Source organism: Osmerus mordax, chromosome 15 (assembly GCF_038355195.1).
Source record: "Osmerus mordax isolate fOsmMor3 chromosome 15, fOsmMor3.pri, whole genome shotgun sequence".
Taxonomy (NCBI): Eukaryota; Metazoa; Chordata; class Actinopteri; order Osmeriformes; family Osmeridae; genus Osmerus; species Osmerus mordax.
The window spans coordinates 10,374,415-10,435,362 of record NC_090064.1 but is presented as its reverse complement, the minus strand read 5'-3'; the positions used below and the strand labels follow the sequence as shown (position 1 = coordinate 10,435,362).

Here is a 60,948-nt window from a genome sequence, read left to right as displayed (position 1 = left end):
TCCTCGGTGTGGACGACCCATGATCCAAAAGGACAGAAAGAAAAAAACAGGGCAGTCAAATGGAAACAGTAGAAGTTTGGAGCAACTGGAACAGTTTGAAAGCATCTCGGTTCTGTTTATATCGTTCATGAAACCAGGAAAAGAGATAGAGAAGAGAGCCATTCTGGTTCCACCCCCACCACCCCCCCCCACTCACCCAACCCCAAACAGCAAAATAACACGCAAGTTTAGGCTAGGTCACCACCTCCGACTCTTCCTCTCCATAGAGTTCTGCTAGTTTCTGGAACTGCGGCCCCCAATCGTCTAGGTAAGTGTAGTCCTGTTCTGAGTGTGCTCCGGGGGATTCCAGTGAGCTGATGGAGCCGGTGGGTGAGCCCTGGCCCTCATACGCGTACGTCTGGAGGGAGTCATACGGCGGCACGCTGCTGTCCACGTCGGCTTCCACCAGTCTGTGTTTGATGAACTCCTGCACGTCCACCTGGTTCAGTTCCAGGGAGGACGAGGGGCTGGGACGTCCACGTGACGGCCCTCCCCTGCCGCCGCCGCGCCGCCTGGCGTCCGGACGCACGTCCCGTCGGAACTTGAGCTCCTCCGCGGCGGCGGGGTTGCGCAGGGCGATGATGTCAAAGGCCTCCGTGTCCTCCTCGCCGCCGCCCTCGTCGTCGTACGTGACCACGTTCTCGCGCACGTCCTCCTCCGAGATGATGAGAGGCTCCTTCTTGCTCCGCCTTAACGTGATGAACAGGACCACGATGGCTGGAAGAGAAAGAAAGGAGTTGTGATGGGGGGAGATCAGTTAGCGAGGGAAGTATGTGTCTGCGTGGGGCTGGGACACGATTGGTAAACCAACAATAATGAGAGAGACGTCAATGAAGCACTTAGTTAGACAACATTCCTTCATTAGAGAGGACTTCAACATGGTTAAGACGTGTCACGCTGATGCCGTTCTCCATGTGCTGCTGTGTTGGTAGCAAATTTGTCCCTCAAAAGGGATTAACAAGTTGTAGTTTGTCAATAACCAACAAAATAAAAGTAAAAAATAAAATAAAAACTATTTTATGTGCATATTTATCCGTTTTTCCATTATGGCAACAAAGCTATTCAGCCGTTGAAGAGCTGTAAATCAATAATACACATTAGCCATCATTAGCATCGGCTGAGATGATGATTCTCTGAACGCAAGCTGGTAGGGTGATGAGAGTCTCCCCATTATCATCTCTAGAGCAGATACAACATTGATTTGGGCCAAATATATTGTGTCTGTGACACAACAGAAAGTGTATAGTTTTGTACGTGTACTGTACTGTTACTCACAGATGATTGAAATTTGGGTAAGGAATTTCAATTGAGAAAATTAGACAGAACCTTGAGCTCTTTTCTTCTGTAATTTACAATATTGATGTGTACCATCAATAGTAGCACCGTCAACATTCAATCAAATTAAATAAAAGGCAAAATCTTAATTTCTTTATAGTATACTGTATGGATGGTGCCTTGGAAATCACACTGTTTTGAGAAAGACGTACTGCAGGTGGTAGACATCCTGCTCTTTATAACCTTTGCATGTCATTTACAGTAACGGCAAACTATATTTAGATGAGAAATAGACATCTTAGACAGGCCGCCAAACAATGAAACAAGTTTTAATAAACGCAAGGTGAGAGCTGTCTCATTTCATTCCTTTTTCATCTGACTCACTTAAGAGAGAGAGAGAAAGAGTGAGACAGAGGAAGGAGAGGAAATGCAGGCCACAAGGCAGCACAATAACTTTTTACAAGGTCATTTCCCAGTAAAAAGCTGTCTTTTCCAGCTCCTTTTCAGCAGCAAGTCATATTCTTACATTTACACCTTATAGAGAAATGTCAGGACATTGCAAAAGAGCAAAATCATGAACATATTGACAAAATTAAAATGTTGAATGTATTTCAGAAGAAGAATCTATTTGTGACAGTTGGGGGGTTTAAAACCTTTGTGTTTGTAACTGAATGCTAACATGTTGCTTTATTAATCCTTTTATGGTGCGGTACTATGGAACACTACAGCAGTCTGGATACCATAACTACAGAGCACTTTCTCTCTCTCTCTCTCTCTCTCTCTCTCTCTCTCTCTCTCTCTCTCTCTCTCTCTCTCTCTCTCTCTCTCTCTCTCTCTCTCTCTCTCTCTCTCTCTCTCTCCCTCCCTCCCTCCCTCCCTCCCTCCCTCCCTCCCTCCCTCTGTCTCTCTCTCTCTCTCTCTCTCTCTCTCTCTCTCTCTCTCTCTCTCTCTCTCTCTCTCCTATCACTCTATCTCTGTCCCTATATCTCTCTGGCTCTCTCTCTTTCTCTCTCTCAGCTGGAAAGGCTTTGTTTCTTTCACACTCCATTCATCACCTTATCTCCATCTTTCTCACCAGCCTCAATAGCTCACCACACCCTGTAATAAGGTCCAGATGCTTCTCTCTTTCTATCTCTCCCCCCTCCCTACCAGTTCTCTCGAACTCTCCTGCTCTGTCGGTCTCAGTCTCATGTCGAAGGCGATTAGTCATGCAGGGGCTGCCTCTCACTCATGTGTTGACTTCCAAACAGTGATGATGGCCTTTTGTTCTCCTCCCTGGTTAGCCGGCACAACCCTTGCGTGGAATGGGGCTGCTGCCGATATGAATATGCATCACCTTCACGCACCGGTGTCCGCGGATAAACTCTGTGGACGATTGTGTGTGTGCTTAAGTGTGTGTGTTGGTGTGTGCGCGCCAGTGTTAATTATGCACGCTCTTGCTCCGACCCTGTGTCCTACCGCTGTTCTGTTTGCACACAGGAGGACTATTTGCTTGCGTTTGGCTGGTGCACCAACACCCTCCCCCCCCCCCTCCCCCCGCCCCCCCCTACCATCGACACCGCGACTGATGTTGCTGTTGTCTGTGCCAGGTTTGATGAATGCTCTTTGATCTCAGACGATTAACGGTTTATATAAGCTGAGCAGGTACAGGTGATGACGGGCCACACGTCCTGATGGTAGACTATTATGACGCCGTGCATATTTAACGTTCTACTGCACATTTGCAGCTTCATAGCTAGCTTGTTTCTTAAACCTAATTGATACAAACATTATATAACCAAACTACTGTTCTTTTAGATTACCCCTAGTAGGTAGCAATAGATTCACAATTAGTAAAAAATAAATAAAATACTCTGTTAGCCCCCCCAAGAATTTCTTTCGTAGATTTCCATATGATATCCAAGTGTTCTTCATCTCCCTCCCTCTCTTTCTCTCTCTCTTTAACCCTGTAATTCACATGTTTAACAACGCACTGACAGCTACTCTACACTTTGAAAATATGGATTGTTCTCACTTTCACTTTCCATCTCAACTTCCCCCCCTTTCTCCCTCTTTTTTTTCTTCTCTACACCCATAACCTCATCCTTCATTCACTCATCCTCCAGACCCTCCCCCATTCTCATTCGGAATTCCAGTTGTGTCCTCACCCCTCCATTCATCCCTCTCCTATACTGCCCTTGTCCTGTCATCTCTCTGTTCCTCTCCACTCTTTTCCTCTCCTCTTCTCTTACACTATCCCCCAACCAATTCTCCTACCCCCACAGACCCCCCCCCCCCCCACAGGCATCTCTCCTCTGGTTGTCTCATTTCCTCCATCTCTCCTGCCTCACCCCAACCCCCGCCCGACAGACCTACCCAGCAGGATGACAATGCACAGCAGGATGGCGATGAGAGCCCCCGTGCTGAGGCCTGCCGAGGACAGGAAGGCCTCGCCCTGGCAGGTACGCAGCCTCCCGCTCCGTTGGCACGGGCACACGCGCAGGGTGAGCGTGCTGGTTCCACTCAGTGAGGGCTCGCCGCCATCCCACACCACGATGGGTAGCTCATACAGCTCCTGGGACAAGCGGTTGAAGCGCCGCCGTCTGGCTATGATGCTGGCCGTGCTGTCTGCAAATATGACAGAACGGTAAATTAGATGTTTTGATGGGAAACGACTGAATATGAGCCATGACATTCTGGAGCGACTGTGTCTCCTCTGCCTGCATTCTATCCACAGTGGAGGACCATGCTTTAATAGATGGACCATTACTGAAAGAATAAAGGAAATGATATACTTTGACGAGAATGAAAAAAATATCCAAATCACACTCTTTCTTTCTTTTCAGTCCTTTCCTAGGCATTTTGTCTGTCTTGTTTGCCTTCCCCTTGATATTTTGTATAACATGCCTGCCAATATAGCAGGCCACCTTGAACAGCCAGTGTCATTCTACCCATAGCAAAAAGGTTCAAGATGAGATTTTGTAAAATAGAGAATGAGAGAAAACGTAGGTTGAGAGAAAATTACACACAGGAGATGGAAGGAATAAAGACCTACAGCTAAATCTGGTCTGGCTCTCACCCAGGTAGACCATTCACTTAACCTTCCAGTACATAGACATGGCCAACCACCTCACGCATCATGGAGCAAAACTGAACCACCCCGGGAAATAAACATACCCATGAATGAAGGACATAGACCTGTATACGGCTGTTAGTCATTTAACGCCACATATTATTCAATATTAAGGCTTAAAAAAATATAAAAATTGAAAACTGACAGATTTGAAGACAGAGCCTATGAATTAATAATGTTGTCAATATGATAGAGAGGTAACTTCAACCTTGGGCTTTTTTCCCACCATTTAGTTGTGCAGTGTGGGTGTTAATTATTTATTCTGAAAATGCATTTCAAACTGTAAACAGTATTTAGATTTGAGTAACGGAGAGTGTGACTGTAAACGTTTTTTTGTGCCACAGTAAAGTGTCAAGCTGCACTGAGACCTCACCTCCCACTCTAAACTTTATTCCATCTCCGAATGATGACAGACAGCTGGAATGACAACACGTTCTTCCAGCTTTATTAACTGTGATTCACAGCGTTACCACATCTGTAAACAGATGGGAGCAGGAAGAGCAGTGCAAGAAAGAATCTGTTTGCCTGTGTTATTTCCTAGTTCTCGTTATGCCAAGTGGCCCAAAGACCCATGACTTCTTAAATAGTTAAAAAAGTAGTCTAAATGTTGACATTTCCTAAAAAAGACTTCCTTTCTATAATGTAGCTCATTTCAACCTGGATGTATGCCTAGGTTCATGCATTGTCCACGGCTTCATTTTCCATGTGCCAAGTTTGGTTATGCAACCGAGCCCCTGCTGTGTGCAATGGTTGCAGTGTGGAGAACCAATGGGTATTCCCTCAGTATTGGGTTCGTTAAGCAGAAGTATGAGCCACTCAACGGCAACTGGCTTAATTTCTCCATTGCCATATCCATTCGCTGGTGCATTCCTGCACTGAGTGAGACATCTTTTACGCAACGCGTATGCATCCGTGTACGAAATTGATGTGTGAGAGGATAAAGGAGGAACGGATATAATTTTGGCAGGACCAAACACAGAGATTGCCTTTAATCTATTCTGTCGTGAATCTTATGAAACGTGCTCTTCAGAGCTTCACAGTCATCACTTACAAATGAGCCATTGGCAGTTTACAGCTTGTTCATTGGATTTTTCATTTGTTCCTGTTTGTAATTTGATAATGATACAGTAGTTGTCATTGTTTCAGGTTCAGCATATTTTCAAATTCTTCTGAAGAACAGGCTAAGGTCCTATCTATCAAACAGCCAAGATAATGTCATGTGTGAACAAAGATAACAAGTGCAAAACATCTCTAATGACATTTTACTTGGTTGAAAAATCAATAATGAATGTTTAATGAATGCCAACATATGCATAGCGTTCAAATGTCATGTATTGTTTTGTTTTTTATGGCTCATGCAATTCTGTAAGTATGTAATTAGTTTGATGTCAGCATAAGAAAGCATGTCAGAAAGAAATCTACATGACATTTTACTCGTAGCATACATTTAGTAGGACTATGAGGTTGGTTTCCGTCCGGACTAACAATAGTTACCCTTATTTTAATTAGATGTAGGAATGTCTAGGAAAATCAGTCGTATCCAACACTGTCACACAAAGTAAACTGATACCAGCAAGAATAAACAGTTTCTAAGCTTGGCAATGCTTTGATTATAGAACACTCGTCATTTAGAACATCTCGAATACATTAGCACATTTTTGGTTATTGTGATTTGTTAGTTTCAGATTAATTCAATGTATTTTGATGTTGAAACAGTGCCTGCTTATCAGTAACATGTTAAAATAGCATAGGGAAATGAAGACAGATTGTAGATTCTAGATACAGTGTGTTCTGGAGAGCACTGACCTTAGACAATAAGGTCTGAAATGATAGAAAAAGAACTGAGGTGTCTGGATGACTCATTAAGCTCATAAAAAAAATATCAAAAACATGACAGATCTGCCTTCAATTGAGTGGATTAGTGTAGATCTTAAAAGGTTCTCTATATGCAAACACAAGAAATATGCCATAAAAATCAGCTGATCTGTTTAAGAATTTGAGCTGTTTAGAGATCACACACCCCCATTATCTACATAATAAAAAACAAATGCCACCAACGACAAGATGGAACAGAATATGGAAATAAAAGTCAAATTTAGCATAGAATAACAATAGTTCAACAAACACAGAGTGGGTATTTTTTCATTGTTTTTTGCAAGAGCTTTATGGACAAAGAATGCTTGTAAGATTCTCAAAGAACACTCTTGTCTCCAGCTTTCTGTACATGAATTGGAAACATGACTATTTAACAATGTTCAATTCTTAAATTTGGCCTTTTCCTTTGAGCGCTTATCCTTCCACAATGGTGAGTGTGGATTTGAAATTAAGACAGATAATTATGATTCCTCCACACCAAACGAGGAGACAAAGTGAGAGAGACTCAAGTCAAGCAGCTCATGTCCTGTTGTTAAAAGCAAAACACCAGTTGTTGCTATAATAAACGCCTGCTTTTTGATTCGATCGTTTGAAAGGGAGCTGCAACTACTCTTCACCAGACTCCCATGGAATGGCTGGCAATGGGATTAAAATGCAAGTAATAGCTTTTAGGGATTCAGATGCAGTTATGAGCAGACAGCAAAATTGGCTCCTGAAGTAGCTGTAATGCTTTAGTTAATGGCTGTTTTAAAACTCGCAAATGTTAAGTCAGCCAAACCAAGGCTGCCAGAGATTCAGAGTACACTGGAGCGTCTCTCAGAGCGGGAGACAGACAGACAAAGAGTGTAAAACCTCCAGTGCAAAAGGCCAATCACAATCAATTCACAGTTTAAATTCACACAGCATTTCATTCTGTCTTTCGTTCTAAAAAAAGAGCACACCGCAGCAACAAATCATAGATGCAGTTAGTCGGGGGGGGGGGGGGGGGGGGGTGCAGTTAGTATGGGGATGCAGTTAGTCTGGGGATGCAGTTAGTCTGGGGGGGGGGAGGGATGCAGTTAGTCTGGGGGGGGGGGGATGCAGTTAGTCTGGGGATGCAGTTAGTCTGGGGGGGGGGGGGGGGATGCAGTTAGTCTGGGGATGCAGTTAGTCTGGGGGGGTGGATGCAGTTAGTCTGGGGTCTGCCAGGAAGGGGGTGGGAATGGGGAGCAGTAGTTTGATGGTCTTTTCATCGTCATCTCCACAACACAGATAATGATATTAGAGGACTGGCATGAATTCTCCAAAGACTGTCCGACTGTGGAGCAGCGTATCAGGGATGAAAGGGACACACACAGTACCTCGTCAGGAGAATTTCTAACCCTATCAAACAACGGTGCCAACATCATAGTATCTTCCCACTGCTTACCTCACAGAGCTAAATATGAGCACTAAATATGATACTGCGAGCGAGAGAAGACTGTTTCAAGAACAAAAACACTGCCAGAGCTTGCAACTATGGTGATGCAACTTTCAATGATGGTGTGAGTGAGTCTGCAAATTGAGCAGCCGGATGTGAAAAATCAGCATGGGTTCCAATGTGTGTGTGTGTTAGAGTTAACTCATTTGAGGTAGAATCACACAATCTGACTCTCTCTTTTTCTGTCACACATTCAACCACACTCTACAACTTTCCACTGTGACATTTCCTTAAATTGCCACCACTTTCTCAGGTAATGTAGTGTTTGATTTACAAATTCAAAGCCTATATTTTTGTATTACTCAGAACAACAGGATTTTAAGTTTGAAATAACAGATTTTTAGATTTTTCCCTTTCTGATTTTTAAGCTGAAAAAGAGTCTTAAAATAATGATGATGTACTGCATGCTGATAATTAATGTAAAAAAAAAGATTCAAACAGAATCAAAAACAGTTGGGTGCAATGTCATTTTTTTATCTCTTCACTTTTGTCGTGTGTTTCCATTTGACTTGCTTTCGGCTTTCACCACTTAACCTGGGTGGTTAAGCAATCAACATTCAGTTGGCAATCGCTGTTGAACCAGTCGCGTCTTGAGAAGCAGGGTGTAGAGAAGGCGATGCAGCCCAGTGAGTGCCACTTAAATAAAATAAAAAATACAGTAAAACCAAGCTGTGCACCAGCACTAAGGGCGTAGCACGCTAGCAGAGGTTGGTGGTGGGAAGCTGCTGGACTTAGGGTTCAACTTATCTCCTTTTATCACATTGATTTTCTATCTTTTCCTCTCTTTCTTTGCTCTCTCTCTCTCTCTCACTCTCTCTCTCTCTCTCTGGCAGTTCATACAAGGAGGAGCGTTGGAGAGATTCGTCTCCCTGGGCTACCCAGGCTCCGTCTGGCTGAGAGCTTTAAAAGCCCTGTGATTGCAGACTGAGACCAACCTGGGGGCTAGGTATCCACCTGAGACCAGGCCAGTTGCTATGGTTACCCTCATCACTGGCCTTTGCCGCCACACAATAAGGTGAGCAAGGAAGAGGGGAGGAAGAAGAGGAACTGAGCAGGTAATCCTTTTGACAACACAACGGCCCAACATGCCAACCCTACCGAGGCTCCAGTGTTTTATGAAACACTCCCCCCCAGAAGAATATCCTGTGGATATGAGGGGCCCCACACATGTCAACACGGGATAGAGGAATTGACAATCCACATTAGTAATTACAGATTGGGGGTCTTTGGAAAATATTGTGTGGTGTTGAATGTTGGAATGTAAATGCTTTGGTGTAAATTCCCCAACGACAGAGCAGAAAAAAAAAAAAAACAGAAGGAAACTCCTAGGAAATGCCAGAAACATATTGAACTTGGTAATTACCTTCATTGTCCTTCAGGGTGAAGTTGGGATTAACCGGTATTTCGCTAGGCAAAGCGAAGGAGAATCGCTTTCCATTTGCAAAATCGTCCTTATCCAATGCAGTGATAGTTTGGATTATCTGTTGTTCAAATTGAGACATAAAAAGATACATAAAAACCTCTTACACCTACATACAGCAATAAATACCAATTATTACATGATTACCATTCTAATCAACCTAAACCCTGCTTAGGTTGCTGCCCCCGCGACCCGACCCCCGGACAAGCGGCAGATAACAAACGGACGAACAAACCATTCTAATCAATACCATCATACAGAACATTGCCATCGAAGGCATAACCACACCTCAACACTTCCCAAAGAAGAAAACTACAGAGAAAAACAAGAGCGAAAATTCAAGACTGTCAAAACAATCATATGCGGGTAGGGTTTGAACATTAATATCAGCATCAATTCATTGGAGAATTTTTATTTATTTTTTTACTGTGGACCAGCCTTCTATTTCTTACATGATAGGGGGGGGAGAATAGTAGGAGAGTACAGGACTTGAGAATGCTATGTAGCCAGAGGGAGCTAGCATCAAAGACGTGACAGAGGTGCCTCTCACATTGACCCCTTTACCATTTGTGTCATCTTGTTACCCTTAATTGGTAAGAGGCTGAGATCCAGTGCAGGGAGAGTCACCCTGGGAGAGAAGCCACCTGCCAGACCTTGCCACCACAGGTGGGGGTGGGATGGGGGGGTCGGGGGTGTGTGCCACCCCCATTATATACGAGAGGAGAGCTATATAAGGACCCTCATAGTTCAACCTGGTGGTCAACTGCACTTGTGACATTTGGCAACTGTGATAATTGATTGTCCAGTGGATTGTACAGTCCAACAAAAGAATGCATTAATGTGTAGGTACCGACAGCCTGGACACATGGATCTTTTCATATGATCTTGACAAATAGTTATTTTAATTGAGAAGCAGACTTTCTGATCTTACCACATTCTAACTTGGCTCTGATTGTGCCATCAAAAGCATCCCTAGGCTTAATTGGACAGTGACTCGCCCGAACTACAACCTCACGTTAACCCTCTCCTCTCCCCTCCTGAACCCCTCCCCGCCCCTCTTTCCCTGATTGCCCTACGTCTTGGCTGCCTTCATTCAAATAAATCTGAAAGTACCCAAAGCAAATTGAGAGAAACTGTGAGTCAGAGCGGTTATGCTTTGCTGCTTGGATTTGTATTAAGAAGGAGTGATGACAAATTCTCTCTCTCTCTCTCTCTCTCTCTCTCTCTCTCTCTCTCTCTCTCTCTCGTTCCCTCCCTCTCCCTCTCCTTACACCCCTCTCTGAGCGGGTCTACACGAGAGCGGACAAACACTGCTGGGGGAAACAACAGCAAGTCTTCTGCATAATGCATGTTGTCCAGCCAGCTGGGGAGAGGCGACTGTAGATAATCCGCGGCTCTCAGCACTTCTGTTTGAGGAATATGTGCGTGTGTGTGTGGATATATTCAATGTGTGTGCACGTGAAGGTATGTGCGTGCGTGTGTTTAGGTTTGTGCACAAGTTGGTACTTATGGGTTTGTGAATACAGTTGGCGTGTATGTGCGTGTCAAGAATCACACTCGATGCTCACCTGTCCTGGCCTTGAGCTTTCACAAACAATAACCTCTTCATCAGTGGCTATTTCAGGTGGATTATCATTGACGTCGAGGACCTGAACTGTAACGGTAACATGACTAAGGAGGCTTGGGTTATCTGGAGGAAAACATATCCACACACACACAAACAGACACAAAGAAGAAGAGTAATTACTGTGTGCTGAAGGAGCAGCAGGATAATCAGACAAACAAAGGTAAACAAAAATAGAGGGGATGACATAAGAAACAGCATTTAGTGACTTTACTTTTTTGAAACTTGAACCACATCACACCCATGATAGGAGCATGCACTTACAAACATTCCTTGTTCCTCCATTAAATTCATTACTAAAGAAAACCTCATTGTGTAGAGCACATTTAGGCATTATTATTTTTAAGGTGGTTTATTGGGCATGGCGTAGCAGTACACAGTGGTGTGCCGAGAATTTCCCAGATAGCATATTTCTGTTGTGTTTTTGTTGTGGTTGTTCATTTGTTGTGATGGATCATTCAAGTTGAAAATTCACTTGAGCAATTATTTTACGCATCGCACAGAGAAACACACACAACACCAGGCCATGTGTGGCTGCTTATTATGGGTAAAAGTGCCACAATCTGCCTGAAAATAACCAGCTTGACACTCACTGCCCTGCACTCACCCATGGATCATGGGAGCATTGACTGTGTTCTTGTGTCTACAGTGGTCCAGAAGGCTAAAATGTGTATATCCACATAATAGACACATGATTGCCACATCTAACTCATAAATCATTAAACAGAATAATCAATATTAAAACATGCTATTATATCTCTGAATAAAAACGAAGGGCAATGAGATATAGACACATTAGTATGCAATACCTTCCATCAACTGCTGAGGGACTTGTCTAATTGTGATTACAAATTAGCCAAATTACCTGATAGGAATTCTGAAAGTCATTTGGGCCTGAATAATAAAATTAATTTCCAGCATAGTATCAAGCATACAGGGCAATGAAACATTGAGATAAATTCCATTTGTTAGTTTATCATTCCTAATTATAATTCATATACATTCCCACAATTTTATCTCACCAGCTTTTTTAAAAATGCAAAATAAACGAATAACCTCAGTAAATTACTCTTGTTCACCATTAATCATGTCACATTGTGTTAGCATTTCTAATGATAATGTTTGCCCAGTTGACTCACATCTCAACTACTTTCTGAAAGTGTATGAATTATTGGTATTTGTGTATGTAAGCAGTGGTGCTTGTCTTGTAATCTATGCATCCAAAGATTTAAAGCAGTCATAAGCAGTGCTTGTTCATTTTTACTACACAAACTTGGTTACATAAACTTCTGGTTAAATAGTAAAACACCATGGCACAAGTACAATTTGTAAGAAAAGCATCCTGGATAAACTGGCAAAAATGAAAACTTCTTTGATTGTTATTTTTGTTATCTCAAATACAAATGTGTCATGTTGCCACCCATCAGACAAATCCCTCTTTCTTTGTGCTGTTTCATTACATGTTTAATGTTGTAAAACAGTCTAAGCTTTAGTGGAAGAATCATGTGATAGTATTACAGCCATTGCTATTGTGGGCAATCCAACTCCTCAGCAGCAGCTGTTTGTAAACGTCTTCACATCAACAATACTATATGTAGTAGAGTTGGCATCAATGTTGAACACGTTTTTCTCCCTGCCAAACCATAGGGAATTCATCTTTGGTCTACATGTTTTGGTTTCCATAATGTAGGTTTGCATTTTGAATCTTACTAGTTACAGTGGTAATATCCTTCCCAGAAATATATCACTATTCAAAAAATATAATCGCTGAACACTTTCCATGTAAACTGTAGGTTTATCTTATTTTACCACACGAAGACATATAGTTGATCAAAAAGTACCCGCAGTACCCTCATAGGTCAGTGCATTATCGTTATTAGTCTGAAAGTTAGAACAATTAGTAGATCAGGATTTAGTAAACTGGGTAAAAAAAGGGCAATAGCTTAAAAAAAGATCTACTCAATGCAAAGCTAATTATTAAATACGTTCCCTCCAAATCCGTATTTTAAGCATTTCCTGGTTTAGCAAACCAGCAGTGCCTCATATACCTACATATTTTGTTTCACAATTCAACAGCATGTTGAGACTACTATACAGGACCATTCCCTCCCTCCCTCCCTCCCTCCCTCCCTCCCTCCCTCCCTCCCTCCCTCCCTCCCTCCCTCCCTCCCTCCCTCCCTCCCTCCCTCCCTCCCTCCCTCCCTCCCTCCCTCCCTCCCTCCCTCCCTCCCTCCCTCCCTCCCTCCCTCCCTCCCTCCCTCCCTCCCTCCCCCACCCGACCACACACACACATGTAGGTATGGTAACCTGGGTACCTACCAACCTCCGAGGCCATCACAGTGATGTTGTGCCAGGGCATGTCCTCTCTGTCCAGAGTCTGGGTCGTCTTTATGACTCCTCTCTGTTCATCTATGCTGAAGTACCTCACTCCATCCACACTGTTGTCCATGGAGTACCTGTTTTTAGATTTTGAGTTATACACACATTCGCCTTTTAGGGGCCTAATAAAAACATGTTCAAATCAGTTCAAGGAAGGGTATCACAATGAATAGCCATTTCACCAGGTACCAACTTGGGGGAACATTTACAGAAATAGTTTTTGCTGTATCGTTATAAAACCTCATTTATGCTGTGTGTCTATCAGACTTGTGAACACTGGGTGAGCTACAAAAATATAAATACCGCTCAAAAATTAAATATATTGTCCATGGCCTTTTCAAAAGGAAATTGCTTACTCGGTTTTGTGTGATATTGTGTGAAGATTGTTCTAATTGCTTATTTTCTATAAGCAAATTCATTTGTGACAGCGGAAAACTTTGAAAGTGAATTGGGTCTTGCTACATTTGTTATGACTGAATGGATGTAAGTTTGCTGTGTACCTTAATAGGTCTTTTAATGACATGTTTATACCTCTCATCCAGCAGTCATTTTCAACTTTGTATTGTGCCAAGTTTCAATTGACATGGTGAAAATGTGTAATTGCAAGATGAAAAGGGAATTATTGAAGCAAAAAGGATTGCATCAATCTCACTCAGCATGGCTTGCTTAGAAGTCTAGCTGGGATACAAAAGAATGCTGTTATGGTTCATGAAAAACTCAAACTCATGGGAGCATTTCAAACTTTTCAAATCTCAACTGAAAAAGCTAGTGTAGAGCAAGTGGTTGGGAACGCTTTGGAGAAAAGAAACATCTGTATGCTTGGTGTGTAGAGTTTGTGGTACAATTACATATATATTAAAATACAATGCAATTGTAGTACTCTATTACACACAATTGTGAATTTGCCAATAGAGTTGTCCTTCTCTGAGGGTTGGGAAGACTTCTCACTTAGTTTGGCTTTTCAGAGTGAGTCAATCACAGCATAATATCTGTCTAAATGTCAGTTCAAACTGGCCTGCATCCATTGAACTCTCTCTCCATGCATGAACAGAAGATAACAGAAACATCATTGATCAAAGAGAGGAAGATATCTGTCCCTACTGCATTTCAACGCCAACACAAGGAAGAGTCTCGAGCATGAATTGTTTCATTTTTTTCTTAGTTCAAATGGATGTCATCCAAGCACTTCCTATTGTCTTCCTGTCTGTAGTGAACATTGCAGAAATGGACGAGGGGGAGGTATCCCACCAAGAAGACTCCAGGACTCTTTCATATGCAGATTTCATTTTTGTTTACAGCAAACCCTTTCAGATATCTTAAGATTCTTACGTGAATCATGCATTCGTTTTATCCCTCCCCCCCTCCCCCAATCCCCATCCCCCAGCCCCTCTGCCAATGTATAAAAAAATGATTTGGACTGACATGATGCTGAAAGAGCCGTTTTAAAACCAAAACAAAATATGACTGAAAGATATATGGCTACAATAACAAGAAGGGAGACTGAGGCTCTGTTGAGGAAATCCCTGGGCTCCACGCATGGCAGGCATTCAACCAAACCAAGATCCTATATCATGTAATAAGACCTTAAGATTGCAAATTATTGATGTGCACTAAGGGCAGTATATCTCCAAAAGACATTAGGTGGTAGCTCCTCCCATACAGTATGCATTGAAATGGAGAGAAAAAATAAATATATAAAAAAGAACTGAGGATGTGACAGCAAGACCAGGAAGCACAGCGAGACCGACGGTGCATGGCAGGCAAATAAGAACATTCAGATTGAACAGTGAGATAATTCTAGTGTGTAGAGCCACTTAAAATTGACCACATCGCCCCCCTCCCCCTTTCCCAGTCCACCACTGGCTTTGACAATAACTGGATGTTTTTCACAAAAAGGCATTTGGGAGAGAGACTCTTACCTGACTGGACTGTTCCTGCTGTCGGGGTCCCTGGCTGTTACAGCCCCCACTTCTGTGCCAATCGCAGCGTTCTCATACACATCCATAATGTAATAGTCCATAGAGAAGACGGGGGGCTCATCCACATCTCCTACAGTGATTTTAAGGGTGGCGGTGTCTTTGAAAGGGCCAGAGTAGGAAAAACGGGAGTCCAGTTTTGTATTCGCCGCCTCGATGTGAAGAGTGTAAGTCTTCTTTCTCTCGTAGTTCAGTGGCTGTACATGGGAAAAGGTGCCAGCAAAGGTTAGCCATAGGAACGTACTACAGACTGAATACCACAGGAAACATATAAGAAAATATCATAATATAGTATACTATATAAGGTCTGCCAATATCAAGGGCCTAGACTTGGTGTGAACATTAGGGGGGTTTAAGTAACATAACACAACATTAATAATACCCCCCCCCCCCCCCCCCCCCCCAAACACACAAACTGAGCCTTTGGCCAATATCTCATCATCTATCTCAAAAGATCAAACCCTGATTTTAGACATTCGTGCTTATTCACATAGAGATAGTGCTTTGCATATACAGCCATATGACCTTGTCAAAATGTATGGCTTTTCTATGAAGTAGTTTACCTTTTTGAGGCCTACAACCCCCTCTCTGGTGTCTTTGTCGGTCGAGATTGAAAACATGGCTGCTCCCTCAGGGTTGATAATGCTGTACTTAATCTCTGCATTAACGCCAACGTCCGCGTCATTGGCTTTGATTTTGCCCACAGGTTTACCGACTTGTGCCGACTCTGGTACATAGAGCTGGTAGTTTTCTGTGAAAAGAAAGAAAAAATAAGACAACAATGAGAAAGAGGCTTAAGGTGTTATTAGAGAAAAAGTCATAAGAAAAGGTAATGAAAACTCAAATTGAATGGAAATGTATTGCCGTACAGTATGTGTGTGATGGCACTTTAAAAGTGTAGACATGTATATCTAACATCAGTAAAATTGTCATAGAACAATGTGTTTGTCGTGTACTAATAGTTTATTGAGTGCAGCATGAGGTGAACAATATTGAGTGAACAGTGTCTTGCAAATAATTTGGTTCTTTGGACACAAAACGCTCTTCAAATCTGCAATTAAATTGGTATCATGTTTTATTTAAAAAAAGACAACATTTAAAAAAATCTAAATACATTGATTTGATTTACATAATTAATTTGATGAATGCTTCTCTAACTCCTCTCCTAATGATCTAAAACTGAATTATTATATAAATGTAGCCTTGCAATGCTATTAGGCTGATGAATCATGTTAAAATGAGGCATAATCCATGCGTACGATATGGAGTGTCAACATTTTACATTTACATGACATGTACATTTACATGTACATTTACATATTCTGTTTTAAATGGAGAAAATGCTATTTGAAAAAACATAAAATTATTTCATGATACCACCCATATTGCTATAATGCTTCGTATCATCTCGACAGAGGGGTTCTGTTTACAGAACAAAGATTTCACCAATAATGTGCAAGATGTCAACCATTTATTTTACTGAAGATTCAGAAATGATTGTAAAACATAATTGAAGGAAAGTAGTAGAAACAAGAGAGAAGCTGGTGGTGACTCACTTTGGGGAAAGTTGGGTGGGTTGTCATTGACATCTGACAGCGTGATGTTGATGGTGGTGGAACCGGACAATCCTCCCACCTGCCCTGCCATGTCTTTGGCTTGAATGACTACAGCATAGTGTTCTTTTGCTTCCCGGTCCATTTCGGCTAAGGCAGTCCTGATGACTCCTACAGATGCAGAGTGGGAAAATATGTGAGGAGATTTTGAATTGGTTCCGATGGAAGTAATAATACCATGGGAATCACGTTGATATTTCACCTAAGCATCCTTTTGAGTACATTTGTAGATACTCTGTGGCATCTGATGTGGTCTCTTTTGCACTGTAACTTTAATACGGGTAGAAGTGAATGCTTCTGGTCATGTTCATTAAAAACCTTTTAATATCACAATTTTCCACCTTTACCACCTTTTCTTTACAGCACGATGAACATGAACAAGGTCAGATAACTTCTTCACCAACGATGCCCTACACAGGATATAATTTAAAAGACTGTATCGTAGTGTAAATATCAAATGTAACCCTGTGAGTCGATATGAACATTAGTTACACTAGAATAGTTGTGTTACTCAATCTGTAAGAATGCCACTTAATGGTCAAGTCACAAATAAGCTCTTCAATACATCAAAGGATAAGCTTTGGTCGACATTCAGTAGTATTACATCTAAAGAAGGCGTACAAAACAACAGAGGACAAAACAAAGGACAATGACATCTATGTCTGCTATTCACCAGTACAAGAGAAAATGGTTCATGACGGGATAATGTTTTGGAAGTTAAACTGATATACCATTATTGTCCCCCACAAAACCCTCTTTTTTATCAAGGGCTTTGTGGAAAATAATCATAGAGTTTGACAGTTCATATAAAAGAATAATACCATAAAAATAGGCTGCTCCAGTATTCCTTCATTCTTAATTCTCTCAGTCTTTCATTGCCAAGGTTAGCCTTTTGCCACTTTTCATTATATTTCAAATAGCAATACAACCTTGGTGGGAAGGAGCATGCTGCTTTCCAAGGCACCCATTCAATCATGTTTATCACTACAATAACACAGAAAACATTGTCATGAACTTTCACCGGGGGAAAGCACAAATGGCTAAACGGTGGCCATTATACACTAAGACCATGGTAATGAGGAAGCTATCAAAACAATGAAGAGAGGCCACTTATTCACTAGCAATTACTGGGTAAGAATGTTCAAATCATCTAAATACTCCATGTCAACACTACATTCGGTTTGTGAGTGAGTGTGTACCAAGTTCTGTGTGTTTGTGGCACTGTGTGGGTCCTCCTACCATCTCACCAATTTAAACGACATACAGAAGACTGATTTAATCTGCTGTTGGTTTACTCAGTTCTTTCTCAAAATACCTCTTTTCCCCCCTGAGGCAAAACCTCAAGCCACTGGTAATCTTGTGTTCTGGTGAACTTGTGAACCTTCTACTATGACAACAATACCAAGAACCGCAGGATCACTACAGTGATGGAAATGCATTATCACATGACCAAAATGGCCTTTGCTTGTGTGTCTGTGCTTTGTTTGACACCACAGCTGCCAATGATAATGTCATTTTCAGTTTGAATATGTGGACTGGAGTTGTTTATTTTTGACTGAAAGTGCAATATCATTTTGATTTATTTGATTTATTAACGTCTCATGGTTGAGGGAAAGCCAGAACACAGTATTTGAAAATAAGTGTGTGTGTTGACTACTGGTCTCTGAGTACACATTTTATCAAATGAAAATAAGAGTAGGGTAGTTGAACGTCTACAGGTGGTTCTTATAATAGCCCTCAGAAAGCGATGTGTCCCCAAAAAAGGATAAAAAAATGCAATGTACCTCACAAATTGTATGCATAATAATACTGTTCTATGTTATTTTCTTTTACATGTTCAATAAAGAGAAATAATTCCCCATCTATTCGTTTACCCTGAAACCACTTCCAAAACAGCAACAACAAACTATACCCATATTTCAGCCTGTGTTTCTCAAAGGTTTTGCTGTTCACAGTTCATTTAATATGAACACCATCCTGTTGCATGGCATTGTCGTTTCAAATATAGTCAACAAACAAGGCTCAAAGTTGATTATATCAAGCTCTGTAATTTCCTGTTGTGACAATAGAGGCTTTAATAATCGTTTTCATCCCAGTTTTCTCAGATTCTTCAGGACATTGTAGGCTGAAACAAATCCACAGGCCTTGGGCAGAATAATCTTTAGAAGTGGGTCAAGAAACAAGACAGCCAAAAGTATTAACATCCAGGGGAAGCAAGGTTACAAAGCATCTGCCATACAGAGACAGGAGGGGGATAAAGCAGTTCAGGCGACCCCTCTGTCTCTGTTCTTTGCCAGCTGATCAACAAAACAACGGCTCCAATCAGAGAAAGAGACGACAAACACAAAATGATTTTTCAAACCTGCTTGCCAATGTCTGTGAATATGAGAGTTGAAGCCCACAGAGAATTTCCCATCAGAGAAAGATGTCATGTGAAATATTCAGTACAAAAGAGAGGCATGTTCACCTATGGTACCGGCCTTTTAAAAACACCTCAGACCTGCTTTGCTCGACATGCATTTAATCTATGGTACACTGTCTGGTACATGGTACACTGTCTTGCAGGATGTTGAAGTACACAATGTACATATGTAACCTTTCAAAAGGCAAAACTGAGTACAAGGTAAACATTTTTTTTTCTTTCACTGTCGACCACTAGCTGGCACACATGTATGATGCAACCTTTTCTGTTCATTCTTTTGAAGCATCTCATGTTCACCACCTTGTGATATTTCATACTTCCCGATGCATGTGAGAGTATGTGCAAAAAGCTCTAGGAATTTTCTAGTTATTAACAGGAGTCTTAGCCTTACTAAAGCTGTAAGTATCTTCTATAAAGAAACTGAGACCTTGGCAGACAGCCACACTTTCCATTAAAACAATAGAGAGACAGATGATATGACCTTTCCAGTCCCCTTTCTCCGTTTTGCTCACAAAGGCGTATCGCCCCCGAGCAATCACTCATTGGATATTGTTTAAAAACAGTGTGCACACCACGCAAACTGAAAAGGCAGGTGTATTTTACACTTTGTCTCATCTTTTTGTATGTGGCATCTGAATTGTAAACCTGCTAGGTTGATATTCTCTCATGTCTCTTTTGTTTCTTCTACTCTGTTAATCCTTCTACTCTCTTCAGAGTTTAGCAGTATTCTTTGCTCTGAACACATTTCCATCCAGCAAATTCACTAAAAACTTTTGTGGCAGGACTTTAGGATGACAAAACCGCAAATGTAAAAATGCTGAATTGTTGAAAACGTGACTATAATACAACAAACATGAATCTCAATGCAGCTCTTCAAGATGCCCATGAAGAGCTGCATCCAACATAACATTCCAAACTGCCTAACAAAAGGCATAGTGTTCCAATACCTTGCACAGTAGACTCAAATGCTGTGTATTCCTTTACAAATCCCTTCTAAGACATAAGCATTGGGATCCGACACAATGTTTTAAGGAGCACATCCAAACAGACCATGTGTCTGCTCTCTAACCTGTCCCTACGAGTATCTTTGTGTGGTGAATTCATGATTGTGAAAAGCATCTTGACACTTGAACAGAAATACCATCTCCGGGAGTCTCCCTGACTTTCACCAGCAGCGAAATGCCCTCACAATCTCAAGCTTTATGTTTCCGCGAAGCAGGGCTGTTAATTTAGAAAATAATTGAGAAAGAACTGACTTCCTTGAACTTGGGTCCATTTGACAGAGTGAGGTGGTTAGCCTCTTCCTCAACCTCCCCAGTCTATTAGAGTTGATACCATCACCCTATCCACCTCTTTGTCTGGCTGGAAACTTCTAAAGAAGGACAATCTCCTGGGTGAACAAAAAGGATTATGGAAGATTACTAAGGCTCTCTTCCAGCGTCTGCTTTCAGGAGCTGGGAGCTAGGGTCCAGAGTCCACACAGTTCTCTAATATGGTATGTTTCCCTTAAACTACAAGGCCTGTGAAAGTGAGGGACTAATGCACTTGTAGATACTTGGACAGGTTTGTTTCCTCTGTATGATATGTGTGTGTCATGTACTTAAGAGTTTCAGTTTGTTTGCTTTGAAGTTATAATAAAAAAACACAACAGAGGCGTTTTTACTACGTGAACTTGCAGAAGTCTGGACAAATATACTGTAAATGAAATCTATATTTTTCAGTCCCCCAATCATTAAGCAGTTTAAACCACCAACGGTGTGCTGCATGCTAACAAGCTGTCCTTGCATGCATTGCAGAGTAAGGAGGGATTCAGAGTCAGACTAACAAAGTGATAGCATTTAAGTGGATCCAATTGGGGGAAGGACCTAATCCAGGCTCTGAGAAAACGCCTCGATCTGTGTCAGCTCCTTTATTGGGAGTCCAACATTTCCAAATCCCAGATCAGCAGTGAAATTAACCTACTTAAAAGGCTAAGGGATCCGGGTGAAGAGGGGTGAATGGGGAGGGGTTGGGGTCGGGTCATCAGAATTCAAGACTCAGAGGTATTTCCTCTGCTATCTCTGTGGGAGAGTGACAGATTCTGGCAGGTGATGGGTGAGATAGGAGAGTAATGACCTGGTTATGAAAGAGAGGATGTAATCATTGTCTCTTTTTCAATGTCAGAAAAAGAAAAAAATAGCCAACTTGCAGTTTTGAGATTCTCAAATCGTTATCAAGTCCATTTCACTTGCTCATTAAAAGTAAAAAGTGATGCCACGTTCACTTATTGTATCATTTATATGATTCCAACACATCTTTAGTTGCTGGATTAATTTCTTCACACTTCTTCCTGTCTAACGGCTATGTTACAGCTATTGTGCAACATTATTCTTAATGGCATGGGTGGATGCATGGAGAAAAGGGGAGAGCCCAAGACAGAAAAATAGACAAAGCAATAGAAAGAGAGAGAGTGACAGTGAGAGAGGGAGAGAGAGAGGGAGAGGGAAAGGGAGGGGGAGAGTGCTCTGTAGTTATGGTATCCAGACTGCTGTAGTGTTGCAGAGTACCACAACATAAGTGGGTTAAAAAAGCAATATATTAGCATTCAGGAAAATACATTCTGAACCTTCAGTTACAAACAGAGAGAGAGAAGATGACTGTTTGTTGCCTGAATAGATATTGATTGAGAAGTGACTGGATTGACTGATTGTGGATGTTTTCTTTGGTACTTTCAACAATCTTCCTTGTCTGTGCAACAAAATTCCATCGGGGTTTGCTGACATTCTGATCAGATTCTGAATGATAATGCAAATATATTTGCCTTTGGAATTGATCTATTAGCCTAATGACCACAATCATCTTGCACCCACAGACAACATGTCGATTGTCCTACTGTGTAATTAAGAAAAAATTGGCCAGGAAGAAACAGGCGGGTAAGTAGCTCTTCCATTTCTCTGCTCTCCAGTGAATTGATTTGTGTATCTCTTCCTCAATTTCCCAAGAGCAATGAAGGAGTCTCTGATTTGAATCCCTCCCGTCCGTCCAACTTTTGTGTACTCAATGATTCTACTATTTACAACCTCCCATTTAAAAACCCATCTTATTGCTAATGGAACACATTATCTACAGTTGCTACTCGACCACACCTGTCTCAATGTCTGATTGTTTTTCAAATTATCAATACCATAGAATGCCTCTTCAAATTACTTGGTTGGAACTAACCTGTATAATGTGACATAATTATCCTTTAGTCAATTCAGATAATAATTTGGCTTGCGATGCTCTAACAGCTAAAGGGTTCAGTCCCCGGCCTAGGCCAGGCCGGATCTTTGTTCTGTTTGTACGTGTTTGGAGTTTATTCCAGGCCCCGGTTTTCTGTCATCTACTCATCGCCAGTTTGTTGAATCACTGACCTCATGTTCGTGATCTTGGCTATTTGGTATATTTTAAGTATTTCATTTAAATACATTTATAGAATGCTAAGCTAAAAAGGTGTCTTTGTATTTCTTTTAAAGGTGTGTAGTGAATGCAATGCCCGCTACTCTTCTGGTAGGCTGTTCCAGAGGCGAGGACCATTACAAACACTAAAGGTCGCCTCCCTGTAGTTCTTTGTCCTCAACCAGGGAACAACTACAGTAAAAGGCCAGCACCAGAGGACCTACGTGATCTTGAGGGAGCACACATTAAAAGCATGTCTTCAGTAAGTATTCAGGCACCAGTCCATTGAGTGATTTGAACACAGATAAAAGGTTCTTGTAATGTATTCTAAAACTGACAGACAACCAATGAAAGGACTTTAGGACAAGTGAGATGTCCTCAATTGTGATTCAATATCCAGGGGGAAAGATCTAAATAAGCCGACTCTTGTAAAGTAACAGACTTTTAGTCAGTTGTTTTTCTTTTTCAAAAATGTTTCATGAGTAAAAAGAGAAAGACCAACTTGTAGTGGGGTCAGATGGCTGAGCGGTTAGGGAGTTGGGCTATTAATCAGAAGGTTGTTGGTTCGATTCCCGGCCGTGCAAAATGACATTGTGTCCTTGGGCAAGGCACTTCACCCTACTTGCCACGGGGAGAATGTCCCTGTACTTACTGTAAGTCGCTCTGGATAAGAGCATCTGCTAAACGCCGATCATTTTAATCTTCTCTGTGGATTTGGGTCAACTTTCACTATGTATGTATCGTCAGAGAGCATTGAACATGTTAATGAGGTGCTTCAACTAGAGTTAACGCCTGTTTCTGAATGGATCATGGAAAATAAGCTGAAGTTGAATGTCCAAAAAACTAAATGCATGGTAATAGGCTCTAAATATGCTCTCAGGACAGATAAGACATTAAGCCTCTCTTTAAAGGGTGCTGCTATGGAACAGGTTAAAGAAGTTAAACTGTTGGGTGTCACTATTGACGAAACACTGTCATGGTCCACTCAGATTAATAATACAGTGGTGAGAATGATTAATGGTATCTATGCCATTAGAAAGAGTGCTCATCTGCTAACTAACACAACAATTAGACTAGTCATACAATCTCTAGTTCTGTCAAATCTGGACTACTTTCCTGTGATTTGGTCTAGTGCATCAAAGCAAGAACTCAGTAAACTCCAGCTTGCTCAGAACAGAGTGGCAAGACTGGCACTTCACTGCTCTGTTAGGAGTAGTGTGGAGGTTATGCATGCCAGGCTGTCATGGATAAGGGTGGATGAAAGACTGGCATGTAGCCTTATTCAGTTTTTAAATAATGTGTATTCTTCACAGAAACCTGTCAGTTTGTATTTACAGCTATCACCTGCAAATGAGAGACATGGTTATAATACTAGACAGGCAATAAGTGGTCACTTTACTTTTCCTCTACCCAGAACCAATGCACTTAAGAAAACAGTAATGTACAGAGCCATTGCATACTGGAATGTGCTCCCCTCATATGTGACTCTAACACGAAATAAATGTGATTTCAAAAGGAAACTTAAGGCAGCTATAATTAGAAAGAAAATTATAGTGATTATTTTAGGTATTTAAGGGATTTCAGGTATTATTTTACTTTTAATGTAAATGTTGTTTTCTAAGTCTGTGTTTTTGTGATAATTGATCATGCTGTACAGCATTTTATGTATTTATATTGTGTTGTAATATTTTTTGCCTGGACCCCAGGAAGAATAGTCTCCACCATGGTGTAGACTACTGGGGATCCTTAATAAATAAATAAATAAAAAATTCAAACAGCCTTAAAGACACTCTGTAAGGGATCCCAGTGAGATACGATATGAAGAACTCAGGGGGCACCATTCAACATGAGCACTGTCCCCATCTGACCTCATCTTACCCCATCTGACCTTACATGAGATCTTCTCTGATTCAGCAGGCCAACAGTGGCTATCACAAAGCATAAACATACAGCAACACACCTTTTGATCTGCTAGGCATTACGTGAAAGCCAAAGACGACCACAGTGCTACTGGAATTGTCTCTTTGGAACCAGATCCACATTGGCAAGGAAGATATCTTGGCAAGATAGCATGCTCCAGAATGGATTCAAAGAGCTTTCTGCAACCTTGTGCGTTTCTCGCACGCGGCTCTGGGCCAACAGACTTTAGGGCCTCTGTTTGAATATTACATATTCTGTAAGGTACATATTGTGTTCATACTGTGCCCTATGACCCTAGAGTCTGAAGTTGTGGTGTATCTGCGTGTGGGCGTGTGTGTGGTGGAAAGCTGTGGATTCTGGCTGAAACTACAGCAGACTGGTAGAGATAGAGAAATGGAGAGAGTGAGAGAGAGGAGAGATAGAGAAACAGAGAGTAAGAGAGAAGGAAGTAAGAGATAAAGAGAGTAAGATACAAAACAGTGAGATAGAGTGAGAGACAGAGTGAGAGAGAGAGAGAGCGAGAGAGAGCGAGAGAGAGAGAGAGAGAGAGAGAGAGATAGGGATATAACTATAGAGGGAAAGAGAAAGTGTTCAGCTGTAGCATCTGGCCAACCCTTCCATGGCATTCCTGTTCCATCTCTTCCCATGCTACCCCATGCTGAATTGCAATGCAGACAAGATGCAGCGTCAGCACAAACAAAACAACCCATGTGACATGACCACATGACCACATGTACACAGCTGCACACAGAGAGGTACATGGCCATTGCACTTGCACAGAATAAGACTGAGATGTATACACTAAATAACGTATTTCTGATGAGATCTCAACAACCTGGGTGATAGGAATATTTGAAGTCATTACCATATGCTGTATTCCAGACGAGAGTTCATACCAACAAAGCATAAGACAGAGGAGAGTGTTGCAAAACAATGGAATGACTTTTCTATTGAGGTGAAGCTGCAATGCTTTTCAGTTAACGTCCCTCACTTTCGCAGTCTTTCTTTTGATGCTGCTTAGTCTTGTGGGGGCCAGCATAAATACCAGAACTTTATCAGTTGGTCTTTTTGCTCTACCAGAAAAACAAAACAAAACATTGGCTAGTATACCACTGCATGCACAAAGGTATAACATGTGCTTGCATGCATGCACATACAGCCACACAAGTATGCACTTCGGTTTGCTCATTAAGATTTTATAGATTCTTGTAAGACTCTCTCAAACAAAAGAGGATTTTTTGAACAGAGACTATTTTTAAGCACTTCCTCTTTTCAAAGTAGAAAGACAATGGTTCTGTAAGAGCATCTACTGTATGCTTTGGCTTTCTGCAAACCCACAGGGAGATTCTAGCCTGGACGGACATACTTGTGATTGTAAACATAACCACAGCAGCACTGCTCCCCATCGTTATTCTGTTGGTTACAGCTATTTTATATGATCACAGAGAGACCATAACCATAAAGTCCTAAAGTGCTTTGTCAGAATAAGCTTTGGTGTATAACATGACCGTAAACAAGCATAAACAATGAAAAGCAGAACTTTAGAATACCCATGGCCATCATAACAAGTCATGCTTCATAGCTCTTATTATTTTCATTGCAAGGACATCCGCATTGTTGGTGTACAAGTTCCAGTAATGGGAAAATGTATGGTATTTCTTACCAGTTTTGGGATCAACAGAGAAATATGGCTGTCCCTGAAGAATACTGTAGACAACCCTTGCACTATTTCCATAGGTGGGATCATCAGCGTCGGTTGCTGTAACTTGGAACACAGAAGTACCTGAAAGGAACACATTTAGGTCAAAACTAGACCGAAGTGTATTTTGCATGCACAGCTAAGTAATTTACAGCATATAGAACATTAAGAGATGACATTACTCATAACACTGACATGAACAACATGGATATTTACAACACTTAATGGTGACCTGTAATAAGAAATATGCAAAGTGAAGGAAACTGTTTTTTGATAAATGTAAATTAGAAAATGCATTTGTAAAGAGCCAAAGCAATATGCAATAGGAAGAAACAGGAATGGATGTTGAGAGTTTTCAGCCTTTGATCCATTGGTGATTTGTATTGGTAACAGGAAAAACATTTACTTTGTTGTTTAGCTCAGTTCTAGTAACCTTAAATAGTAGCTATACGATTTGAGTCATTCTTTCTTTTTCAGTTTACTCACCACCTACAATACTTCGCAATCCACAATAAAGAAAGATGTGAACTCTCAAACAGATCCCTCAGAGAACTTATATTTGAACGCTCAACAGTTCTTTAAATATCTGAAGTCAGGGCATCTTAAACATAGTAAATTTGACCCTGTACCACACCTTGCATTGTTGCCTCACAGCGAGAAGTTTCTGTGTTATGCTTAGGTAGGGCACTAAACATTGTCTCGGGGGCCTTACTGTGTGGAGTTTGCAAGTCCTCCCTGTGCTCAACAGGGTTTCCACCTCAAGAATCTCAATAAAAACATGTAAAACAAATCAGACTCGGCCCCCAGTTGTCTTGGCCCCAGGTCGATTTGGCTGATCCCTGCTCCTGGTTGCCCTCGGAGGAAAGACAATGGGACGGGAAAAGGCAGAGGAAAAATGTAACTGGTGGACACTGGAGCATGTGTGTGTCTGTTGGTGTTTTCGCTCCATGCCACATTTACTCATTGTTTTTGCCTTCCACCAAGTTTTCTTAAACCTTGTGCGAGTGCATAATGTATGTTCAGAATATAAATATTAGAGGTACTTGAAGTTTGAAAGCAGCATTCCTACAATGATTGGTTTGTGTATGCTTTCATTGACTACAACACACTTTAAAATTCAAATAATGCATTACAGTGATGCAAACTAAGTACTATCGTAGGGAGAGCTTAGGATAGGCTCTTGGGAATTCAGAATTTTCCAGAGTGTCTGGACAAAGTTTCTAATCCAAACAGAACAGGCAGGAGGAATTTGAATACCTCTATAAAAGTCACATAAATGAGTTTTCATGTAATATGGATTGAAAAATGCACATCCACTCATATACAAAATCACTTTTTCCATGCCAATGTAGTCTGGGGACACATGGATCTGTATTTTCAGACTGGTGACGATGCCGACTGGAAATTAGTCACTTTTGAGAGGTGTAGCCTGAGGACAGGAGGGGAATTGATGAGCGTTATATTTGCAATAAATGCCTTATCAACTCAACTCTCAGATCAATATTTGCAGATTGTCACAATATTGACTCAAGCCCACTGATTACCATGTCTGATTAAACAATATAGGCTTAGGGTATCCTCAGAAACCATGGAAAAAATGCAATGGTGGGATGAATAACATGTACACCATTTGAATGTTCATTGTTTTGGTGCAATTGTGGCAGAAGGGGAAAAAAATTGATATCCCTTTTATGTTGCACTACAAAATTGTATTCTGCAGATGAACGGGAAAGTTCAAAAACACCAATGCCAAAGCACCTGGCACATGCCCAGTGAATCAATTTAGACAGGGCAAAAAAAAAGAACATCACGGCCAATTAGCCGCCATACTCCCAGACAGCCCCTTCCTGTGCTGGAGAGCGCTGGTATTGACAAACGCAGGGGGATTAGTGCTCTGGAGTGTGAGGACAGTTGATTGTTACAGCCGATTTGACGCCCCAGACGCCATTGCTGAAGAGGAATGGCTTTAATGGACATGAGCAAAAGGAGGGGGCGGGAAAAGGGCTAATTATTTTCCCCTTCGCGGTCCCTGATTCCTTCCCCCGGGTCATCAATGTTGATTGATTCTCCCTGTACAACTGGCGGGGAAGTTTGCGGCCAAACAAGGAAACTTTAAGATCTCATGGAGAGTCAGAACTCCTTTCTTCCTACATGCACAGCACTATTCGAATCCCAGTGATCCATTGATTTTGCTAATCATGTATTTTGTATCACACTGACTAAGAGGAGATTAATACATGCATGTTTACACTTGCTGGGTGTGGCCTGTACAAGTTCATGGACCAGGCTCAAGGTGAGGCAAGCATCTTTGTATAGAATTATGCATTAGGATGTCATGGCATGTATTGACTGTTTACAGAAGAAGCCACACAGGCCCTCTGGGGGGTTAACATTATGTTAATGCTGTCAGCACAACCACCATCTCAACACTGCTGATGACACTTCAAATTATTTTAGATATTTCTGAAAAAAACTAAACTAAAATTAGAACAGGCCCCTGTACCATTCAATTACCGCACAATCTTAATAACGTTATTTTAAAACAATTCTGACTATAATCAGACTAATCGGTCAGAAGGGTGTCTTTTGTTCACCCGAGATAAAAGCAAAGAGGGAGAATAAAGAGATAAACAAAGCTCTTGCTACATGATGCTGGTCACATCAGGAGCAACTGTCTCAGATGGGGGCGGGGGGGTTCAAGACCAGAAACAGTCTGCTGGCATGCACGGGCTGGACATGTTCAATGGATCAAAAACAAAACGAGGTCAAAGGAATATTGGGTGGTTTTACACTCAGTAGAACCATTTTGTGATCTTTTTTTTCTTCTTCTTTCAAATGATTGACAGCTTTCCATGGTGGCTGGATACATAGAAAGGTTATTTTTAATGTCTACAATTATCGTGTATTATCTGTATGTCCTACATAAGTGATGTGCATAATGGGCTGCCTAACCCTCTTCCTGGAAGCCAACCATCCTGTAGGTTTTCATTTCAACCCTAATCCAGCACACCTGATTCTGATCATTTGCCGATCGAACAGCTGAATCATGTGTGTTGAAACTGGTTTTTAAATAACAACCTACATGATGGTAGCCCTACAGGAACAGGGTTGGGAAGCCCTTAACACAATACACAAAACCTTTCATGCCAAACTAAAATGTTAAGTCTTTCATTCTGTCAAAACTGTGAACAGTACAAGAGTTAGAAGTGAAATTGTTAGGTCACTGGTCTGTCCTTACCCAGGGCAGACATCTCAGGCACAGTAGCTGCAAAGGGTCCATCTGGAAATTTTGGGGCGTTATCATTGATATCTTGGACTTTGATGATGAATTCTGACTTTGGTTCCAGAGCCTCTTCGGTGTTGCGATCGAGAGCTTGTGCGTGCAGGACATAGTGTGACTTCCTTTCTCGATCCAGACTTTTGGTGGCGTGAATGTCTCCCGTCACTTCATCAATGATGAATATAGTTCCAGCGCCTTCTCCACTCAAAATGTACCTGACTGATCCATCCCCTTTATCCGAGTTTGAGTGAAGCTGGAAGAGAAACCAGATATAGAACATGAGTTCTCAGAAGACATGGATGTAATCTACTCCAATCCTCATTCCTCATTTACACAAAAACAAAGTTGTGTGTAAAGCTGATCATAGGGATGACCTCAGAGTTTATACAGCCTTCACGTCCAACAGTCATCTGAACACCTTAGCAGAGTTATGACAATATGAGACAATTCACTTCAGATTGATTGAGGTAATAATATAATAATATAATTTCATTTTTAAATGCATCTGATCCGTAGAATCTCAAAACAAGCATAGAATATTTTGAGACAAAGGTTTAATGTTTCGTGAAATCTATAAAACTCTTAAAGATGTATTTTCTACAACTTATTTTATCCAAAGAGTAAGGCACAGGAATAAATCTAAATATGTATGTCATAATTATTCTCAACACGATCGTGTGTTCATGCTAGTTACTCTACAGATTTTAGTTAAAACTTCATTACAAACATAGATTATTAAAAAAAGTGTCCTTTGCAGTTTTAAACCAGGGCACTACACAATCATAATCTTATGAATTTACATTATCCTCAAGTTCAATAGAGATACAGTATGAACAGTAGGAGTAAAGCAAAGACCGATTCCAACAAAATACCTTTATACTAATTCTACATTTTTCCTTTGTGTTGAACATTAAATGCTTTATTTTCAGGTCCACAACTTCTCAACTAAAATAACTTTGTCAGTATCTAGCTTTTGAGCACACACATCCCTGACAGCCTTCCGATTGGAAATTTTTAAAATCACATTACATATGTCAACTTATTTGCAATGGCAATAGCAGATCCCTGTATAATGGATAGTCACAAATGAGCAAAATAAGAGCAGCGTATGGGTCACATCTGGTTTTAATTGCAGTTGTGCATTTCTAGAACCACAGCCCCTACCTACCTCTTTATCGCCCAGTGTTAAGTTGAACAAGGGAAGGTTCTGTGGCCAGATCTAATCAAACGTGTGACTAAGAAATGAATCACTAATTAATAACCTGTTCACTGATTACAAACTTACTTCTCAATTGTGTTTTCTATAGTAAACATCAAGCCTGTAATTAGATGGGGAGTCAAAATTCCCATTGAATTTTGCTTTTAATCAGTGGCAGGATTAAGGCGTTATGAACCACCACCATGAGGAAAAAGCACAATCAACTCTGTTTACTTATCCAATGGTTGTGCGTTTAGACCTGGATCAATAATGAGATTTAGCTCCACCCGCTTCATAGGACAGGAAAACATGATGGAAAGGGCACTTTTAATCAGGCGGGGCTGAACCTCCTCCTATCACAAAACTGTGATTTCTTTTTAAAAGGACAATACACTGACAATCATTATTACCTAAGAATGACTGTATTCAGCCCCCTTTTACAAGTACCTGACATTGGCAACATCAGGAAGTGTGTTATATCGTAGGAGCTTTCCATTTTTAACAAATTATTCTTCATTTTTTTCTGAAAATATTCATACAGACTGTATCTTTGTAAGATAGGAAATACAGTTTTTACTTTGGAGGTAGTACACCACCACGAACTAGCACTTACAGTACAATCGTGTCCAAAGGAACACCCCTCGACACAAGCACATAAATTTCATTTAGCCTGCAGTCAGAGTGCTAATTTAGCCATTGACTTCTTTGGCAGGAGCTAATACATCACGCTTGGTGGTGAACCACTGATGCACATGGTGGCTATGGCTTGCTTTCCCAAAGCTAGAGGAGATAAAAGTGTCAACAGGTTGCGGGTCATTACACAGACAGGAAACACAGAGGTAAGGCTTGGCAAGATTTCACAAGGGACGCCCCCCACCCCTGCTACATTGCTATTTCGCTTCAAAATCACTTTTATTTGGCCTAAATTTGACTTTGAAATGTCGTTGCTGAAATTTGTAGGAAAGTGACCCTTCTAATTGTGCGTTTTTCCTTTTGAACACACACTCTTTTGAAAGTTCATAGGTATTCATGACTTTAAGAATCACAACTATTGTTTTTTTACCGAAGCTTCAAAAAGAATTGAGGGCAAAACAGGTCAGACGACAAATAATCCAAACATCAAAACAGCATTGTGACACCGTGCATGAAAACAATAAAGACATATGGCTAAAAGGAAGTAGGTAGATCAGTGTAAAAGGTTTAAAGTATTTAACTGAACTCAGATCAGTCTCCAAGGGTTTATTTGACCTTATTTGGAAATCTGTAAGTGCGCTGTCACAGAATGCTTCAGTCAGGCCTTCACTTCTGAATGCAGTGAAATTCGAACGCGTTTGACTTCAGCACAGTGATCTTTTATTTATAGTTCATTAATGATGATCATACAGAAAATTTCATGACTTCCCGCCTTTTGAATGTAATTAACGTCAATTTTGTTAATCCACGGAACGGGGCCGAGAACAGCTCAACACACCACAGTGTGTGGGAAACACAGAGGCTAAAGAGTAAAACCACTGCACCACCCCAACAGGAGGTCTGTGTGGGCCAGCTCTCATACAAACCAAAAGGAAAGAAGAAAATCCCCTTAAATTCACAGTGCTTCTTGAAGGCCAGAATAAAATCATCTGATGAAGCATGTCATGATTGGCCGCTGAGGCAGTGTGGGTGGCCTATGTGACCTTGTTCTTTTCTTCTGCAACCCATAAAAGCACAGAAGAGCCTCTTTGCCTTTGTAGGGCGCTGGAAAGTTTTCTTTGTTTATCTCTCGTTCCCTCTTTAGTCCTCCCCCTTTTTCTCTCTCCACAATTAGTTATAATTATTTAGTACGAGACGAATGGATGACTGGCATTTGGCTGTTGGCAGTTTGCAGCCAGTGCATTACTCCAAAGTTTAAAGAATCTGGATCTCTGAAGTCAGTGGTGTGAAGAACCCGATCCCCAGACAAGCTCCAGACAGATTTAATAAGAGAACACAGCCCGCCTGTCTGTCAATCTTCTATATCGCTAGGAGCTCCACTCATTGGGTTGTGATGATCTAGACTCATCAGTTTTTCTTAATATGTGTGTCAATACATTGTACCCGTCACTTGGGTGATATATCCTTCCGGAAATGGACTCAATAATTTGGGTGGGTGAAAAACCTTTTACAGAACTTTTACAGATGAAAGTTTCAACTTACCAGCGATATGGTTACAAGTGTGTGTGTGTCCTGAAATGTTGGGTCTACTTATTTAACCAAAAGAAGGGATTAAATTAGGGCGAGGTGATATGAGGGAAGGTGAATGGAAGAAAGAAGAAAAGGAGAGAGGCGGAGAACCTAAGGGAGGGACAGAAGGAAAGGGTAAGGAGAAGGTGTGTGTGTGTGTGTGGGGGGGGGGGGGGGTCAGGGGGGCTGAGCCTCAGTGCTAAGGCCTCATACTTGCAATTAGTGAGGGGGGCTCATTTTTGATTAAATCTCAGCTCTTATTCTTCGCTCAAGAGGACTTAATCACTTTTTATGTGGGTGTGCTTGATTGTCTGATTATCGTTGTGCTTTGGCCAGGCTCCCCCCCTCCAACCCCCACCCCCAATCAAATCCTCCCGAGCGCTCTCTACGCAATTGATTCGCAACAGTCACAGTCAGCGGCACCTTGATGATGGAGCACAAGGCTAATGACCGAGCCGTTTGGAGATTGGGCGATGGCAAGGGCTTGATAAAGACGTGCCGTTGATGCACATCTCCGTGATCCGCCCTAATGGTTGTCCTCTATTTTGACTTCTGCAGCAACCGGCAAGGGAGAGACAGAAGGAGGGGGGAGGAGGAAGTAAAATGAAACGTCTTTCCTGTGGGGATGGTTGACTTCCTGATGTACAGTAATGAAATTATTAGAGTCTGGGAATCAGTCTTGACACTCATTTAATAGCGAGGCTCTAGTCTGGACGATTTCCTACATTTCAAAGTTGAGGTTTAATGACACAGAAATGAAAACTCCTGCAAATCAAATTTGGGAAACCTCAAGATTCAGCAGCCATGTTCTACAACTCGCAAACAAACAAGCCAAACTTGGATCTATGTAGCAATAATATGCTGAGCGACAGTACAGGCATGGCTTTGGATATTGGAGGATGGAGAAACAGACCAGACTATCAATTATGTCAATGTTTAAAGTCTTAAATTGGGGCCCATCACAATAGCTGAACGATCTCCCTCTTTATGTAATCTATAGTAATTTACTTGGCCTTGACCGATATACTTGTTTACTGTAATGATGTTTGGGCTTTCACCCTCTGGGCCATCAAAGACGAGCCTTCTGGAAAGTTCGTAAGCTGACCGGATCACTGACAGGACATGGGCCCTAGACAGACTAAGGGTGTGCACTAATCCAAATGGCCTCAGAGAAGGGTGAGAAAAATCAATCCCTCTTTCTATCTTGCTCCCTCAGATACACTTAGGCTTCCACACCAGAGCTGCATGCCCACGCACAAGCAAACACACACACAAAGATGCATTCAACACAGACACATGCTGCACACACACAGATACAATCCAGGTACAAAAAAGTATTGCGGCATAGCAAAATAATATATGTGCCTTGCTTTTGTCTACCATATTGATTGCTGCCTAACTGTACTAAACAGTAACTGTCTGTTGATTATAAAAAAGGAGAATGCTAAGAGCTATTTCTCCTATCACTATTACAAATGCACACCCACATGAGCTGTGACAGTGTATTTTATTTCATTCTAAATTACCACTCAATGTGTAATGAGCATTCAGAACTCTCAGCGCTATGCTCCTATTTTGCAAAATGTGGTAGAAAAGCAATTTAAGTAAATCCCTTACTGCACTTTTTCTACCGTTGAACCATTAGGTACAAGACAGTTGCCTGATTCTGTCACAGCACAATCCATTTATAGCTGTATGAATAAAACATTTGGGCACCTTTCTAGAGCTTGGCATTTTGCTCTGCAAATGAACATAAAGTAAGACATGCATGGGGGCGATTCCTCTTATTTTGAAGCACCCGATCTGTCAGACATCGTCCACAACACTTTCCCAGGTTAATTAAAGGCAATTGTCATGGTCTGAATTATTATTACATGCTTGGACACTTGTTATTTGTGTTGTAGAAACTTGGTGCCATTTTCCAAATTAGGTAGAAAACCTGGACACGGGTCTCTGGAGGATAAAGCTCATTCAAAAAAAAATCCAGATTTAGAGCATCTGAATAGATCCTTCATAGAATATGTCCATAGTCATGATCATTTCCCCAGTACCAACTTCACACTAACGAGAATGTTGTCAACACTTCATGAAGTTGACCATCCATACCAGCAGGCTAGCTCCACTGCACAGGCAATGTCTTTGTCATGACTGAAAGCTAGAAAGTGACCAGCCTCGCATGTCACCCATGAGTGACACGCAGACATCCACACCGCCCATCAAGCCCAGTGTGTCGTCTCCTGTCTGGAAGTGAGACTATCTCCACAAGGCCTGTCACTGGCTCAGAATTTGCCTCTCACTCACACACAAACCTGCCATTTCCCAAATGCCTGGGCTCCCAGAGGGTTGTCACTGGGGATTATGTGGGACACCTCTAGGGGGATTAAAAACACGTTTGACAAACTGGCCCTCCTCCGGTGAGTTTTTTGGTCCTTTCCGCGTCCACTTCTGTGTTTGAACAGAGGATGTTTGTGGGTGGGGGGCAACATCACGTAGGCCAATGGCCGTCATGCTTCCCATGTGGTTACTGTAGTTTACACAAGGCTTGACCTTAAGGAAACTATGATACGCTTTTACAGTCCTTCATGTTGTAAGTGGAGATCTGTTTCTGGTTCAGTGAAAATTCTAGAAGAATCAACATATGAAAGGGTTTGCCAATCCCTAAAGGGGAATAGTATTTTGCCGCTTGCTTGGGTCTACAGTTTTTAATCAAGCAACATGATGGAAACAATGTGTGAAAGAATTAATCCTCCTCTGTCTGAGCTTAATTAAGGGTCATTCCATCTCCTGGCCACAATAGGACGTGGCACAGTAATACCCAGCCCACGTAATTAAATGTTTAAAGCAAAACATCTGGAGACTTCATCTTCTTCCAAACATGTGTGTTAAATTGATTCCTTAATAATGTGTATGTTGCTTCTTAGTGCTGCATCATTATCGTCCTGCGGATTATCTGTTTGTATTTACTTTGCTGCCACTTTCATGCCCCCTGCCACAACCAGCCCTTCCCACATCTACCCTGAAAGTACAGACGGAGAAGAGAATGCAGTCAAGGAGCTAGCCAGGACTATTTTAACGTGCCAGAATCAACCAGCCAGCCAATCACTGACTTCAAAGCAGCACTGCAGCTGAATTTAATGTTGATATAATCCGTGAAAGTAATTAGTCTTTCATGCAATTAACGGTCTGATAAACTGCCATTATAGAAGAATGCTCTCTAGCTCTGAATCCCTTCACTAATACCCTTGTACCACTTCAGCTACAATGCAATGTTAATGCTCAAAGACTGTTTCTGGTGGCACCTTGGGATTTTTTACATTTGCTCATGCATCTAACGTGACCGACGCCATGTTTTCATCGATGATTAACACCTTTGACAATATGTTTTTCTCTGCACTGTCAACAAGGCAACTCTGTCATACAAATACCCAATGCCATGCTCAGCTGTCATGGTACAGTAACCTATATGTTTCTGGTCATATACTTTTGCGGGTATCCAATTTCTAGTGTTTGGTTTTCACACTCTCTTTCCACCTCCCTATCAGTTTTCTTTTCTGTCTAATTTCTCATCATGCGCTTGTTGAAATACAGACACGTGTGCAGTCAGAGAAGTGATCCGCCTTCCTCGTTCTCTTTCTCTCTGAGTGCAGTTGCAGGGGATTATCCTGTGCCTGAGTGCCTAGAATAATGATCACTGCAGTGGAGAAACACATTTCCACGTAGCAGGAGATAACGGGACAGCATGGCAATCTGCAAGCAGCGGACTTAACCAGTTTCCTGTGGCTTATTGTGGGAACTAACGACAAACTCAAGTCATTGCCATCACAGACTCAACCTGCTGGGACATGCTCTCACCCTCTGAGAACGAGAGAGAGACCCCGGCTATCTCCAGCTACACTTGCTCTATATGACATCAATCACTCTGACAGCTCAGAGCTCAAAGGTAATAGATTCATGACATATTTCATCAGTAATCCAACCTGACATCCTAGGACCCACGTAGACTATTGTCCAATTTGCTACAAAGCCTTATCCCCTACCGAGAGTTGGGAGTCTTGTTTTAGGTTTCAAGAGTTTGATGTGGAAAGCTATTCAGAAAAGAATAAAATTCTCCAGTGCCTCTTCTAGAGTTAAAGTGCTAAGCGTTGGATGGGAGTCCTAAATTAACCTGAATAAAACATAGCGAGTTGTCATGAGAAGTAATCTGGCCAAACGTCTTCTTTGTGAAATAACAAACAAGAGCTAGATTTTGATTTCCACATCAGTAGACAGAATGAAAACACCTGGACTACAAACATGCAATCCCCTCCACAAACAAACCTGTCCCTGCCATAATAACACGTTTCCGCCCAACATGGGGGAAGAGGAGGGGAAAAACAGGAATAGCTAGAGATGGTTTCTGGCATCAACAGCTTACCATCTGAACTAAGAGGGAGACACAAAGTAAAGAGACAATAAATACCTTTCCCACATATTGAGCATCCGGTCCTATGTGTTCTTCTAAAACAAAGAATTGGTTCCAGATCCAGCCCCGTTTAGGCCTGTGGTGCACCTCTGTCTCGCCGTTGGCTAGTTTGGTGTGGTTCCTGGCCGGTACCTTGGCGGAGCTGGAGAGGTGGCTGGCCCCAGAGAACCGCTGAATAAAGCAGAGGCACATCAGGAAGGGACAGAGACAGGCGGTGGTGGATAGCCTCATGGCGGAGTGGGTGTTTGTAAGTAAATCCCTTCGTCTGGGTGCATGAAGGTCCTTCCTCCACCGCCTCCACCACCACCACTGGCCACCGCCGCAGCGTCGAAGACCGGTCTGGGATGGCGGCACGGCTAAATCCCAACTGAAAAAGACGTGGTCCTGATTGATGTTCTAGGGCTCATGGCCTACAGGTGTTGATGCAGGGAAACTGTCCTTGTCTATTTACATTGTGGTTGAACATCCAAGGCCTTGATGAAACAGCAGGTAAATGAAGACTTAGAGACAGTTTTAGCAGAGACCGTAGAGGACTTCGTACACCATTATGTATGTCCTAAAAAAGAGCAAATAGAAAAAGACAGAAAGAGAGAGAGAGAGAGAGAGAGAGAGAGAGAGAGAGAGAGAGAGAGAGAGAGACTCAACATTAATATTATGCAGGTTCGAGTTACATGTACCCAAAATTCTTCCAAATAAATTGAAACCCATAAAAATTCATAACACAGAGGCCAAAGTAAAAATATAACACAAATACTATAAATTAAGAAAGTCACTGCTTAGCATTCCTCTCCTCACCTACAGCAAAGGTGAGATAAAACAACTTTGAATGTAACAAGTAGTTTAGTTATTCAAAGCTTGTCTGTGGCTAGGTGGTGAGGCGGCAAATAAGGTAAACAATATCCCCCAAAGAAGTTGGATCCCTGTTAATGGACAACACAGGGCTGTCCAAAGTGAAAATATTGAAAGACATGCCAGTGACATTCGGAAATCATTAGTTCCTGTAGTTCCTTGGGAAAAAACATAAAATACAGCATATACATACAAAGTGTATCGTATCCAAGCTAGAACCATCGATTGGAAGAATCAAAATATACTTTTACTAAATGGCCAATTAGGCTGCTGTACAATGTGGATTTGTACACACTTGTTGCTTGTCTATAAAGAAACTTCTCCTCAAAATATCTTTCTATTATATTGATCTGTACAATTACATTTCCTCTTGTTAAGGCCTACATCTAATTCCTGATGATAATACATCCAGTGTAGTAGACTATACTAAGTTCTAAACAGAAGCTTTACATTACAGAACGCCCACAGTTGCATTTGTTGAATAAATGCTTCGCGCCCTTGCACAGACAAGTTCTTTTTACAGGAATGTCCTTTGTGCAGGTCAAAATACGTAACTGCTGCTGTTGCTGAAGATTAACTGAATTGATGCCTTTGTACTTGACAAATATGCATCTCTGTGTTCATCCTCTACAAAATAAGTAAGTATTGACAGCAACCTTACCACTGTTCCATTTGACAAAAGCATAAATCTATTATTCACTAAGTATTCTGGTACAACTAGGGCTTTTACTGAGATTATTGTAAGAATAATGAAAAATACATGTTTGAAGTGTACATGGGATATGGAGACTGACAGACATCAAAGGCAACTGCTTAGCGTTTTATCACCTACAATGTAATCTGACAACTTGTGAAAATGCTGGAATTAGGTTTTAATGCAGTCACAACCGTCACACACTCTGTGGAGGATAATCACAGAATCCCTTTAAAAATATATGGATTAAAATAATGCTCGGAGTCCTTGACTAATCCCCATGTTTCAGAAATCTCCAAATGCAAATGATGCCGCTCAGCTGTAGTTTAGGAGAATGTGCTGCAACTGGGATGGGTTATTGGGAGTACTTCCTGGTGCCACTCTCGTCACTCAGAGGCAAACCTACTCAGTAGCTATGGGGATTAGGGCAGGGCTATTAATGTGAACCGAATATCCCACATTGCAAATCTCTGATATGATTTCACATCATCACGGATGTATATAAACTATAAACAAATCTAGCACAATGCACTGTCACAGTGAAAGTTTGCAATGTATTTCCTCCATCCTCAGAAACTAGCTTCCAAGTTTTATCTGGATCTATTTATTGTTTTAGAGCATGTTCGAGGGATTCCCCTAGCTGTCTCCTCACATATTGGTCCCAAGACCTCATCAAATACCTTTATAAAATGGTATGCTTATAGGTTGGTTCATCCACCTGCATGTAGCCTACTGCATGTAGCCTATTAGATTTAGTGTGAGAGCGTAATTTCCCCCGCTATCTCTTTGTACCTCCTGAGTTACTCTTCAATCAGTGCTCTAATTGTCTGATTATCATGCTGATTGTAAGTAAAAACCAGTCTCAGAAAACCATGAAATCTGCAGCAGCTGGCTTTGTCATTAGGATGGTAGGCTTCAGAAGCCTGCATGCAGTGTGTTTATGCTCAGTGTTCTTGGAAGAGATGCACACATGACTGACGGTTTTGAGTTTAATGATGCAAATGTATGATGCAGACGGCCAACGGCAGGTAAGTCAGAGATGAAGAGAAAGGAAGGAAAAGGCGACTGGATGAGGAAAGAGAAAGAGAGAGAACCCTACCGACTGCCGTTCATGGCTCGGATTTTCACCTCCCACCAAGAGCACACCTGCATTCGATTATAAAGTGTCAACCTTCTGCCATTTCAACCAGCAGTCAGGTGTGATGGGCTCTGGATCAAACACACATCACTGTACGACTGCTCTATTTTCAGAGCCAAATGGGGAAAGAGAGCCACACCAAAGAGGATCTTAACTTTTCACCTTTCAACCTCAAATGGAATAACACAACCATTTCTTTACCCATTTATATGCCCAGTTCTAAGGTTCATGTCAAGGACCCTTGAGCTGAGAGTGTATGGAAAGCAAAGGGTAGAAAGAGAAAGATGGATTATTGAAGGAGAGAGAGAAAAAGAAAGAGAGAGCCTTTTGCTAATCAGATAATAGAATACAATTCCAGTGCTACGGCAGATTCCACGTGTCACTGCAGAATGTTGACATAACATTAGAAATGGTTTAATAAACTGTATTAGATCAGTAATTGTCAGGCTTAGAGCCATGGTGAAGTTTAGATACACACCTCAAAATACATCAGTTAGGATGAGAGAACAAAAACATAATTTACTTGGGTGATGTCCATCCCTGTTGATCTAAAGCCAAATTGTATTTAATTCAACCAATTATGTAATAAATGTTTTTTCATACATTCTTTTCTTACAATTATAGTCATATGTCTGTGTGAGGTAAGAAAAACACAGGGTACTTCCTGATCTTATATATGTGTCACTTGTATTCAGATATAACTCCAAATATTGGAGTCTACCAGATTCACAGAAATGGTATTCTGAAGAAGAAAAAAATCAAAACGCATTATGAATATTCATAAACACATTTTCATAACAGCAAGAATGTGTCTGGCAACAGCATGAATGATATTTTCTGAATCTCTATAAAGTCTAATGGAAGCTGACAGCCTAGCACCTGCTGTTAATGAGGGTTTTGATTCCTTACAAGGTGCATAGTTTCCATGAAAATGCTTTCACGTCATCCAAAAAAGGATAACCTGTTCTCTATGGATGTTGTGAGTAAAATTTAAATCTAATAAAACTTGAAATCTTCCAATTTCCTGTCCTACAGGATTAACAACTGAAGAATTTTCCATGAGGGATTGAAACTGAGGTGTGAGCTTTAGAAATGAAGGCAGACTTAGACTGCTATAACAAGGTAAATCAAACCAGTCAAAGTGTAAACACATCTAAATATACAGAGGCCTATGCAGTCAGGGACGCAATATGGTGTCTGAATATCTTCCAACACTTGTGGGTAATTAATTCAACACAGACTAGGCCATGATGTAATTAGACCCGTCGCTGAATTTACTTTCCCTGACTAAAGTGGGCAGAACTGCATGCGTCACTTACCCTCACACCACCCCAGCACCCACCCACCTGTATGCCCGCCCGCACACCTGCCTGCCTGCCACCTCTCCCAAAGTCAACAACGCCTTGTGCTCTGTCTCTCTTTCACGCCATCTGTCCCAACCCCACGTCAGTCATGATCGCCTGTCTTCTACGAGTGACTTCCTGCCTCTCCTTGGCAGAGAGGGCCCTTAGATGTGCAAGCCCCACTAATGCATGCATTTTGTCGTGTTGATATGCCAAGTTAAACGAGTTGAACGACACCTTTGAAAGAGATGGTAAATCAGAAAAAACATCCTTTCCACTCCTTATCCGTCTTGTGTGTGGCTTGGCTTCTTAATGAGAACAGAGTAAAAGATGGGAAACATCCCATCTGTTGTGTGTTTAATGCCTGTATTCTTGGTTTCACATCATACAGAGTAGGATTGCCAGGATGATGCAGACAGCACCCATCTGCTGGCCACTGCAGGGAAAAATACACTATTTACTTTCAACTCTCATCATCATCTCTCTTTTTCTTTCTCCCTACCCTCCTCTCTCTCTCTCTCTCTCTCTCTCTCTCTCTCTCTCTCTCTCTCTCTCTCTCTCTCTCTCTCTCTCTCTCTCTCTCCCTCTCTCTCTCCCTCTCTCTCTCTCTCTCTCTCCCTCTCTCTCTCTCTCTCTCTCTCTCTGTCTCTCCCTTCCCTCTCTTCCTCTCCACTCCTACTGCAGTACTGCTGCAGAATGTAGACAAGAGTCCATCATGATTATGCAGGTGCGCTGCATGTCAGGATGGGGGGAAAAACAACATGAACAAAGTCAACAGAAAAAAGGAAACAATGTCTCTGAGAACACAGGGCACATTGTAAAACAATTAATGGAATACTGCACCACACAATGCATTGTTTTCATGCCTTGATTATCCCTTTGATAATACCGAAAGAGAGAGAGAGAGAGAAAGAGTAAGAGAAAGAGAAAGAGAGAGAGTGAGAGTGAGAGAGAAAGACAGAGAGAGAGAGAGAGACAGAGACAGAGACAGAGAGAGAGAGAGAGAGAGAGAGATAGAGAGAGAGAGAGAGAGAGAGAGAGAGAGAGAAGAAGAAGAAGAAGAAGAAGAAGAAAAGACAGGGTGGTAAATGTATTCATATCACCTGCAGCGTTGAATTCTTTTCACGTCTGGGAAGCTTAAAGAGAGGGTAAGGCTACTGGAGTTTGGCATCCTCCACCATTTTACACATGCTAAATACACGGAGCAGCTTGCTTTTACTGAGGAGAAAAGGCCATTGCATTCCCCATCCTCAAAGCTGTGCCAGGGCCATCTACATTAGCATTTCATACACTGATAAGTCTGCCCGCCGCCAGGTGGATTCCCTAGTGAGAGAGAATGAGTGCGGAGGCGAGTACAAGAGGTGTAAGGTTTCACAGTCCCTCCATCCCCCAACCAACCCCTGCTCCTCTTTTGAAGTGTCCAGAAAAGATGTATGTGTGCATGGGGGGGGGGGGGGTCTCCACAGACAAGTATGCCTCCGCTCATTGGCTGCCTGACAAAGGCAGTACCAGTGTTGAGTGGTCAGCAGAGATACATTAGTTGTGTGGAGGATAGCGGGTAAGGTAAGCAAGACTGTGCGTGTGTGTATGTGTGGTGGCTCCCACATTCAGTTTAGATCTGCAAATTGTCTACGATTCCAACACCCCCCCCCCCCCCCCCCATCCCCCCCTGCCCCTCTCTGACGGGCGTTGGCACTGCCTCATTAGCATCTGTCTCACATTCCCTCGCCTCTGCATTGCACGTGAAGGGGCGCGGACGGGCTGACAGCTAGGTGCTCGGCACACTGATGTTTTATTGGTGGAACACATCAAGGTTCCTCTGCTCCACTCCAAAAGTGGCGAGTGAGTCAGTGAGTGACTGAGTGAGTCAGTGAGTGACTGAGTGAGTGAGTGATTGGGGGATTGAGTGATTGAGTGACTGGCTAGCCTGTTAGTTGAATTCCTGACTCATGCCACATGATGCATCTTTGCATCATTGCCGAACAGACTACTCGGTCTACTCAGCTATCTTCTTGAAAAACATAGTGTCTGCAAAGGCGGCAGACATCTTACTGGGTAAAGACAGCTGTTGACTGTTTCTCCTTCAACCTCACGTAGAGGAGAGCTGAAGGGAAGGTGGGATAAGGAGGAACCTATAGTGGATGAACTAACCACAGGTGTCTCCTTCTGAATGTATCCATGAGACATACTGTATATCGTCAGAGATAAGAAATAAAATAAAATACTGGCAGGCATCCCACGGGTGCCCAGCAGAAACGCACAAAGATTACATAATGATCGGTGCCTCTTAACAGCACTTTAAAAAGGAAAAGAGGTCTGAGCAAACACTCTCAAACCAGAGATGAAGAAGAGAGGGAAATCCATTCCCCTAATGCCTCATGAAATATTCATGCAGCATATTGCCAATTATTCCCCCTATTTCTTTATTTTGTACTTTTGTCTGCCAACGCATTCAGTTTTTTAACATAAAGTACACACATTTCAAACCCATCAAAACAATAACTGATATTTGTTCTGTCTTCTAATATTGCTTGAAACGCAAAGTAGGCATCACATTTATACCAGAGTAACTCCACTGAATTCCTTAGGTCGCACGGTAGCACAGGGCAATGAGGCTGTTGCCTCACAGCAAGAAAGTCCTGGGTTTGATTCCTTCTGGAGCACTCTTTGGTGCTCAGGGTGTCCTGGGCCTTCCTATAACCAATTTCCCTGTTCAACCTGTGCTCAAAAGGGTTTCCACCACAAAAAGAACCCCTTGAAAAGGGAGCAGAACAGATTGCTCTCCCCCGACCCCCTAGCCAGGCATGAGATGAGCACTTGGACTGGTTTCCTAGTTGCCTTGACGTGGCTGTTCACTGCTCCTGGCTCTGAAGAAGGACTACAGCATGGGAAAATGCAGAGGAAAAAATTTAATCGTGGACCAGAAGTTCCCACAAGGATACATTTTTTACATTTAATCATTTAGCAGACGCTCTTATCCAGAGCAACTTACAGTAAGTACAGCAACATTCCCCCAAGGCAAGTAGGGTGAAGTGCCTTGCCCAAGGACACAACGTCAGTTGGCATGACCGGGAATCGAACTGGCAACCTTCGGATTACCAGCCCGATTGCCTCACCACTTCCCAACTGACTAGGATAGTAATCTAAGAAAAATAATATCTTGTTATGGACATTTCCTTGGGCCCTGCAACTCAATTTCTGTTTCTAGGGGGTTTAGGGTCAGACTAGGCTCATTGCATTACGGTTTAAGGTTAGGGGTTAGGGATGACATCATTTTGAATGGGAGTGAATGGGTGTTCCTCGCTAGGATAGTAAAACAAACCCGAGTGTGTATGTCTTGTTGCACCCTGCAGGACGTGTATGTCCCACTGCATAAACAATACAAGTTTCTTCTTCTTCAAATGTTTTTATAAATCTTTGAAGGTTATTTGACGAGCACAACTATGATGCGTGTTGGAGACTATAAGATTTGTTCCATCATACAACTATGCTGCCATTTTCCTTCCACTGTTCTGTAGTTCTGCATCTTAGATAGCAACCGCCATGATTACACAGCGCCTTCAGTGACCTTTAGCTGGCTAATTGGGAGAATTAGTCTGCCATTTCATATTGGACTCATGGTTGTCTGAGGCAAGGACCTGACATGATACCACAGTGGATGCCTCAGTGTAATGCCTTGTGTCTAAACATAAGGCAAAACTAGAAATAAGGACTGTAAGTTGTGCTTTCCCAGGAATCACATCATCTAGCATGTAAGCCATACAGGAGGGTGTACAGCACAATGTCTCACTCTTTGCTCTAACATGTGTTTGTATTACGTAAGATGGGGGAAACAGCCATAAATATACTACCAAAAAGTTAGGCTCATATCCTGTGGCGTCCCAATCCAAACCAATCACATGTACTGTTATCTCAGTCTCCACACTATTCAAGGCCACTTTGTTATTTGTTACTGTGTGGTACTGCTCATGGCGTAGGGTTAGGGTGTGCAGAACCAACGGACACAACCATATTGAAACTTCAGAGGATCCAGCATAGGTTGTGTGTCTCAAGAAATGCATACAAAATCTAGATATGTACACAAAAAGTCATTCAAATGTTTCTAATGACACATTTACTGGGGATGGGGTAGGAAGGTGGTTGATTAAATCTATTAATGTCAACTGCCACAGTATAAACATGAGTGTTGTTCAGAGTTCTGATTGGCAGAAACATGTCTGCCAAGACTTCATCTTATGTGTGTGAATGGGTGAGAAAGAGGGAGTAAGAGAGCAAAAGAGATATAGAGACAGAGAGAAAGAAGAGTAAAATATTGACGGTTTTTAATAATTCTTTTTTTATTTTATTTTATTTACAAGGTTGATGCCTCTAATAGATCAATACAGACCTTTAAAAATGTCCCCCATGCGTGGGCATTTTGTAAATTACTAAAGTAGTAATTAGCAAGGAGACAAATCTTAATGTCCAAAAATAGCAAGTTATAGAAAACTTCTGTAAATCATTTTTCACCGTTTCTTTTCAATTTTAGAATCAACTCATATCTGAGTTTTACTTCAAACAGATCCAATTCTGAAAATATTTAGGTTGAAAAAGACAGTTTAGTGTAAAAACAGGAGGGCTGGTGCCCTCCTGCTTCCTCACTTGACAGGCTTGTGTAAACTCATCTGAAGAGTTCATTCCCAGTCTCAATGGAAATGGATGAATGCTATGTACAGCTTTATCATTGCTGGTTGCAGTTCTTAGTATTTTTCTGCCCTTCTCGCTCAGATCTTCCACAACTTTTAGAATTTGATCAATTCAAGTGAAAAGAAGATGGAGAAATTGCTACCGCTGTTCAGTCCTGCTGTTTACCAACTCAAAGCTGGCTCTCCAAAAACAATACTGTAGGTGAACTTAATCCTTGTCGGACGTTGCAGTGCATTTAGCCACATACAGTACAAACCAGAGCTTCACACCAACTCTAACACAACATCCAGACAACATCGTTCAGTTGTAATATTGTTTTGTTTTGAATAGTCAACCACTGATCATCCACCCACTTCACTCAGAGTTTTAACAGTCCCATAGGTGTTCCAGCCTTCAATATATGTCACCGCTGTATCCTATTAGGCATGAACCATTTCTCCAGGGTCCATATTATAGAACATAGTGGATCCTAGCACATCCTTGTGTGCTTCTGTGAGTTATGTTCTATGGTAGGGAATGAGAGACAGCTGGCTACGCCCACAATGTCCTAATGACATTGTTAAATGGTACTTTCACAGTAGATATAAATCCTGACATGTCAACTTAGTGAGATTTTATGTGGCTGTTATGAGTCTGGACATCAGTCAGTATGTACAATATCCTCGCTCGAAGACTACTGCTTGGTGACAGATCAACTGCATGACCATCTGATTCTGTTATAAATATTATGTTCTGTGGATTTATATATTTACAGTATATCCTTTGGTGAGAACAAACACCTCTGCATATCCAGTACAACTAATAGGAAGCCTAGTTCCTCATTAGTTGCACACACACACACACACACACACACACCCACACGCACACACACAGTATGAACATACACATACAAGCAAGAACAGTATGAACACACAGAGACAGTCTCTGCAGAGCCGGCAGAAGAATTAAAAGCCATTTTAGCCTCCTGCAAGAGCCTCCACCATTTCCCATGGTTTTGTTTTCTGTTAAACAATGTCTAAAATCTTCTAAACTAAAGTGGGGACATGATAGGTCACATACTATTGTTCCTTGAATGTCCATGGTTGTAGTGAGAAGGAATTGACTGTGCCTGTTGAGACAATTTGGACATTATATTCCCAAAGAAATGCTTAAAAAACTGTATAGAATTGAGAGATTGTTGTTCATGAGTTGTGATAAATATAGAGTGCCTCAATTCTGGCAGACAGATGCTCTTTTTTTCAGTAAGAGTGAAAAAAACCTTTGTACAAAAAAATGTATTACAAAACTCCCAACAGCTGATATTGAAACTTCAGCCCCAGTATACATTGGCATGATGTTGAGAAAGATGCTCTTTAACCCTTCTGCTTACTCCTCTTGTCCAAAGTGCCAAAAATGACCAACTTCACCATACCCCTCAAATAAATCAACGTAGGGGAACAGTCAATTGTAACCCACAGCAATAAAACGTTTGTTAATATTAACTCAAACATTGCTATGCTACATGCTTTCGAATCAAAATGGTGTCAGAGTGGCCTCAGATGTATTTTCAGAGCAGCATACTAAACATTCTATGGGTCTAATATTGCTAAGCAGACTGAAAACATTTATCTTCAATGGCGAATGTCTCCAGGGTCACGTCTTTCTGATCTGACCCTTCGTACCTCAGTTAAGTTATGGAATCGGACGTGGAGAAAGACCTCTAATAAAAGGCTGAAATCGATGAGTGGACTCCTGTTTCCTTGCAGCACATGTATATTTCTGTGTAGGCTCATAGGAGCGGAGCTCATGCATCAGAGCAGATCAGATAACACCCCCCTCCTCGCCAGCGATCCATAACTCTACCCAGGCTTATGGACCGCTCGCCATGGGAGAGACAGAAGAAGCCAGGAAAAGCTGCAGGAGAACTCGTTATCCCCAAAAAGGACTCCGGAGATGAATCCCCCCCCCCCCCCCCCCCCCCCCGAACCTTTACCCACACCCCTCTTCACACCTCTCCTGTGCTTCCGTCTCTCACTCTCCTTAATCGTCACTTAATATACACATTTGCACGAGCGAGATTGAAAAACTCACGTGCTCGCAGCCTCGCACTGACAAGACTCACTAACGGCGCGCTCACAAACGCTCACCAGGATTTACACAGTGCACACGCACACCTACAAGCTCTCACACACACTTTGAACAGTACAAAACCGGCAGCCTTAGTGAAAGTTAAATTTGTCTTCCATACCTGCTGGGAATCTCTTCATTACCACTCATGACAGCTCTTGCTCTATGAAGACGCTGTAGGACCTTCAATGCATTCCTCATTTCTTCACTCTCTTCTTTCTACCTCCTCAGTCTCTCTAGGGCTTAGAGCTTAGCTGGAGGAGAGCCTACTCTCTCTCTCGCGCTCTCTCTCTCTCTTTCTCTCTCTCTCTCTCACTCTGGCGTGTGTGCGCCGTGGAACAAGTGAGTGTGAGCGCTTGACGAGCCATCCTCCAATCCTGCCCGGCTACGGCTCTCCGACTGCAGCAGCTCAAGGGGAAGCTGAGCCGTGATTGGTCAGTTTGGTGTTCAATTCATGTCTGTCAGGCTTCCACCAGCCTCTTAGTCTCCACACTACCTTCCCCCCCCCCCCCCCCCCCTCTCTCTCTCTCTCTCTCTCTCTCTCTCTCTCTCTCTCTCTCGCTCTCTCTCTCTAGCTCGCTTTCCCTCTCCTTCTCTCTATTCCTCTATCACCTCACACATCTTTATTTTTCCTGCCACACTTTCTGTTTCTCAACGTCTCTCTGTGTCCTTTTAACACTCGTGCACGGACAATTTCAAGCCCTCGAATGAGTGCCGGTGCCAACACGCACACCACACGCGGGCGCGCACACACAGGTACCCTAGGGCTAGCTGTGGAGTCCGCCTCTGAATTCGTTTTCTGCTGCTCTCGTTCTCTCTGGGTCCAAAGGGAAACTTAATGAATAATGAACAGAGGAGTGAAAGAGGAGGTGGAGGAGATGGGCAGCTGAGAGAAAGAGCCCCTTCAGGATCATGGAAACATTGGGAGAGATGGAAGGAGGGCTACTCCAAAGTGTTCACCCATCAATTAGGGAGACAAGAAGAGAGGGAGAGAATGGAGGATGTACAAAGTGGGGGAAGTTGAGGGTGTTGGAGGTCTATAAAGCAAAGAGGGCGCTCAGCAGAGAGACAGATTAGGCTCGAGAGACAAGTAGGCCAGGGCCAAGATGAGAGGAGGGGGGAAACGGACATTGAAAGACAGAGGGGAATGAAAGACGTCACAGGCTCCTCAACACAGTGCCTCTGTTCCATTTACCATCTAGAGCCACATCTCTCTACACAGATTGCTTATTTGTCTGCTAAATAATTCAAACACATCTCTTCTCGCCTTTTACTGTAAAACAGATCTGTCAGATGAACAATGAACTGAATAATTTTGCTGTCACAAAAGAAAATGTTCTCCATGTGCCCTTTCATTTTTACATGGAATCTTTGGACTTGTACAGTCCACAAAAATGACCTTTTTAGTCACTTAGCTAGTTGATGGTTATAATAAAGATATAAATAGTGAAAGTTAATATACAGTATAGCCTATATATGAACATATGTTTATGTATATAATTATACTTTCACTAATGTATTACAATTACTGTTCATGCATGTGCTTTTATAGAGGAAAGTGAATGGATCTCATTGATGTTTTATTGATGGGGGTCGAAAGGCTTCAGTCCCATCTGACAGGGAAGACTTCTGCATAGAACACGTCTCCCTAATAGCCTGCTCCCAGGGTCTTTCAGGGTTCTGTGCGTATTGATCTAAAGGCCATTTCTCTGCATGGTGTCCGTTTCCTTGATAGCCATTTAATGACAGCTCTCTAAATAATTTCACCAAGGGAGCTAATTGCAAAAGAGTCTTAAATGATACGCCGTGTTAGACAGGCTTGACTCAAGACATGGCTGTCGCGGTTTGGACCTTGTTGCCTCTTTGCTGTTTTAACAGTGTGTGTGTGTGAAGGCTGTGTGAGGTACAGAAGGAATGTGTGAGATGGTAGGTCCTCTCCATAAAAAAAAAACATTTAGCCAATTAATCACAGCTAAGCAGAACTGAGAGATTATGCAGCCAAGTGAATCTCATTTCAAGCTACTGGTTTGGGTGAGTGGGTGTGTGGGACATGTTGGGGACACAGACAAATGGCTAACCCAGTGAGCTCCAGAGGTGCCAGGAGAGACACATCACCAGGCCACTGTAAAATAATGTTAACCTCTTGTAACTTGTCTAATTTATGTCTGCCAGACCAGCCATCAAGGTTAACCTGCAATCATCCATAAACAACCATTGATACATTGTAACACCATTGTATCACGTGTACATAATAATGTGATTTCATAAGCCTTTGTTCTCTCCCCAGGCATAAACAAATGGAGGCTGACTTCAAACAAATAGGTAGTTTTTTTTCAGTCTGTAAACATATTGTGTTCCAGCTGAGATCATTGTATGTCAAGTAATTGTATTGTCTGTGCTCAAAGACCAGCCATTTTCCACAATAACTGATTGTTTATAGATGTAGAAAACATAAGAGGAAAGAATGCATGATTATATTTTGAGATGCGGGCTGATAGTGCTTACAATACGTTCACTTTATTTACATGTATTCAGTCAGTTTTGACACGACACCAAAAATAATTTGAAGATTTATTCAAATTAGATTTAACTCTCATGGCAAAATAATATGCAATTCATGCATGTACTGTACATTATGTGATGACACTTTAACATTGAGTGTGAAGATGACCAATTCACAGAGTCTGTGACCTACTTCATGAAAAGTATTTCAGAATCAGAATTCTGTTTATTCGCCATGTATTTTATACAAACACAGAATTTACTGTGGCAGGGAGGTGCAAACACTAAACATATACGAATCTTAATTTAAGTAAAGATACAGAAGTTTAACTATTCCTAAGAACTAAACAATCTAATAATAAAACAATTTAAATATAAAATTAAATATATATAAAAATAAGAATAAGAATTTCCAAGTACATCCGGGTTGTATGTATGGAATTTCCCTGTGAAACCATGTGAATAGTGCGTCACTTCACTTTGGTAAATATACACCCCCTTCACTTTTTCTCAGAAAACGACAGACCTTGTTAACAGCCTAACATCAAAGGCTACAAGGAAAACTTGTTTTTGATCATCTGCCGTTCAAGTGTTCACAGAACTGGCATCATGTAAGTTTCCTTTGGTGCTAGTCTAAGCAATGGGTAAATACAGGAAATTGTGAGTGCAGAGGCAGACGAGTGAAGAGTGATAGCTGCTAATAGACCTGCCGAACATCCAATGAATGATGGAACAACGGCTAATGAAAACAGGAGGTACAATTACAGAACTGGGTCAAGGAATATGAATCTTTCCAAAGTATATGGAAAAATCCAATCTCTTTCAAACAAGCGCTGATTGATTTACCCAGTAAAAACGAAACTAATGTGTTTTGAGTCTAATAAGGGGGAACAAAAACAAAAACAATATTTATGATATATTGTTGATTACTCTGAAAGGATTATTCCAATCGAATGCAGAGATATTACCATAATCCGTATCCCTCAAAGACTATACTCGTCAGCAGCCCATCAAACAAAATGCCTCCCAGATGTATTACTGCAGCTATTGTGTGATTGGTGAAGTCTTGGTACTGCACAGACTTTGCCTCACACAAAGGCACAGTCATTATGCCCAACACAGGACATTTCTGTCTTCATAAAAAGACCACTTCATGCTCTGATGACCTTGAATATTTCTCTAATATGCAATAATGAGTCGTGCTCCGATGCCCTCATTCTCATTCTACCTTAAGGCCTTACTGCAGGTCAAGGGGTGCTCAGCGGGACACTGTTACTCCCCCTGTCAAAACGTTAGAGTAACCTTGATCAGTGGGCAGTGGAGGAATAATAATGATTGCTACTGGGATGTTTTTTGTCCCTGACCCCCCCCCCCCCCCCCCCGCCCCCCTTACCTTGACAGGAAACATGCTTTTGGGATAAATGTTGTTCTTATACATCTTAAGTGTAGGCAGTAATTGCCCCTCTTAGAGATTAATGAAGCATGACAGGAGACCATTGGGTGTCTTCTGATGATTGGCAGCCATCAGAGAATTAAAGGAAGATTCTTGTAGCAACTGGGAGACATGGGGCTGTCATGAAAATAAGTTATGGTGTTGTATAATTTGTATAGGAAAGGAAATGTATCACTGGTTGTTAGGGATGTTTTCACAATTGCCTGGTGGTGAAGTGAGATCTTATAGCAAATTCTGCAAACAAGGAAAGTTAACAATGGATTGTCATACATTGCCCCTGGCACTACCTCAGGCACTGTCTGGCCTTTTCTGCAAAAGGTCTCTCTCTCATCAGCAGGTACAGTAACATGCAAAACACACACAGAGCCCACCAGAAAGGTCTACAGTCCTGGTATTCACTGTTGCCAGCCTGAACTCAGAATCTAAAGTCATCAGGCTAGACACTGTAAAGTAACAGTATTACCATGTCCTTGTTTGAAAGCTACCTAAGTGGATGCCGCTGCATACTGTGTGTGACTCACACATAACACACCAGTAACTCTCTGAACGGGAAGGTTGTTATGGTATCACAGATTCTGAAGGGGGCAGCTGAGTTTAGTAACCTTTCATGATACACCAACCACTGGTGATGGGCTGCCCAGTCAAGTTTCAGGGTATCAAACATCCTCTGAATGTAAGATCCTCAAAGTCTAATATTATGACTATTGACTGGTAATTATTAGGACAAATATGACAAATATTATGAATCTTGTTTTTTCTTTGTCATTATGTTTTGATGCTTTTAATGGTTTTATGTGAAGCACTTTGAATTTCCTTGTTGTTGAAATGTGCTATACCAAAAAAACTTTCCTTGCCTTGCCTAACAAGTATATATTGGAGTGCTATTCTTTTCTTTTTTTCACAATCCATCAAACTGGAGCCAAACTCAAATGTTAGGCTTGTGTACAGTTATCGTTGAGGGCTGTCTGGTGATTCACTATGCCTTTTGTATCAAGGAGACAATCAATACCAAGTCCGAGTGGTGCGCCTGCAGATGAAATCCAAGTCAGGACTTCAGGGATCAGGCCAGGCGAAGTAACCACAAAGCCATTGAATCTTCCCAGTAATAAAAGCTGAACATGAGACTACATGTCTGATGACGTTTCACATCCTTCATGTTTGAAACTAACTTAAACAACAGTTTTTGGTCATCGTTTTTTCCAAAATGCCCAGAGTAAATGGCTTTGCTGAAATAGTTCACAGCAACATGTTTCAATGAACTTTTGGGATTCAGATGACGTTTGTGTCGCTAATGCTGCTTTTACTCTAAATAGCATATCTACAGTTTCATTGGTGCTAAAATTAGACACAAAACAAATCCACTATAGATGGACATTGATTACCTAGGAAGAGGCGCCAGATATCAAGTAACTACTACACATATCCATCTTGTACTATCATCTCAAAAGACATAAAATGTGACTTTCACATTAGATTTAGTCTCAGAAATACTGTAGGTTTCTTTAGGCTTAGTAAAGTATTAAGAATCATTTTTTCTCAATTCTGAATTTTGCAAAGGAACATGGTACTTTTTAGATGATAATTTCAGCTTTTTAGCTGTCTGACTAAAAGTGACAAAAATGTATTTCTGAAGTTAAATCCACATAATTTATTTTAAAATGAAAATGTTTAAACACTGAATGAATTCAATAAAATGCCATGAAACAGTTAGAATAATCTGCCCATAACACTGAAGTCAGCCTTTGTCTTTGGTTCTTTCTATCAAATCCAACAATAATAGGCCTGGTGACAAGTTTAGACTTCTTAGAGATTTTCTGGCCATTAGTCACAAGTAGTTCAAGGCATTAGTTAGGTAAAAAAAAACCATTGTGTTCTATTAGCATATTATACAGACTCTATTAATTTAAGGATAAATTGAAAAACATCATCATTGAAACAGTAAGAAGTATTCGTTTTACGCTCTTAAGTCTAGTTCCTCTCTCAAGCTGTTGTGCCAATCAACCCCTATGACTGAGCCGGGGGGCTGAAGAGCATTCAAAGAGTCCTATTTGTTTTGTCAGATGCCATTCAACTGAAGACAAGGTCACCTGAAGGAGCACCTGTGCACCTCAGCTGTCAGATGGGGGCATTGGGGTTGGCAGGAACATGTTGGATCTGATGATAGACATTAACATTGTTGACAATGCCACAAGGACACAGAATTCAGCAGGCTACTGAATAATTATGAATTCACTAAAGGCAGTAAACTTGGCATGCATGTCTACTGCATGTGATGGAACCTAATCATTTTTTTGACTCTCTGGAAAGTTGTTTACACTAACTAACTGTATTTTAACCCAGATTGGAATAGTATTTCTCAGGATGTTGGCTGAACAAATAATATAACTAAGTTTCATTTCTGTGTGACTAAAACAGCAAAGGAAATGTTGAGGGGAAAGTGCAACATATAAAATTAATTAGACTAAGGAAATGGTTAACTTGGGGAAAGATTCCTCAAATACACAAAAGGCCTTGAAATCTTCCTTATAGTCTGTCCCTGCTAAATTAAATGCCACTTTCGTGCTACTTGGGTCTTTCATGTGAAAGCCAAATTTCATCAACTAACAGCTAGTGGGCAGTTCTGCAAAGGTCATCCAGTGGCACTGACCTCTTCAGCATCATGAGTGGAAGACTTCATCGTCTTCCACCACCTTTTGCATATATTCGATTGGAAAGTATGAATATCCTCCCACTGGGATGCAAGACCGATCTCCAATGTTGCAAGCTTCTCAATCCGCATGTGGGCTCAGCTTTAGTCCCTCTCGTCCACACAATGTGTTCCTACTCTGGAGGTGGCGTTCATTATGTTCCCCTCCCACGAAAGCCAGGCTTGTAAAATAAAATGGCTTTGGGTCGTACCGCAGCTCAAATTTAGGCGTGACATTGACACGTCTTGGATGTGTTTACTTTCTTTACTGAACAAACTAACTAGGAAACACTTCCTGCATTACACTACACCATTGGGTGTATTCCATACCTAATGAGAGAAATGTTTGCAAAAGATAGAAATAACTCCATTAATATTTTAAAGCCACTGTCTCCAACAGCTATTTCAACAAATGGTGTTTGCAATACTATTAAAGAATCGTAACAATGGTGTTGCTGATCAAAATGAATAACCTTTGTAATGCTGTTTTCTGAATGATAACAGGATGCAGATGTTTTGGGGGCAGGTTGAAAATGTTTCCTCATTCTTGCTTGTGGTGATTCTTCTGTGGTGATCTTTGAAAGACAGAGCTGGGATTAAGGAATCAGGAGCATATCACAAGCTAATCCTGCTTGTGGATCTCACTGACAGAGGTCAGGCATGTCAGTGTCTGTTGCTAAATACAGCCACACTCGACAAGGTGCTGTAGCACTAAGGGAATACTGGGACATAAGCTTCTCACTTTGTTACTGGGCTCAGTTAGTAGGTCGAGTTGAGCAAAGGTCAACCAGTAGGCTAGTAGTTCACGGAATCAACATTCTGTATGCTCATTGGTGTTCTAATGCCTGCAACTGCTTTCCTTGAAACAAATCAGAACCTCATTTCGACAATTCAATTATATCTAATCAATGTTATACTTCAAGAAGCCATCTGTTGCACTTCAGCTCTGCAGACAACCAGGTAAGAGAGGGTGGGGGATTGGAAAGGGACGCATTTCACCCCAAGATTAACACTTCTCAACATGAGATCAGAGTGAGCCTTGCCTCAATCTTAGACTGGTGTATTACCTCAAGGGCATTTAATCCTTCAAAATGCAACATTCCAGTAGCAAGGCTTTAAATAGCGCAGGTCTATGCGGATTGGTTGGTTCAAGGAAGAAAAATATGTTAGCCGTGTACTCTATTGGCCTTTGGGAGTGGCCTTGGTACTCTGTGTAACTGATCCTATCCATCGGGATCCTTTAGTGTTGTGATGTAATGCTAGACATTAGGCCGCTCCATGACACTGAGAAAAGAGGGTCTTCAATTCCACAGGTTAAAAGTGAAGCCAACATCAATCCAATCCTCTGTCATCCAATCCTAAAACCACATCAAATCTTCAAACACAATTATTTTTGGCCCTTTTTGCAAATATTGTCACAAAGAGCTTCTCAGATGCCCTGAGATCACACCAGAACCAACATAAAACATGCCAGCTACTTGAGCACCCATGTTATTTTGCCTGTACTCCTAAATTCTCCACAATTCTCCACTTCTTACAATAAGAAACAATTCTGACACTGTTGACCTGCCCTTTGTATTAACATTCAGTTTACCATAAGTATTATTAATTGCACATGGACTAATCATTAGACAGTAGACCCAATTGACTTGTTAACCCCTTGTTAACAAGTTGTGGGTGTAACCACACACCAGCATTCTCTAGCAGAACATTTGTCTGAATAATGTCTGAATCAGAGCTATTCGGTATAATCAGCTGGCACTCAATTAAACTCTACCCGTCCAACCAATACAATGAAAGGTGAAGGGTTAGAGAAGTCATTTAGAATCCTCGGTAACGGCTATTTAAGGGCAATCTTAATCTCAGTTGTTTTTTATATCTTCATTAAACTGTAAAATGCTGAATAATTGCATTTGCAGCCCAGACTCAGACAGTATGAGAATTTGGAGACAAGTTCCCAGGCAAATAATGTGTTGGACACTATGGAAAACAAAGTAAAGAGCTGTAGCTCCTAACAGAGTGGCAGTTAATTCTGTGGCTAATCCCACATCATCATTTTAGGTAAATATATCAAATCAAGAGATTGCTGAGTAGTAGGGACATTGAATGAAAAATCCAATCCAATCCATGTTTCAATGATACTTCCAATCTGGACATATAATACTTAGGGTACAGGATGCCAGATGGACTTTGAACATGTTCTATGTTAGGTTTGGTGTACTAGGTGGAATTCAAACTGTATGTTGATGCCATGCTATAGAGCTCCTACAGGGTCCACATCTGCCATCAAGAGGACCATTGCGGAAACCCATGCAGCTCATTCTGGTTCACAAGCCCTAGGCAAAGCTTCTCTACCATCTTACAGCATCCTTCACCTATGCCACACGATGCATAGGACACCGCATAGCGTTTAATACACATTTTATTGGTGCAATCATTTCCAATACAGAATAGCTGGTGATCATTTCAAACGAGTCCTCTGTTGACCATACCATTGTATAAGGGAATTAACTGGACAAGCACAGGGCACTGTTATGGACAATGAGATGCCTACTTAGTGCAACCCCTGTGGGTATGCCAATTTGGCTATCCATACTGGTGACACATTGTATGACCAGATGTGGATTCGACCACAGCGCTTCCCTAATTAATACATCCCAGCGATAACAATCAGCCAACTGCTCTGAGGCTCACCAGAAGGCTTTTCACCTACTGCTCTTGTAGAGATCCTCCCTGCTCTGCTACTGCCTTAAGCCTCCCCCAGGCACCCCCCTGTTCCTGAGAACTCTACCTGGGCTCTGTCAGTCTCAGTGATCTTCCATGGTCCTGTGGAGGGAAGGCAGCCAGACAATGAGCTTGTCCTCCTGGCAGGGGGAGATCCTCCGTCACAGAGACCCGGGTGGCTGAGATGTCTGCAGCTGTCGCAGTGTTGGCACCTCAAGAGCTTGGCTGGACTGGCTATGGGGCCCTGTCAGGTGGGTAACGTTGCCTGGAACGCTGCCCTGTCCCGGGGCTTCGTCCATTTGAGACCTGAGAGAATCTCTACGCATTCCGTCAGAGAGGGATTTAGGGGTGATTTAAATTCTGAACAATATCCCTCAAGATCCAAAATAAGACTGTTCTTATTGGGCCCTTCTGCTGCCGTTGAAGGCAGATGGTAGAATCTGCTGCCCAGAAAATAAAAAGCTAGGATCTGAGAACTGTCATAGGAACATGTCACATAGCTACAGATTCACTGATGGAAGATATCAGGACTGGTGCGGTGCCATTGAACAGTGCAGAACAAACGGTGATTGAAGTACAGCTATTGCTCCATTCATATAGAATCTATTGAAACTACATATATCAAATTACCCAGATGGATAGAGATATAATCAAATTCCAGAAAATTCCAGCCTCAGCCTTCTGAAAAGATGTTTTGATGGGCATGTAGTATGTTGACTACATTTTGTGTCGTTTTCCCTCTGTGAAGGAAATCCTGCAGGAAGTTAAGCAATCTGCTCTTTGCCTTATCATGCTCAGAGGATGACTTTCTCATGGTAAACACATAAAATGTCACCTCTCTCAGTCAAAGATGATGAATACAAAACAGTAGAATATGCTAGATCCTTGCTGCAATTCTTTGAGACCTTGTTTTTTGGTATTGAAGACCTTTGACCTCAGAGAGGTTGGCACAAACATGGTTTATGTTTGAGCTCTTCGGGATATTGTAAGCATGCACACACAGAAGAAGCACGTACACTCACACACGGAAAACATGTGCAGACACAGATGCCAGGGCACGCAGGGACACGACAAAAGCCATTTGTGTTAGCAGAAATTAAAACACTGATGAACAAAGTACTCTTTACAATTGACAAAGTACAGTGCACAGGTAGTAAACTGAGCAGACTTTTTATTGTCCGGTCCTAGAGGATTTGGTCCTCAGATTAAGGGTAAAGCACCCGTCCTAAATCTGACCATATGGCCTGAGCAGTGACACAACAAGTAGGTAATCTGGATTTCTGACTCTACGCATATGTTGGGTCCAATAACATCTGTTGGCATGAAAATGCGAAGTATAAAAGCAAAAGTATAGAACTTTGCACTGAGTTTACCCGTATTCCAGGGCTTTCCCATGACAAAATGCAAGGGCAATCCGGCACAATGTTATACAAACAAAACATTTTATAACCATTTTTAATTCTGATAAAACTTTTGATGGTTGTTTGAGGGAAAAAGGCACAGACAACATCAATCCTAGATGTTATAGTTACTTTCCAGTTACCTCTTTTTGGAAATACAAAGTTTGTAAATGAAGAATCTAAAATTCCTGGAGCATTTGTGCTTTATCACCAGATGTGATTGAGAGGCCTGCAGTCTCGAGTGCTCTCACTGCAAGAGGGTAGCTTTCCAGCCTGCAGGGTTAGCGGGTAAACACAGCTACTCACTCACTCACTCACTCACTCACTGCAGCTGTCCATCAGTCTTAGATAGAGGGAAGTAAATGGCAAGAGCCTTTAAGCAGAGGAGAGTCTGTGGAGAGGTGTGGTTAAGTGAGGCCACCACTACAGTGATGACTACAATAGCCTTCTGGACCCTGATGCACTCTTGGTAGATGTTTTCAGACTTCATTGTGTCTTTCTTTAACTGGTTGAATAGCATTCCCTTTTAAGCTTTTTGAAATATGTTGTGACAATCTTACTATTAGTTTGTTCATGAGAGTTAGAGTTCATGAGCTTTATGTGATGTTTTTATTTGTCCTATCTCATACTTTCTACTTTAACACAAATGTTAAGTCCTTCGTCATCAGTTCCTTGCAGCTCCACATAGGTGCATGCACATGTGTTCTCATGTTATGTCACACACATTGCTCTGTATTGCCTTGTTCTCTGCTTCAGTTCACAGTTGCAATTTGAGCTGACAACCATACGCCTTAATCCTCACATGGAGAATGACACGCAGCCAACACAAATTATGTCACATTGTCTCTGAAACGGAGACTTGATCGGCTGCTTCCTCAGATGAGGGTCCTTGCTAACTTAAAACACAGGACCAGTAACAATAACAATTAGCCAATCTTGAGCTGACAAGACAACACAATTCCTTGTGTTTTCTTTGCTTTCAGATTGGCATAGTTCTCTCCTGTGAGAGAAGCCTCATCTTCAGATGTGATAGCGCATCCGGTGGGGCTGTTGGAAGCTGGTGAATAGAAGTTTTTCTTTTCTTTGTAAATTATATGCATAGCAGCTGAAGAAAATGGCTGACCTCTGGAATTGTTCATTTACTGTAGTTCATTCTGTGAAATCAGTCACCTCCAGATGGACTGTTGTCCATTAACAAACATGAGAAATGACTGGCCAAATGCAAACATCCACTGTGATAGTGGGTCCTCCAGACAGTGGGCAAAGGAGACCCAGGGATGATAAATGAATAAAAAGGACTTTGATAAGAGGGTTGGAAATGAATTTCCAAAGAAAAGATAAAGGTTGTGCTCTCTGGCATAACTGGAGCTTCTTTCATTTTTTTAAGTAACTATGTTTTCAAGTTTTGCTTACATTTGCTCTGTAGTGCTGTCTTTATGTGAAATTCAGAGAAATGTGGCTCCGTCTTTAGGCTTGTTCTCCATTCAGTGTTCTTCTGCAACATTATTCACAAATGAGCGATTGCCTATTATTCAGGTAATGTAGTAATTTGTCACTTTGGACATTTAATCTATGAATATTTGTATTTACTGCTTCCACACAACATTTACATGACCAAGGCATCTACATGATATGTTCAATTTATCCATATCAGAGGAGAAGAGAAACATATGTGCATGGAATGCTTGGAATTTACAACACATCTAGATTATTGGCAACATTTCTCTTCTGCAACACATCGCTGTGAAGCAGTGTAAATTAATAGGGTCCCGGTCCAGTCTACATGACAACACTTTCACCCTGAAAAGTGATGTGGGGATGGCAGGTTGTGAATCTTGACCTATAAAAACCTTCTGCCTCCATCAATTTCCCTCAACCTTCTCCAGTCACTTATGGTTTATGTGGGTCTGCTATGGGAACAACAAAATCTGGCAAGAAGGAGAACTGAAGATTCCCCTCGTCACTTGCTTCAAAGAGGAAAGCAGCAGTGAATCA

At 41.7% G+C, this 60,948-nt stretch overlaps 1 protein-coding gene across 1 annotated transcript; it reads right to left on the bottom strand.

The window, feature by feature from the left end:
* Positions 1-232: 232 nt before the first annotated feature.
* Positions 233-37,603, bottom strand: LOC136957372 (cadherin-18). Its single transcript, XM_067251252.1, has 11 exons — positions 37,370-37,603; positions 29,469-29,763; positions 26,195-26,314; positions 16,716-16,883; positions 15,723-15,910; positions 15,103-15,356; positions 13,124-13,260; positions 10,749-10,870; positions 9,124-9,241; positions 3,670-3,921; positions 233-756 (listed from the first exon to the last, which is right to left on the bottom strand). Exons 1-11 carry the CDS (start codon positions 37,601-37,603, stop codon positions 233-235), a joined length of 2,412 nt encoding a protein of 803 aa, XP_067107353.1.
* Between the last annotated feature and the right edge of the window lie 23,345 nt (positions 37,604-60,948).

Coding starts and splice junctions, on each gene's coding strand:
- LOC136957372 (XM_067251252.1), bottom strand. CDS start 37,603: ATGAGGCTATCCACCACCGCCTGTCTCTGTCCCTTCCTGATGTGCCTC. Junction 16,884..26,194: donor CTCTGTTGATCCCAAAACTG/GTAAGAAATACC, acceptor CTGCATCTGTAG/GAGTCATCAGGACTGCCTTA. Junction 10,871..13,123: donor TGTGATGGCCTCGGAGGTTG/GTAGGTACCCAG, acceptor GTTTTCCTCCAG/ATAACCCAAGCCTCCTTAGT.